The sequence below is a fragment of the Malus domestica genome, chromosome 14, assembly GCF_042453785.1.
Source record: "Malus domestica chromosome 14, GDT2T_hap1".
In the NCBI taxonomy this organism is placed as follows: Eukaryota; Viridiplantae; Streptophyta; class Magnoliopsida; order Rosales; family Rosaceae; genus Malus; species Malus domestica.
This window is the reverse complement of record NC_091674.1, coordinates 16,130,332-16,202,420: the sequence shown is the minus strand read 5'-3', so window position 1 is coordinate 16,202,420 and position 72,089 is coordinate 16,130,332. Positions and strand designations below refer to the sequence as shown.

At 36.7% G+C, this 72,089-nt stretch overlaps 1 protein-coding gene and 3 long non-coding RNA genes across 29 annotated transcripts; 1 reads left to right on the top strand and 3 right to left on the bottom strand.

Moving 5' to 3' along the window:
- The first annotated feature begins 18,498 nt into the window (after positions 1-18,498).
- On the top strand, positions 18,499-28,733 carry LOC103421089 (kinesin-like protein KIN-14J). 3 transcript variants are annotated; one of them, XM_029092768.2, is made up of 24 exons: positions 18,499-18,568; positions 18,671-18,826; positions 18,912-18,949; positions 19,769-19,961; positions 20,084-20,241; positions 20,409-20,507; positions 20,952-21,186; positions 21,899-22,008; positions 22,128-22,211; positions 22,347-22,424; positions 22,515-22,607; positions 22,748-22,777; positions 23,790-24,131; positions 24,217-24,298; positions 24,393-24,488; positions 24,578-24,757; positions 24,847-24,953; positions 25,044-25,222; positions 25,398-25,562; positions 25,653-25,906; positions 26,043-26,206; positions 27,063-27,961; positions 28,211-28,308; positions 28,499-28,733. In XM_029092768.2, exons 4-24 carry the CDS (start codon positions 19,820-19,822, stop codon positions 28,558-28,560), a joined length of 3,657 nt encoding a protein of 1,218 aa, XP_028948601.2. In that variant the 5' UTR covers positions 18,499-18,568; positions 18,671-18,826; positions 18,912-18,949; positions 19,769-19,819; the 3' UTR covers positions 28,561-28,733. The 3 variants fall into 3 exon arrangements, with proteins under 3 accessions (XP_028948601.2, XP_070667751.1, XP_070667750.1); XM_070811650.1 differs by lacking the exon at positions 18,912-18,949 and having other exon boundaries at positions 25,044-25,223; positions 25,399-25,562; XM_070811649.1 differs by lacking the exon at positions 18,912-18,949 and having other exon boundaries at positions 18,535-18,826; positions 25,044-25,223; positions 25,399-25,562.
- A 3,548-nt stretch (positions 28,734-32,281) lies between these two features.
- LOC108172135 (uncharacterized) lies at positions 32,282-43,899 on the bottom strand. Of its 24 annotated transcripts, XR_011575258.1 has the most exons (13): positions 43,222-43,255; positions 42,243-42,329; positions 40,979-41,049; positions 40,763-40,873; positions 40,271-40,334; positions 39,902-40,113; positions 39,449-39,612; positions 36,125-36,169; positions 35,413-35,527; positions 35,019-35,090; positions 33,827-33,885; positions 32,962-33,042; positions 32,282-32,751 (listed from the first exon to the last, which is right to left on the bottom strand). It is a non-coding gene; the product is annotated as an uncharacterized lncRNA (long non-coding RNA). The 24 variants fall into 24 exon arrangements; XR_011575259.1 differs by lacking the exon at positions 40,979-41,049 and having other exon boundaries at positions 40,763-40,881; XR_011575254.1 differs by lacking the exon at positions 40,979-41,049.
- Positions 43,900-44,664: 765 nt separating this feature from the next.
- LOC139191107 (uncharacterized) lies at positions 44,665-50,741 on the bottom strand. The gene is made up of 10 exons (XR_011575278.1): positions 50,576-50,741; positions 48,073-48,162; positions 47,824-47,968; positions 47,496-47,618; positions 47,357-47,384; positions 46,804-46,843; positions 46,199-46,304; positions 45,736-45,862; positions 45,400-45,448; positions 44,665-44,874 (listed from the first exon to the last, which is right to left on the bottom strand). It is a non-coding gene; the product is annotated as an uncharacterized lncRNA (long non-coding RNA).
- Positions 50,742-60,800: 10,059 nt separating this feature from the next.
- LOC139191433 (uncharacterized) lies at positions 60,801-61,685 on the bottom strand. Its single transcript, XR_011575489.1, has 2 exons — positions 61,496-61,685; positions 60,801-61,143 (listed from the first exon to the last, which is right to left on the bottom strand). It is a non-coding gene; the product is annotated as an uncharacterized lncRNA (long non-coding RNA).
- Between the last annotated feature and the right edge of the window lie 10,404 nt (positions 61,686-72,089).

Below are 72,089 nucleotides of genomic sequence, written 5' to 3'. Positions count from 1 at the left end.
AGGGCATACATTATTGTTTGAGCCGTCTCATATAAATGTTATATGCTTAAACGATAAAGTCCAAGGAATATGTGATTGGGAGAATGTAATCTAATGAAGTTAGATTCATGAGACCATTCTTTCGTAGACACATCCTAAACGTTCCTGATCATAGGATTGTCAATTGGGCGTTGACAGTCCGTTAAGATCAGTACGTACTATGTCTTCTCTCAGGGAGAGTGATTAGTCTCGAGTCATTGGTGTGTGTGACATCAAGACAAGTACGTAGGTGCTCAATAGAGAATAAGTTCACTGAACGTGATCAACGAAGAGTTCTTATATTCCATGTCACATGAGAACTCATGGTTGGGATAATGCAAAGTAGTCCTTTGACCTGAGGCATCACAGTTGTCTTGTGGTTAAGTCCTTGATCTTTGATTATGTCAAAGTCACCCCCTCGGGGTGTCCACGGCATCGTTGGGGTTAAGCCACTTAGCTATGGAGACAAGTGAATGCGCAACAAGGGATCTCTAACCTTCAAACAGTTGAGGGAGAATACTCTATGATATGATTTGGAATCTCTGGCCAGAGTATGAATGAGATTAGGGAATGCGTTCCAAATCACATTCAAGGAAATCATATAAGCACACGAATCACATTGGATAGTAGACATGAATAAATAAACTATCATACCAAACAATGTGGTCAAGAGTATTAGATTAGAGAAGGACCGTATTGCATTTGTAATCCCAAACTGAATAGGTTCTCTATCCTCTTCTGATTAGCTTGGGTAACCATGATATGCTGCTAGGTGTCACTCATGGTTTGTGGAAGCCCTAAACGTGTGTAATCACTAAAGGGAGAATTGAAAATAGTTTCAATTCACAATCGATGTAAAATGGTTTTAATCGCCCACTACCTCGCTAAAAGGAACCTAATGGATCGCACACCATAAAAGGTGGAGATTGAAGATTAAACGGAAATGAGTAAGAATGATTAAATGGTTTAATCATTTATTTATGGCAAGGATTAATTAATATGTTAATTAATCAAACGAATAAGTTCGTTAAAGACTTCGGGATAGTTTTGGACCTTAAGGCCCAATGGGCTTCGAACGTCAAGCCCATTAACTTAAGTTGTATGACAATTTAATGAATGAAGATTCATTAAAGCCCAAAAGCCCAAAATCCCCTAAATGGCAAGCCATAGTGTGATGAATTAGGGTTTTGGTTATTTAGGTCACTTAAAGAAGTGACTATATAAATGACTTTATAACTAAATATTCATTAAGTGTTAAAAGGGTTTATTTTGGGGGAAAATTGGTGAGAATTGTCTCTCCATTTTTCTCTCTAAAGAGGCCAACACCTTGGAGGGTACATCTAGCAATCCTACTACTCCAAGGTCACTCATTTCTTCTACAATCAAACCTTGGTGAAGAGACTTAGAGGTTCCCTATTTTGGGAACTTGGAGAAACCTATTTTTCCATCCAAATCCATGGATCTAAGAAGCAAGGAATGAAGGCCCTATCTCTTTGGGTGATTAGCCTTTGCTTATGCAAAGAGGAATCTACAAAGGTAATAATTTCAACTCACTTTGTTTTGAGTTGATTATTGGTTCACCAATCTACTAGGCTTTGAATTTCATGGTAATGTTTTGTTTTTGAGTACATGCAAGCATGATTCCGCCTTTAATTGTTAATTGCATGCCATATGATGTTGCTCAAATGAACATGTTTTTCAAAATAAATCCTTCAGGAAGTTCAAATAAAAACATTATTTTAATGTTAGTGGGCTGCTAGCTGTTTCTTTTTACTCATACTTCCTGCACTTACCCAAATTAATGCTTCTCTTCTGTGCTAGCCGAAATGTGGTTGTAAACCACTAGAATAAAGTAGTGTCTGTGTGTTCAAAAGTCTAAAACTGCTGCAAGTAAAGACTTTGAACCCCTTTATTTTATTTTGCATGGATAGTTTTCCACTAGCTAAGTCTAGAAAGTCTTTGTTTGCATTTGTTTATTAAAACCACTTGTGTGGTTCTTTTGTTTTTGCAAGTATAAGAAAGCCTTCCCGTAAGGCTCTTTGTAATTCCATTCCATATTTTCAGCAATAGAGTTGAAACTCTTTTAATATATCAAGTACTTGTTTTTTAAGAAGCTTGCTGCTTTTTTTTCTTTCTATCGGTCCATTTGCAAAGAGAGTACAAGAGAGAGGTGTGATAGAGTTAGAAAACCTATCACCCACATAATTGGTATTGAGTTTGTAAACTTTTAAAATACCAACAAGGTATGTAATGAACATTTTCTGCTGTTTCTGCAGCAACTCTCTTTTCGAATTCATTTTTGGCTCACTTATAACATTTTAAAAATCATGAAATTTTGCGAAATAGTAGTCATATATGTCTAGTTCATACTTGAAAATTTTCATGACAATCTAAAGAGAATTGATTATTTAGTGAATTTGCAAATTAAAGTAGTATTGCTGAATTTTGTTACTTCAAAACTAGTTTTGTTATGTGATATTGTTTCACTGAGTTGTGCACATCTATTGGTACCGATTATTATACAAGGTTATGGTTTCAATATGTTCTTATTATATGCAAATTCTTAATACTAATGAATTTTATATAGACAACACTGATTAAATTTTGATTTAAAGATGTATTGGTTTGTTTTGATTAAACCAATGTTTTGTTTGGTCATCAATTCTGATTATGATGATTGTCTTTTGAGAGAAAATTGGAAAGTGGCATCAGTTTACTAATTGATCATTTTGATCCCCATCGAATAACTGAATAACCATGTTTCCTCTTTCGAGAACTCTATTGTTCAATATCCATAATGACATACTTTTGTGTCTGATTGAATCTTTTGAGAATCATTGAATATCCAACAAAACGGTTATTTAATACTGTTCTAAAGGATTATTTTGAAAAATCAGAATTCTAATTTATATGGTGAATACTTTTGTCCCAATGGGAATTTCAGGAAATCACTCACCAATTATAAATTAGTATTATAGCAAATCATAAAGTACTTCTAACATATTTTCATATGGCCAAAGCTGTTGAAGCTATATGTATTTTGTGTATTTTATGTTTTGGCTAGCTATGTAGGTATTTTCTTTGCATGATTAGTTTCTGCCCAAAGGTGTAACAATCATGCAATTTGTAGTTGGTTCGATCCACCACAACTTGACTACTTCCATGATGAATCTTGCAGAATCGAGAATGAGTAGGTAAATTCGTCAATCTTTTGCCTTACTTTTCTCTAAGTTCTAAATTGGATTAAAATTGATGTTATTGAGATATCTAAGTGTTTATTTTAATCGACTTTGTTTTAGAATTAAAACATAAATTTTGAGTTTGGATTTTCTTATTAGGTTTCATTTTAATTTATGACCTAATCTCTAACATATATGTGAGTATTCTCTCATACACTAAAATAAAATAAAATTTGTATTCATTGCATAATTTTTTATGGAACTTTTTTAATTCTAACCTACTTTAAAAAAAAGAAAAAAAAAACATTATGTATTTGATCTTTATTAATTCAACTAGCCTGTATTTTGTTATAGGAAAACCACTTTCTCTAGTGTTTAATCTTGCAATTTTGAGTGTTTGCCCAAGTGGGAGAAATAATGTATTTTGGGCTTCACACTCATCAATTTTGCATGCTTTTAATGGTCATAGTTTTGGGAGATAAAACGTACATAATCATACTTATTTATATTTTATATATGCAACTAATCTTGCAGGAAATTCAAGAAGGGTTAATGAGTATATTCTGCTCCAAAGTGTTTTGCTTATTAATTCTTGTTTGTTGTTCAAGAAATTGGACTTGTGATTTATACGTTATTGATGGATAATTAATCTGCTCAAAAGTGTTTTTTTATTCAGTACAAATATAAATCAATGTATAGTGAAACAAGATTGCATATACTTCATCTGCTCAAAAGTGTTGAAACTATATACGTTTGCCCTTGTATTTTGTGTTTTAGCTATGCAAACCTAATATAATTAGTTTCTGTCCAAAGATGATTCTGGAATTATATGCTTTTGATGCAATAAGAAAACATTCAGTTAAAATTTTCTATTTCTGTCAATTGTTAGATGAACAAAACTAACCAAATAATTTTGTATAGTTTTTCAGTCACGAGAATCATTTCCCTACAGATATCTAGAATAAAGATGTTGAGCTCACAAATTTTATATTCTAGATCCCATGACTAATGTTTTGCTAATGGGAGTATTTGAAAGGTATCTGTTTCGTTTTGTAGACATTTATAAAGTTTTTTTTCTTTTACTCTTTTAATCAGTGGGAGTAATAATAATTTATATAATTTTGTCTCTTTTAATCAGTGGGAGTAAAGATTACCTTTTGTATTGAAAATTTGAAGTCTTAGTGGCTGATACTTTAAGAGTAAATTTGGTTTAAATTTTGTTCATAAGTTTTAATAAAGGGTCCTGATTTTGTAAACAGTATGTTGTATTTTACTTGTTCTCTTATTATATTCTAAATTGACAGAAAAATTGGATTTTGTTACCAACGCTGTTGAGTTCTTTTGTGAACTACTTTTGTATTGAAATATATTTTTCATATTTTCAATTCGACTATTGTGAGCTAATGTTTTGACTATTAGCTCTTGATATCATGACTTTGTTAGTAACATGGTGCTTTGAGTTGAGTGTGCATGTAATCATGGAGTGCAAGGAAATGTCCAATGTGTGCCTTGTTTTCTTTGGTTCTGCACTTAGTCTCAAAGTGACAAGTTACTTGAAATGTATGATTGCATACTTTAGTGGACTCAAGTGATGACCATATATATTTATCTCGTTAAGCTATTCTCATTAACATTCAAGTGGGAGAATGTAAAACCATTTTGTGAATGACAATGAATTATGCCGAGAATAATTGAAGGAATATTGATTTGGCAATCAAGTTAATGAAATCTCTAGGACTCTCGACGCCTTAAGGAAATAAACATATTGGAGTCCTAATTACATGCAATCAATTAAGGGCCTTTATTAAGTAAATACAAGGAATAAGAGTCATGATGGGACTATAATTGATGAGATATGATTTGGGTTGATATCCTTTCCGATAATAGGGAGGAATTGATTGAAACCCTAGCTATATAACCTAGGAGCCATCCCTGCTTCCATACCGACAAAAACTCACGAAAACTATAAGCCTATTTCGATAGTAGAGTTCATTTAGAGGTATTGGAAGTAGAAGACTACTTTTACTTTGTTCGCAAGGATCAATGGCTTCACCTTCATAACCATGTCTTCCGAATTCTACAGATAAGTTCAATATAATTAGTTGATCTCTATTTCATATTGATTTGATTTATTCGTGATCCTAATGTCTTGTTATTGTGATTTCAGAATATGTCTTACAGTGATGACACTCTGTGGTGGCAAACACAGAGAAAGCGAGAGATGAGGAAATCGGGGAGAGAGGTTGAATTAAAGGTTGACTAAGAGACAAAGTGAGTTGTGAGTGTGTGTTTAGGTCAAGATCAAAACAACAAATTAATTAGGCATCAGTACCACAGTCAGCAGGCTGCGATACTGATAGCCCATGATTTCTTTGTTTCTGAAATGCATTTTACATAAGCCTGGATAGGAGTACTAATACATGCTTCTAATACAAGCATAACTTTTTGGCATATTCAAAATTAATAAGCATGGATTGTAGCACCAGAATATGCAGATTCAAAATTACACACAAAATATTTGTTTTGCAAACACCAACGAGATCCAAACCTATCTAACTCAACAACTTTACCTACAATCTCTTGTACTTACAAAAGAAGAAATTTTCAATTAAGCCTTTGGTGGCAGACAAAAGAAGTCCAAAATAACAATAAGTTGGCCTCTGCAATCTCTATGTATGGCATATATGCTTCTGCAATAACAATAATTTGGCTTCCTCTCTTCATCTCCATTGGTCACCGCTTACATTTTCCATCCTAATCATCAAAATCAATCATTTTCCATCCTATCTGCAATAGAGAAAAAGATATAGGAGAGAAAAAAAATCATCATATCAAATTTTGTAGGATGTGGGCTTTAATTAAGTAGTACTAAAAATTTTGTATACTTTAAAATTGTTCTCAATTACTCTATAAAAACAAATAATTGGACACGTTCAATCATAAAAAGAGGACCCCAACACGTTATAAAAAAGAAAATACAAATCCTACAGCAAAAACAAGCAAAAAAAAAAAAAAAACATAAAACACTGACCTGGGAAGACCCAATGAAGATGCAGTGGTATAAAATGGCATAAGGATAGAGTTGCAAAAGTTTAGATGATCAACTTTGTTGTGATTGTGACCCAGAAATTGAAATGGCGGAAGGTGAAGAGCCAGGAAGGCAGATAAGAGGGGGGTGGCAGCAAAAAAAGTCAGGAAAATTGGGTTGAAAGATGCTTTAGTGTTGTTGGTGAGGTGGCAAAATCTAGAGCATTAAATTAATTTGGCATGAAATCAATGGCTGAAAAAGTAGGAGGGGATGGAAAGTGGGAAGGGTGACAATCTTGGTCCTTTTTTTTTTTTTCTAATCTAAATCTTGTATAATACCATTTACATTTTCCGGCATGAGTACGTAGGGTTTCATAAATCATTTATTTTCTTTAAAAAATAACATTTTCAAATGAATTAAAAAGGTAAATTGGCAAATAGGGTGTTGGGTTTCCACCCATACATCTCGAGTTTGAAACTCATCATCATATAAATTATTATAATAATTTCGAATCATCCCCTCTCCTTAATAATAACAAATATATTTTTTAAAATAAAAATAAATTGGCAAATAGATTATGGCTTGTCGGTTGAGATTTGAAATCGGAAAACCTATTAAAATGGTAAACTCCAATACCATTGCCAATCATTTTCATTGTAAAGATGCTCTAAAACTAAATAATGCTTACATTTTAACATTGTATCACTAGCTAAATGAAAAAATTGTGAAAAGTTGCTTCATTAAACAGTCAACATATCTGTGAACACGGAAATTCCTAGTACAAAAGAGACAAGAACACGTGTACAAAATAATATTTGTATTAATGTTTTACGAGTTACAATCTCTCTCAAATTTGATTCTCTGATTCAATCTCTGTAAAGTGTTGATTTGTGGATTGTGATGCTGATCCAAGGGCCTTCGAGGCTTGATCTTGGATGAACGGTTGGAAGTTTCTTCAATGGGCCTTTTGGGCTTGATCTTGAAGGTTGATAGATGAACGGATCTTCAAGGGCTTTTGGGCTTGATCTTAAAGAACTGTTGATGAACAGATCTTTAAGGGCCTTTGGGGATTAATCTTAATGAACAATTGATGGATGGATCTTCAAGGGCTTTTGGGCTTGATCTTGAAGAACGGTTGTATGTGTGGATTTTTTGATGTTGTTGATCCAAAGGGTCGTTGGGGCTTGATCTTAGGATGAATAGATGATGAACGATGAACACTTTCTTCAAGGGCCGTCGGGGCTTGATCTTGAATTGGTGGAAGTTCCTTCAAAGGGCCGTTGGGGCTTGATCTTGAAGGTTGAGTTGACGAAGAACGAAGAGAGCTTTTCTTGATTCTTCGAGATTTGCTTGGGAGCTTTGGAGTTTCAAAGCTTCAAGGTTTTGGTGTGAGGTGAATTGGTTATGAATTGGTCTCCCAAAATGAATGCCTTGGCTTCCTATTTATAGAATTCCAAAACCTGATTTTTGGATTTAAATAATCAGATGAAATAAATCATTTCTGCCAAGTGTTGACACGTGTCATGTTTGATGACTTTTCTGATGATTCTCGATTTTTCGTTGAGTCGCCTGCTATGTGTAAAATTTATGTGACACGTGAACATTAAAATTTTAATTATTGATCAACATTTATTTCATCGAAATTTCGATGTCTACAAATGCCCCCACTTCAAGGCGCGCCGTATACATGTGTTTGTCATGTGTAGAAGATGCGTTTTGAAGTCCCTTAATGTATATATCGATCCAATGGCCGTTGAGGCTTGATCTTGAATTGGGTTGGAGATTTCTTCAAGGGCCGTTGAGGCTTGATCTTGAATTGGGCTGGAGATTTCTTCAAGGGCCGTTGAGGCTTAATCTTGAATTAGGTTGGAGATTCTTCAAGGGTCGTTGAGGCTTGTTCATGAACTTTGTTTGAAATTTCTTCAAGGGCTGTTGAGGCTTGTTCTTGAACTTTGTTTGAAATTTCTTCAAGGGTCGTCGAGGCTTGATCTTGAAGGTTGAAATTGGACCACAAAGAGCTTCACGTGGTAGATGATCTTTGACTTTGTTAGTGGATAAATCAGTGCGTATTTTGTTGCGCTTGTTGACTTTCCACAGCTTTGATCTTGAACTGGGTTGGAGGATTTTCTGGATTCCTCCAATTGTTTACTTTCCACAGCTTATTCTTGAACTGGGTTGGAGGATTTTCTGGTTTCCTCCAATTGTTGACTTTCCACAGCTTATTTTTTAACTGGGTTAGATGACTTTTTGGCTTCCTCCGATTGTTGACTTTCCACAGCTTATTCTTGAACTAGATTTGATTCAAGGGTGGTGGACACTTGATCTTGAATCGGACTTGTGATTTCCTCAAGGGCCATCAAGGCTTGAATCGGACTTGTGATTTCCTCAAGGGCCATCGAGGCTTGATCTTGAATTTGGCTGGAAGTTTCTTCAAAGGCCGTTGAGGCTTGATCTTGAAGGTTGATTCGAACATATGGCAAGCAGGCACGAGGTGAAGGTGATGGCCTGTTTCTTTGTTCAATCTTTCTAATTCACACCTGAACAGTTTGGTCAACGGTATGATCTTCAAGAGTAGTGGGCGCTTCTTCCAGTTGGTGACTTGATCTTTAAGGATTTGATCCAAATGTGGTGAATTGGCATGTGTAGCTCACAACGCCTAGCGAGTCAACCGAAGAATTTGAGGATCAAAACAAGTCATGAAACCCAAAGTGATTGCAACCCTGATGAGATGAGATACTTTTGATTTTGAAGAAGTAGCGCATGAATCGGCACGTGCTTGTTGTGCTTATCTCCACATACTTCAATTTATCATTTTCCCTTACCTTATCTGTTCTTCGAGCAGATATGGTATCTTCTCTGGAAGCATAAGATGTTGAAACAATGGATACTTCGAGAGCAGTGCTAGGTAAGCAATCGGGGAAAGGTTCTAAGTAGTCGGTTCCTGACTGGGAGTTTGAGTGGAGGTTCTGACATATTGCTTTCTTTATCCTTGTCTGTGCAGGTAAGAACAAAGACAAAGAAAATGATAGGGAGATTGCATGATATGAGATACTCTTGCTTTCTACCCTGATGATATGAGATACTTTTGCTTTGGTGTCATTTATTTGCAGAGGTATTCCCGGAGATGAAGAAAACTGAGTATTTCAAGAGGCTCTGCTGGGAGTGCACTCTCGGAAATGAGGAAGGGTTCGACATTTTTGCAGGTCTGCCTTGCTATAGAGGATGAAGGTCATCATATATAGGAATTTCCTAACAGCCAGTAGTGGTACTGTTCCTTTACTCTTGTCGGCAACCGTTGGGTAATTGAAACAGTAAGATTCACGCGTTTTTGACTTTGTCAAAAATCTTTAACAAAGTTGCCTATGCTTTCTGCAAACTTGAGGTTGCGTGTGAAGGGTGATGACAAGTCTGGAAAAGTTGATCTTTTGAAATTTGGAGATCAGCGCGTGGTTTCTGAGCAGGTCCGGCTTTTGAGAAAGGATCGCCCCTTCAATTTCTAAGCAAGCGCCTCTTCGATTTTTGAACTGGTGGCCTTGTTGCCTCTTCAATCTCTGAACAAATGGCCCGACTTTTGAAATTCGGGAAGATGTGCCTCTTTAGTTTCTGAATGACCACATTGCCTCTTCGATTTCTGAACAAGCCATGTTGCCTCTTCTTTTTATAAAGGCATAAATCGTGTTCAAAAACATACTTATAGAGTTACTACCTGTTAGGAATTTCCCTCATTTGTATTTCTAAGAATTCGACTTACACGACCTCTTCTTCTTTCATCATCTTTTTTGCAAATGGCTTGCCCATCTGATCGTCGCCTTGATTTGAATGTTGGGGAAGATGTTGATATGTCTTCTCCAGACAACATATGGCGCCCATCCTTCTTATCCGTCACCGGTCCTCTTACAGTTGGGGACTCTGTGATGAAGAACAACATAACCGCTACGGTGGTAGCTAGAAATCTTCTCACACCCAAGGACAACAAGATCTTTTCCAAGCGGTCTGATGAGCTGGCTGTTCAGGACTCTCTGGCTTTTAGTGTTTAGTGTGCAGGCTCCGTATCAAATATGGGTCAACGCCTTCTTGCTTGAACTCGTCAAGTCGAGTCATTGATGGCTGAGGTGGCGAGCCTTAAGAAAGAGATTATAAGGCTTAAGCGTGAAAACAGAGAGTTGCACATGCTTGCCAATAGTTACTCGACGAGCATGAAGAGAAAGCTCGACCAGCTGCAGAAATCTGAAGGTCGGATTCAGAGTGACCATCAGATGTTTATGGCTTTACTCCAGAGGCACTTATTGCCTTCGTCCTCTAGAGTTTTACCGAGTGTTGAGGCTCCAAACAGTTAACCTCCGGTGCCTTTTCTTCCTGGAACTTCGCCGAGTGGTGAGGCCTTCAAACAGTCAACCTCCGGTGCCTCTTTTTCCTAGAGCTCCGCCGAGTGGTGAGACTTCACATGTGCAACCTTCGTGAAGGCTCCCTCCTGTTTGCTTTTTTTTTTTTTTGTCTCATGTAAAATGTACATTTATGTAAATTTTTTAGAGAAATCAATAAATGAGGCTTTTTTCATTCTATATATATATATATATTTTTTTTTTCACATGGTGCTGATCACCATTCATATATATATATATATATTTTTTTTTTTTTTCTTGCACATGGTGCTAGATGCACCATCATTCTTTTTTTTTTCTTTGCTTTCGGTGGTGCTGATCCACCAAGATTTCACCATTTCTTTTTATATCATTTATTCTTCTTTCCAGACTGATTTGTCCCCTTTCTTATATATATATATATATATATATATATTCCCCACATGGTGCAGGGAGGAAATGTAGAGGAGCTTGGAGCAGCAGGGGGCAAGAGACGAAGAAGGTCTTTGGGTTTAAGTTGACAAACTTTGGTTTTGTCAATCATATTCAAAGGCAGCAGTCATGGCGGAGAGCTGGAGCTTGCGTTGAGCTTCATGACCGGCTAGTCGTTTGACGGCGGTCACTGAGGTTGTTGGCAGCGGCGAGGAGCTGCAGCTTATGTCGTTGGTGCCTTTTGTTGCTGTTGTCGCTGTTTCTGAAGAGAGATATTGGAGAGGAAACACATGTGACCAGGGAGGAAAATGACTTGCTTGCTGCCTGTAACAGATCCAGATAGCCAACGGCGACTGAGTGTTTGGGCTTCCGTGGCTCGAGCTCTGTCCACAACTACAACCACTGCGTAGAGCATTGACTGGTTTGTTCCCACTTTCTATATATATATTAAAATGGGCGTGGAACACCCAAAACATGGTGCGTGAAGCACCCAAAACCTTTACAATTATATTTTTGTTTTATAAATGATGGTCGGTCACCATTCCTTTGCTTTTCCATTTTTTTTTTGTATTTTTTTTATTCTTCTTTTCAAAATGTGCCGATGGATTCCACCATCTTTTTTTTATATTATTTTCTTTTCAGAATGGTGCCCATGCACCTCCAGAAACTTTGGTCCCCTTTTTTTTTTAATTAATTATTTTTTTTCTTTATATGCTGCCGAGCTGCAGGTGCTGGGCATTGGCAGAAGAAAAAAGCGAGGAGACAGAGTAAAAAGCTCCACCATTACCACGACCGAGCATAGCCACTGAACACAGCCACCGAGCACAACCGTTGCACTGCCTGCCGTCGCGGAGGAATGGATCATCTGGCTGCAGTTGCCGTATCGTCGGAGAGAGAGGGTCGTTGAAAATCTCCTTAGTGATAGATGGTGGTCGACTCGTGACCAGCAACGATTTGCATCTTTCCATGTCCACTGATTTTAAGACCGATATGTCAAAACCAATCGGACTTGCTGCTGGGTGGCTGGTGATGATGATGACGGTGAGGAATTTGACGAGGTGCTGCTACGGGAGTGGAATTAATGATGGCACTAGGCCGGCCCGTGGCGTATGGTGAGCTACAAGTCGAAGGCACGGATGAAGGAGGAAACGCGGATTGAGCTTTGAGAGCTAGGCCTGGGCCTGAAGGGAGAAGAAGCAGAGCTTCTTGCACAGCAAGCTCAAAACAATTATGTGTTTGAGAAGGGATGGGCCTGGCATTTAGGCTGCTCTTTTTGTGGATCTCAACTTCTATTTTTCTTTTATTTGGCCCGGTCTTAAGTGTAGAAAGACCCCCTTTAACATGTATACAATTTTTTTTTTCTTCTGTTTGTAATGAAATTGACTTTCTTTAATAAAACATTTTTTTTTATGCGACTGAACTCAGAGTTGAATGTTCAAGTTGCCTACGTACCCTTCCCAAGAAGAGATCAAGTCATAACGTAGTTCAAATACATTTTTTTTTGTCGTTTGCAGTTTCAACTTGTGCAGGCAATGAGCATCTTGGTGCCATTTGCAGTTTCAGCTCGTGCAGGCAAGGAGCGTTTGGTGCCATTTGCAGTTTTAGCTCCTGCAGGCAAGGAGCGTTTGGTGCCGTTTGCAGTTTCAGCTCGTGCAGGCAAAGAGTGTTGTGTCACCTTTTAGGCTTGTGCGAACAAGGAGCATGTGAATTTGTCAAACGATATTGGAGATGAATTCCTTGCAATCCTCATAGCAAGGAGTCTTGATCGAGTGATTGAAGAAGTCTTCGGGGAAGAAGTCGCGCATCGTGATGGCAACGAACGATCTTTGTGTTGTAATTTCATCATCTTCAACACTTTCGTGTAGCTTTGGAGGTTGACGGGAGCTGTTTTGCCCCCTTTCTGATTGGTGAACTTGTGGAGGAGACGTATGCTTCTTGTGCAGTTTATTCGAAGTAACATGAGCCCATCCCTCAATTTTACTCTGCTTGACTGGCATGGTTTTGGAGCATGCCCCCAGCGATTGAGGTGAAGATTTTGAGTCAACAGAGCTAGCAGTGATAGTGGTATAATTTGACTTCACCACATCGTTAAGATCTAGCTCAATGATTCCTTTCTGAGCCTGCTTCATGATGAGATCTTTCAGTACAAAGCACTTTTCCGTTGGATGACTGATGAAATGGTGGAATTTACAGTACCTTGGACTATCAATACGATTCATCAGGTCGATTACCTTTTTGTCAAGCAAGTCTTTCAACATGGCAACCACATCAGAGTCGGGGAATGGATAAGTCTTCTCTTCAAGTTCCTTCAATATGCGTCTACACATCTCTTGATCACGAAAAGCTTCGGCTTGAATCGTCTTGCCTCGTGTAAAGATTTTGACGGAAGCTATGTTGACTGTCATTGCTTCCTTGGTGGGTTTCCATGCAGCCTTATCCACCTTTGGCCCAAAAAACTTTGTCGTTCTTGTAGTCGGCGATCGGTTCTTTCTTCCCATGATGGGCAATACTCAACTCCATGTCATGGGCACGGGTGGCTAACTCCTCGAATGTTCGTGGTTTGATGCCTTGAAGGATGTAGTGTAATCCCTATTGCATGCCTTTGATAGGAGCATATTTATGCGACTTAGTTAGCTTGTTTCTTGGCATTTATGTTGTTAGTTCGTAATTATTTTAGTATTTTAAGCTATTTTCGTGTGTTTATAGGTCCAAAGGGTTAATGTGGCAAAAAAGTGCATTTTGGAGCATTTTGGAGCATTTTTTGGCATGGAATGGATGGCATATGCTTGGAACAAAAGGAATGGACGAAATTTGAAGTTTGTGCATCATCCTCTCCTATAAATAACCATTTTAGCACACTCATTTCACCCAACACATCCATTCACCTACCACTACATCCACTCATTTCACCCAACACATTCACCCACCACTACATCCACTCATTTTACCCAACACATCCATTCTCCAAACATCCATCCACTACACCCATTACATCAACTCATTACCAAACACTCATCCACTATACCCATTACATCCACCCACTACACCCATTACATCCACTCATTACCAAACATCTACCCACTACACCCATTACATCCACTCATTACCACAACCCACTACACCCATTACATCCACTCATTACCAAACATTCATCCACTACACCCATTACATCCACTCATTACCAAACATTCATCCACTACACCCATTACATCCACTCATTACAACTCCATACACTCTTCTCCCTAGCCTATAAATACATCCACCCTTCACTATAATTTGGATTCCATCTCCATCCAAAGACACTACATTTTCACATCTCACTAATCCATACACTTTCATCTCTTAGCCGTGCAAATCCATTCCATCCATATATCCATACACATCCTAGACACTTGTGCTACAACAAGGTGGTGAAAACAAAGGTCCTTGGCATTTCAAGCTTGGAACTTTGGAGCGTTTTAGGTGTACTTCGTTCTTACTTTCAATGTCTACTTTGTCTAATTTTGTTGCAATTATGAGTGGCTAAACCCCTATTTAGTTAGGGGGAAGTTTGAAGCCATGAACATGCTTGAGATATGAATTGATTTCTTCCAATTGTGATTTGATAAGTTGTGATTGCAATTCAATTATCTATTTTATTCATAACAGATTCTTGTATGTTTATTAAGGATGCATACTTAGTTTTCATGCATGAATTAGATGCTAGAATATAAATAAGTTTCACCTAATCGTTACAAGTTTATATTCATGAGTAGTGAAGGTTGTTTATCACAATTGCGTTAATTGAATTCTTGGCAATTGTATCATGCATTCATAGTTATAATTGCCTCGTCAACACTTATGATTTTCATTGAACGTAATGATCTCTGATTGTATCTCTATTATGCATTCATATAGGGGACTTTTAGAGAATGATTTGGGTTGTCGCATGCATTCATCCAATTCAATGAGTAAAGGAAAATCTGAGGGTTAATTTGTGCATCACGGTTAATCTGGGGTGTTGAGCATCATAGTTTATTGAAAAGCAATTGGAAATCGATTCATGTACAAGTGTGTTATGTGTGAAGAACGAACCTCTAACTAATCCATCCATCATCATATTCCTCAAATTTGTCTTACAATCTGCCTAGTTTTATAACTTGTTTGTTTGTTTCAAATTCATCAAAACCAAAATCCCCATTTTACTTTCTTGTTTCAAAGTGTTAAATTTCGGTTTTGTTTGTGTAATTTGAGTGTTTTGATTCAAACCAAAACACTAAATTCGTCCAAAATTGTGTTAGAGTCAAATCTGCCCAGTTTGTGTTTTTAGGCAGTTTCGAGTCTTTAGAATTTTTTTTGAGTCCCTTGAGTCTATTCAAATGTTTTTAACTTTGTTTTTATGTTTTTGAGTAAGTTTAGAGGTTTTAGTAAGCCCTCATAATCCTCGGTTTAGAACGATCCCTACTTGCATTTATACTACAATTTGACAACAAGAAGGTTTAATTTGAGTGCTTAACTTTCATCGCATCAGCCTTGAACACACATCTCGATCGATGAGGTTTCTGAAAGTCTATCTTTGCAGTCAAGACTTAGAGTGCACCATCGGTTGATGTAGTCAGTGACTAGCTCATCCTTCCACTGCTTCATATTTGTGAGCTTCAGCATGCTTATAGTGCGGCGGGTGCTGCAGAAGCGGTTAAGGAATTCTCTTTCCAATTGATCCCAATTGTTGATGGACTGAGGCTCTAGGTCCGTGTACCACTCAAAGGCGTTTCGTTTCAGCGAGCGCACAAACTGCTTGGCGAGGTAATCTCTCTCCTTCCCAGCGTTGTTGCAAGTTTTGACGAAATGTGCAACGTGCTGCTTTGGGTTTCCTTTTCCATCAAACTGCATGAACTTTGGTGGTTGATAACCCCTTGGCATCTTCAGGGCATCAATCTTCTTGGAGTAGGGCTTCGAGTAGAACAAGGAGGTATGTGAACTCCCTTCGTACTGTGCCTTAATGGTGTTGGTGATCATTTCATGCAGCTGCTGGATAGAAAGAGATCTCATGAGTGCTGCTGCTTGGTCTGGCTCTGGCTTCACATCAACTTTTTCCACCGGAGGTTCATCTTTTTCACCAGCTCCTCTTTTTAATGGATCATCTTTTGGGTCGAGGTTCTCATCATTCTGTGGCTCCAGTCGGCTGATGAGTGCAGCGATTTGCAAGTCTTTTTCTTCCACTGTTCGTGTTAGCCTTACGATCGCTTCATTCATTTGAGCCAGTTATTCTTCAATGAAGGTAACGCCAATGGTCATGACTTGTGCAACCAATAGACGTGACTTTCCTTTAGACATCCAGGATGCTGACGAAGAACGTCATTGGCTACTTTGGGATGTCATCTTGTGTGCTTTAGCAACATGCTTCGATGCCCCCAGCGAGGTCAGGTTGATGACGAACTCGCGCCTTTGATGCTCCCCTTGCTCCTTTAGCGGCACCAATTTTGAAGCAACATGTTGAGGAGCGATTGTGGCGTCAATGGATTGTCCGTTTACAGCGAAAGTGCTCAAGATCCTTCCTTTGGTGGTTGCGAGAACAGCTTGTCCCTTGCTTGATGTCATTGACTTTGAGGTGTGTTTGGATTCCTTGAACGGAGAAAGAGATGAGAGGTAGAGATGGTCCCAAGGGCGTGCCAAATTTGTGAACACGGAAATTCCTGGTACAAAAGAGACAAGAACACGTGTACACAATAATATTTGTATTAATGATTTAGGAGTTACAATCTCTCTCAAATTTGATTCTCTGATTCGATCTCTGTAAAGTATTGATTTGTGGATTGTGATGCTGATCCAAGGGCCTTCGAGGCTTGGTCTTGGATAAACGGTTGGAAGTTTCTTCAAGGGGCCTTTTGGGCTTGATCTTGAAGGTTGATGGATGAACGGATCTTCAAGAGCTTTTGGGCTTGATCTTAAAGAACTGTTGATGAACGGATCTTCAAGGGCCTTTAGGGATTGATCTTAATGAACAGTTGATGGATGGATCTTCAAGGGCTTTTGGGTTTGATCTTGAAGAACGGTTGTATGTGTGGATTTGTTGATGTTGTTGATCCAAAGGGCCATTGACGCTTGATCTTAGGATGAACGGATGATGAACAATGAACATTTTCTTCAAGGGCCGTCGGTGCTTGATCCTGAATTGGTGGAAGTTCCTTCAAAGGGCCATTGGAGCTTGATCTTGAAGGTTGAGTTGACGAAGAACGAAGAGAGCTTTTCTTGATCCTTCGGGATTTGCTTGGGAGCTTTGGAGTTTCAAAGCTTTAAGGTTTTGGTGTGAGGTGAATTGGTTATGAATTGGTCTCCCAAAATGAATGCCTTGGCTTCCTATTTATAGAATTCCAAAACCTGATTTTTGGATTTAAATAATCAGATGAAATAAATCATTTCTGCCAAGTGTTGACATGTTGATGACTTTTCTGATGATTCTCAATTTTTCGTTGATTCACCTGCTATGTGTAAAATTTATGTGACACGTGAACATTAAAATTTTAATTATTGATCAACATTTATTTCATCGAAATTTTGATGTCTACAATAACATGCATCAGGTCACAAATGTGAGAATATCATTACTCACATTCCTTTTATAATAATAATTGGGTGGTGCCGCTCCCCACACACTTTTTTTATCTTCCGCTTCTTGTTAATTTTGTCATTTGATCATCTTTAATTCGCTTTATATTTTTCAACTAAACGTTAAAGACAATTAATAACATTTTCAGCTATTTAGGCATGAGTGTTGTTTAAGATGGGTTCAAAGCTCAAATCAAAAACAAAAATGTGGGTTTAAAGCCTTTTGTCCTAAAAACTTGTCCGACCACTCCCAATGCAAATAGTTCCATATGGGCTCTACCGCGATATGATATATCTCATTGAGAAACGCTATCAAAGTTGTTGTCCCAATAGCTTCCACTGAGGGGCCGAACGCGAACTTTGTCCAGAGCTTGACCAGGGGATGGTTGAGTGCGCAAGAAAGAAACTATAGCAAGAAATGAAAAAAAAAATCATCGCTAAATCAATAACTAATTCAATAATTACATTTGTGCTTTTATGGTAACATATCTCCTTGAAATTTTGCAGATGTGAAATTACATTTTTTTTCCCTTAATAGAAACATTCCTTACTTATCCTGGGCAATTAATGTGTTAAATAAATTACTAAATATGGAAAAAAAATAGATAAGCTTGATGTTGTCTTCAGCTGTACTTGCACCGGGGGAAGCGCGTACACATGCACGCGCAGGCCTAAATTTAAATTAATAAATAAAAATATTAACTAATTTGTTTTTTATTAAGTTAGTTTTGGTTGTCCGAATGAAAAAGGCTTAAGTTGGAAATTTAAAATCCGAATAACAGCAACAGACAAAAATAACAAGGCGGGAACCCAATCCAAAAGTGGGAGGCCGGGGGCCAAACTGCAATTAGAAAAAATTAGAGGTCCTTAATCCGAAATAAAAAAAATTAGAAGAAAATAAAAAAATTCCCAATTCCCAACCAATCTCCCTATCTTTCTTTTCACTCCCTGTTGTCCCAAAAGTTTGCTTCCTCTCTCTTCTCGGACCTCAAAAAAAATGAAATTACAAAAATTATTTATTTTTTAGTTTTAATTTCTGAATTTTTTTTTGTTTTCTGAAACAGATCGTTCCCCAGGATTCCAGCATTTGTTTTTTCGCCTTCCGGCATTTGCAATTTTCGGAGGAATTTCAATTCGAATTCCTCCGGCCGGCGGCTCCGAAGCTGGCTCTCTCTCTCTCTCTCTCTGGTGTGATCTCTCTGGCGTTGTTGTCCAATCAGGTTCGTACCGCATTCACTGAAATATTAGGGTTTTGTTTGGCGATCTGATTGTTGGGACTTATGTTTCTTCTGTTTCGGGTTTCAGAATTCGACAATGCAGCTGGAAATTGTCTAATTTTATAGGTGAGATTTTGAGTTGGAATGCTTTGGGATTTTATTTGTCATTTCTCTCGCGCTTTGGGTTTTTTTTTTTGATGGTGGATGATTTGGGGTCTGTTTGGTTGCGGGGAAAATTGAGGATAGGATAAGGTACAAGGAGAGTAGTTGTTTGATATGTGATTGTTTGATATCAGCCAATTCTATATATTTGTGTATAATTATATATATATATATATATATTTATATATACATATATTTGTACGTGTGTTGTGTGTGTTCTAGTTGAGTGTGATTTTCTTATTATATAGTGTATATGAAGAAAAGGATCAATGCACTTTATAAACTTTGCTTTCTTTGTTTTTTGTTGGGTTTTTGTTGATTTTATCAATCTCGGAAAGCAACAAAGAGTTCACTTTGAGGCGTAGGTGAAGCGATTTTCAATATTTTGTAGCACAATTCTATTTACATAAATGCTATTTAAGTAAAGTTGCAACGGACAAAAATGATACTATATTGGCTACACATGGTGGAAATTAATTAATTGTTGAATTTGGTATAAGAAATTTTCAATCTTTCTGAAGTTATTTGATTACGTAGTTGGAATGCCATGCATCGCGATGGCATGAAGTTATGAACTACTGACTTTCAACTGAGGCATGGTACTTTTGATGATTCGTTGATTTATGCATAATGGGACACGTGCATGACCTTGCATTAATTGTTTCTCAGGGAAATTACTTGATGGATTTTGTCTCCATTCTTAAGATTTTGTTCCTTACCAGTTACAGAGACTCATGTATTTTCCTTTTGGTGTATGTGTTTTGTATTATTGTTTCCTTGTAGCTGTGTGTCCTCAATTGATAACAAGAACAGGACATTCCTGGAGATTATATCATGAACACTCAGTTAGAGTCTCATAAAGATGAGAATGGGGGGTCAAAGTCACACAAAGATGAAAAGGAGGGGTGTGAAAATTTAAATGGGATTTCAACTGCAAATACTGAACCAGCGGAAAGTTTCAGCAGCACAGTTGAAGGTAGTAAACTGTTTCTCTCTCTCTCTCTCTCTCTCCCTGGACCTGGAGTTATGTAAACAAAATTGGCCCCATTAAGAGTTCCTCCTTCTCCATGATTTACCAACTCTGTTTTCTTTTTTCAGACAACCAGATATTATCTCTGGTGGAGTGGTTAAATTTTATTGTCCCTTATTTAAGATTGCCATTGGATGCTACCGAGGAGGAACTCAGAGCCTGCTTAATTGATGGCACTGTTCTATGCAGAATTTTAAATAAGCTGTGTCCTGGTTCAGTTGAAATGGTAGACTACTGTTCTGTTTTGTTTGCTTATAAACATCTTGGTATATAAATACAATTGCTAAGGATGTTCCCTTATTTTTATTTTAAATTGTATTAGTTCTGTACCGGTACATGGTTTTTTATGTTGCATTCTTGATTCTTCATTAGAATGGTTTTTCCCTGATTTAGGGAGGGAGTTCGGACCCCGGTTTCGCAAATGTCAAGAGGTTTCTGGTGGCTGTGGATGAATTAGGATTCCCCCGCTTTGACCTGATCGACCTAGAGCAGGTAGTTAAACTGATATTTCTTTGACTATTTCGGTTTTTAACCTTTTTCAAACCAGTCATGGATTATTTACGTCTGATTTCATAGAAGCTATTTTAACCTCAGCACCATCATGAAACTGAGTAACCTGGTACCTTTGGTGACATCCAATAAATTGAAACTAAGCATCGTGCGGCCAACTTGGCCTTAGCTCTGTTATCTGCAGAGTTCTGGGTTTATTATACATGGGGTGTATTTACCGAGAAAGAAAACTTTTTCACTATAAAACCATATTGTATTTTATGTGACCAGCCCAATAATAATTCCTAGATTTGTTCAGAATTATACTGGATGGATTGTCCTGTACCAATATTTGGTGTGGGAAAATAATCCCTTTGGATCCTCACTATTTTTTTTTCTAACACTTAACTTCCTTGTATCAATTGATGGTCTGGGATAAAATTGCAGGGATCTCTGGTACCAGTTTTGCAATGCCTTGGTGCACTTAAATCTTCTTTTGACTTTGGTTTTTGGGGAGAGAACAGTAAACACCTAACAAGGACAGGAAGTGATTTGTTGGAGATAGAATCTTTAAGGGGAATTGATTGTTCCCGAGGGGATATCTCAACATTTGGACAACAATGTACTCAAAATAGAGAAGAGACACAAGGAAATTCAGTTGATTCAACATCTCAAGTGACAGGTAGGAAATCATACACTTGTATGAACCTACATGTAGGAACAAATTTTAGAAATTTAATATCTCGGTTTATTATGCTTTAGTATTTTCAAGAGTCTTTTATGGTCATCTAACTGGTGCGCATGAGTGAAATCACAAGTAATGGATCTCAACTTGGATTTTGGATTTATCTTGTTAAAACTTTAGGCAACTTTTTTCTCGGCTTTGCTTGAGAACATGATCAAGAAGAGCATACATAGATTAAAGTGTTGTAAGTCATTTAGGGGTAAAGTTGTTGCGTTACCACTCTGAAGTGAATAACATTTATTTAGAAATCCTCCCTGGAAAGATACTCTTTTCTATGATTTCGTAGTCATATAATTTTGTCCATGATGCTGGTCTGTGGTAATTTTTATTCCAATTCATATGCTGCATATATGAGATATTATATATTGTGTGCCATGCAGCATAAGTCCTTAATTGGACGAATCTAGGAGTTAGGGGGTAGGGTGTGAAGCTAGAGGTGTGAACTCTCTCTTTGGGGTATTTTTGTGGATACGTTAGTGCAACAACCTTATAAAGTTAGACTGGATGTTTGGAGTGAAAGGGTGGCGGGTTGTGCTGCTTGTGCTGCTGTGCATATAATTGGATATGTTATTTTGCTTCTGTTGTTGTCTATGTGCTGACAATATTGTTAATACATTACTTTTGTTTTCCTTTTCTCCCTTGTTTTCAGATCCATCAGCTGATTTAGTACATCATATTGGACAGCAACTGAAGCAGGGGACTTTTGTTGATTTTTCTAATGCTAAGATTTTGGAATCAATCAAATCAACCAGTTTAGATGTAATCTCATGAGCCTTTTTTCGTTCTTGTTACTTTCTTTTAGATGTACATATAATTATAAGTTGTTGCTGTATTTTAGTGAAACTTTATTTCCATATTACAATTTTTCTTTGTTGCAGAATGCATCTACTCGATCACTTTTCAATGTTGGGCATAAGATTCTGGATGACAGTATTGACAGAAACAATGGTGATGTACCTCATGTATGGCAGTAAGAGGATACATGGACACCATTTAAAGCGTTCATGCATATATTAACAGTTATAAATTTATGTCCTTGTTTGTGCTGTACATTTAAATTTGTATCTCTAATTATTATCTGTAATAAAAAATTTCAGCGCGTAGCATTTCTTCTGAAAAAAGTCATGCAAGTGACTGAGCAGCGATTTGCAAATCAGGCAGTTAACTTGAGAATTGTAAATTCTTCTGCCTTTGTTTTTGTCAGAGAATATAATTTTCTTATTCTATTCATTAGTTATAGGGTTTCAATTTTTGGGTTCTTGTAGCAAAACAATGTATATAAGGCCCGTGAGGAGAAGTATCTATTGAAAATAAAAGTACTTGAGACCCTCACATCTGGGACTGCCGAAGAAAATGAGGTACACTGAATAAAATAAATTTGGCTGTGCTTCCCTTTTTAAATTTATAATTAAATTTTTTTTGAGAAAATTTAAATTATAATTTTGGATATTAATCTAATCGATCTCATTTGTTGTTCCTTCTTCCCATCTTCCTTTAGGTTGTTCTGAAACAGCTTCAGAATATCAAGGTGCAATTTCAATTGTGTATTGCTATCTTAAATTTAGCAATGATGAAGCATTTCATATTGTGGATTCTTTTATTTCAATGACTTTTTGTGTCTTAAAACTCTTAGAAACACATGTATTTCTTCCATGTCTTCACTTTTACCTGTCTTTTGAATATCTCATCCATTCAAATTCACATGCCCTTTTTCCTTAACATAATATATCCGCATGAATTATGAACTATGAGTGTGTTTTTGTTATTGTAACATGGTTAGGGAATGGGTTTATTGTTCAATTTCCATGTTTGGTTAGTATAATTAGTTTGGGTTTTGCTTCCCATGAGCATCTAAATGCAAAAGTTTTTGCAAACACTAGGAAATAAGTAGGTTTCCTGAACCAATTAGCTTTGACTTCATAAATGATTCATAATAATGACCGTGCCCTTATATCTGTACTTCTTTAGAAGTCATTGGTATCCTGATAAAAAAAATACTTACGTTCCAATTATTTCTAGAACTTTGGAATGAAAATAGCTATTTTTCACTTATTAGGAATCCCATTTCAAGGAACAGGTTCAAAAGTCTGGAAACCTGATTCTGCAATACAAACCCAGCCAATGAGTCTATGACGTTGTGTAGATATCTGTGTAATATGTGTAACATGTACACCAGTCTTGTATGCTTTCTTGGTTGACATTCCATGAAATATCACCTGTTGGGGAAGCTTGTATGATTTGTTTTTATTAATCTTCTTTCCATGCATTAAACAAATGAATTTCATCTCCACAAACTATATTTCTGTTTGTTATGTGTTCATACCTGATTTGATGAAGATCCCGCTACTGAACTGAAGGATAATTAACTTTCTAATATTCTCATCTAAACTAAGAAAATGTTGATTAAATAACGAACCAAAAGACTCTCAGATACGATTTGTAAAATATGCTTTTATATGTAGAAAAGGGCAGGCGATTTCTAGTTCTTGTTTTAGGAAAATTTTATATATTTTTTATAATATGGTTATTTTTTCTTGCAGCTTGAGAAGTTTGATATAGAGGAGCAGAAAAAACTTGAGGAGGAGGATGCAATGCGATTAAAGGAAGAGAAGGATCACAGGGATTCACAGATTTCAACACTGAAACGGGAACTAGAAATGGCCACAAGTCGACATGAAAGTTACTGCCAGAAGTTAGAGGCAAATGCAAAAGAAGCTAAACTTCAACTGGAAAGGAAGTTAAAGGAACTCGAGTGTATACTAACAGATTCAAAGCAGAACCAGAAAGAACTAGAGGCATCTTTGGAAAATGAATCAGGGAGATGGAAAAATAAAGAACGCACTTATCAAAGCTTCGTAGCTTGCCAATCTGGAGCTTTGCAGGTTTGCCGTTATTGACATTAATTTAGTCTCTTAGACTCAATGTGTTGATGTTAATTCTACAACCTGATATGCTGATGCTTGACAGGAATTAAGTGCCACTTTGGAGTCCACTAGACGTGAAATCTTGAAGACAAAAAGCAGTTATTCTGAAGAATTTAATTACTTGGGTAAGACTGATAATTAATTTCTAATTTTTATGTTTATTTGTAATTTTTTCTTGGGAAGGGTATCTCTTCACAATTTATGCCTTTAATATTGAAGGTTTGAAGCTTAAAGAACTAACAGATGCTGCTGAAAAGTATCATGCTGTTCTCAATGAAAATCGGAAATTGTATAATGAGGTTCAGGATTTGAAAGGTATATTATCAAATACAATTGTGTTATTGTCATATTTGGATTGATTTCTTGTTATTTGATTATGATGCTTCTTTTTTTTTCGCATGAAGGTAATATTAGAGTGTACTGTCGAATAAGACCATTTCTTCCGGGTCAAAGCCAAAAGGAAACCACCATAGAATATATTGGTGAAAATGGTGATCTAGTTATGGCAAATCCCTCTAAACAAGGAAAAGACAGCCGCAGGCTGTTTAAATTTAACAAAGTATTTGGTCCTGCAGCCACACAAGGTATTTAATATCTTATATTGTACAACATGGATGTTGGCATTGATTTTTGTCATTACTATTGGCAAACTTATATTTACCTATGTCAACAGCGGACGTATTTTTAGACACCCAACCATTGATTCGTTCTGTCCTTGATGGATACAATGTTTGTATATTTGCCTATGGTCAAACTGGTTCAGGAAAGACCTATACAATGGTAAGAGTTTAAGTATGTTTTTGTTTTCTCTTATCAACCATTTACATTATTCTTACCCATGTCTTGACATATTTTTTGTGTTGCTTCTAGTCTGGGCCTAGTGTATCCTCAACAGATGACTGGGGTATCAACTATCGAGCATTAAATGATCTTTTCCAAATATCTCAGAGCAGGAAAAGCTCCATAGCTTATGAAGTTGGTGTTCAAATGGTAGAGATATATAATGAACAAGTTCGTGATCTACTCTCAAGTGAGGGTCCTCAAAAAAGATATCCTTCATTTCGTTAATTTGTGTTACCTTTTAAAATGCCACGGTTGAGAATTAGGATGCTTGCGTTGAGTAATAGTTTGCTTCTTATTTATTTGCTATAATTCCTGATGATATTGATCCTATCTTCCTCACTTTGGTATTACAAAAGATTTTGTTTCCTTTAACTTTCACACACTTGGGATTTGGAATACCACCCAGCCAAATGGGTTAGCTGTCCCTGAAGCAAGCATGCATCCTGTTAACTCAACTGCAGATGTCCTAAAGTTAATGAATATTGGGTTGATGAACCGGGCAGTCGGTGCTACTGCCCTAAATGAACGAAGTAGCCGATCTCATAGGTTATATTCTGAATACAAAGTTTTTTAACGACATTATATTTATTGTCTTCTTCCATGAGACATAATTTTTAATCAATTAAAATGGTGCAGTGTTTTGACTGTTCATGTTCGTGGAGTGGACTTGAAGTCTGACACTTCTCTGCGTGGTAGTCTACATCTCGTGGATCTTGCCGGAAGCGAACGAGTGGATCGATCTGAAGCTACTGGAGATAGGCTGAGGGAGGCACAGCATATAAACAAGTCACTGTCTGCTCTCGGGGATGTGATTTTTGCTCTTGCACAGAAGTCTTCACATGTACCGTATAGAAACAGCAAATTAACTCAAGTGCTTCAGAGTTCTTTAGGTACTTGTTCAATTATTTGGTTTCATTCTTGATGAGATGACAAGGTCATTGTTATAGCATGCAAGTTATGTTCTATAGCTCTTGCTATCTTCAATTTATGGATTGTTTATTTATTGATTTGCTTCTCTAACTGTAGGTGGTCAAGCAAAGACACTCATGTTTGTACAGCTGAATCCGGATGTTGAATCCTTCGCTCAGACTATAAGTACACTGAAGTTTGCAGAGAGGGTTTCTGGTGTTGAATTAGGTGCTGCCCGGAGCAACAAAGAGGGAAGATATGTAAGAGAACTTATGGAGCAGGTACAGATTCTTATTATTTTCTTTAAGTATGTCTACCTAGATATAGTGTCTTTCTGCCATTTGGATTAATTTGAGATAAATTTCCATTGCTTTTTCAAATTAGTTTACTGTCTTGTCAAATAAGTAGAGGTTATAGAAAGTTGAATAGGTCCTTTGATGCTGTTTCTTCGTTTCCAATGAAAGTAATGGGTTGTCAATTAGGAATGCTGGTCTTTTAAAAAAAGAAGATAAAAAAGCTCACTGACCCCTGATGCGGTTTAGTGAGAACTGCATGCACCAATGGAATAGATTTGCTATAATGAGCGGTTAAACTGCACAGGGAGTTTCTTTAATGCTAAGTGTTTCTGGCTTCACACTTAAAATTGGTGCTGAGAGAGCATCCTCCTGCCATGTGGGCTGGTGCCTTGTTACTCATAGAGAATAGTTCTAAAATGAACCTGCCTTTCTCTGGTTGGACGCCCTATACTGATGCTGTTTCCAGCATTGTCTCTGGGTTTTTTTTCCTGGTTGACTGATGAAAATACTTTGCATACTGATTGACTCTCTATATGATATCGGTTATGTTGTTTGAAAGCATTGGTGCCGTGGAAGCTTATAGGAGGGGTTATTTTCCACAGTTCATATTTCGACCTACCAAATTGTTGGCTTTTGAGAATAAAACCTCAACGATTGTACGAGGTTTTTCTTTTTTCCAGAATAAGGGTTGCATTCAACAGATAAAAGAAATTGACATGATCCGCTGGCAGGATGAAATATTGGGGTTGCAACAGTGCAAAGCTGACAAATACTGTATCCCCTCAGAAGTCAGTCAGGAAATGCTTTTATTCAATATCTAATTATCTGTTAAATCTTGCAGGTGGCATCCTTCAGGGACACAATTGCTAAGAAAGATGAAGAGATTGAACGATTGCTGAAGGTCAATAGTAATGGGTTACACCGTGGCATGAGCTCACTAAGATTTGCGTCTTCCTCTCCAAGAAGACATTCAATTGGGTCTCCTCGACTGAGCCAAAAGAGCCCAGGTAGAAGAGGCTTGGGATATTATAGTGATAAGCGTTCTGAAGTTAGTTCCCAGCTTTCAACAGATGACTTTAGAAATCGTAGGGAAGATTTTCCTCGGTCAAAGCATGGAGGAGAGGCAAATGATTCTGAAGGTAGTTCTCAGTCAATGGATGACTTTAGACATCATAAGGAACATATGCCACAGTCAAAGCATGAAGGTGAGGCAAAGCATTCTGAAGATAGTTCGCAGCAGTCGGCAGATGACTTTAGAGATAATATGGAGCATTCGCCTCTGTCAAAGCACAGAGGTGAGACAAAGAATTCTGAAGCTGGTTCTGATAAGTCACTAGATGACTTTAGAAATCATGAGGGCCATTCAACTCAACCAAAGTATGGAGGTGGAGGAAAGCATTCTGAAGGCAGTTCTGAGCAGTCAATGGATGACTTTAGACGTCATAAGGAACACTCGACTCAACAAAAGGATGGAGATGAGTCAAGTCAGAACATCACTGAAGATTTTGAGCTCGTGGGCTTTGGTGAGGAAGATTCTGGGGAGAGATTAAGCGACATATCTGATGGTGGTCTCTCAATGGGAACAGAAACTGAGGGTTCCATGGCCAGTTTTATGGAGTTTACTCTTTTCCCTGATGTTACAAAAGCAACAGAAAGTACAAATGCTGGAAATACAGAAGTCATGAAAACTCAAATTGAGAATGCTCAGGGCGAAAAGACACCATCCCAGCGCACAGTAAGGTAAGTTTCTCATTTCCTCACATCCTCATGTGATTGATAACGTGCTATTTTGTTAGTAAGATTAAATTCCCAAATTTTTTATGCACCAGTTATTATTATATTTGTTACTTGGTCAAAGTTTTAAAAATTGAGTTCAAATTGAGGGTGATTAATTTGGAAATTTTAATATTTGCCCGACTCTCTAGTCATTAAACCCACTTCATTCCTATGAATCTAATGCTTCAATTGTTCTTTTTATCTGGATTCAAGGTTTGCACCATCTAAACTTCCAAAGCCATCACCTAAGTTGGCAGAAACAAAAGCTACTCGGACGTCTGTGATCAGAAGTTCTTCAAAGGTTTTGCCAAGTATGTATCTGAATCCTTCCGTCTACATATAACCGTTTTGTTGTATTCAACCTTTAGACCAGCAGTGATTCATATACTTTCACCATAGCCACCGTAATTCTCCAAACCCCCTTCCCCGTCCCTGTCCCCCCTTCATTTCCTCCTTTCGACGACGCCTCTTCTCTTATCTCATTCCCCTAATTCATTTCAGGTCCTTGGAAATCTACTGCCGGCAGCAGCTCATCAGTGAGGTCTTCCAAACGCTGGCATTAAAAACTCACTGTACTAATGCGAATTTAATACTGCTCCTCCTATTAGGCTATTAGTAGTTTCCATTTGTCTTTATATTGAAAAAATGGCAACTGGAGACTTCAGCATTTGACCTTGTACTGTATGTTCTAAACAATGAATAGTATAAAAACCTTCGATTTTTTAGATCTCTCCAATTTTTTTTTTGTACAGTTTTACTATTTATTTTCCCTATTTGAACTTTACAAGTATAGTTATCGTAGTCCTTTTTTTTTTCTAGAGTTTCAAGTTTTACACAAAACCGACCCTACTTACTAGGATATGGTTTGGTTGTTGTGAGTAATGCTAGGCCTACTAAATGACTATGGTTTGTAATTGTATCCATAAAACATTCCCAATTATTTTCTTGCCTATATTTTTGTCCAGACTTGCTTAGGCAAGCAATATTCATGCGCTTACAATATGTGTAAACGACATATTTATGCATTAAGAGAAATATTATACCCCATTGTTATAACATTGGTGGACTGAATTGATTATATCATGTGACGGTGTTTTAATACTGCAATAACTTTTCTATAATCTTGGTGCATTTCAATATTGTTTTGGTCATATTAGATACCTCTTTGTATAAAAAAAATTAAAAAAAATAAAGTAATAATTTATACGATTCAAACGTATAAAATACATATTGAATACATTGTGAGGCTAAGTCTACCATTTTCTCCTTAATGTAGATAGTATCGTTTGTTCAGAAAGGAAAAAAAAAACATAAATACGTCTAAGGAACTAAAGAAGGTAAACAACTTGACGGTTAAACTATAAGGTTCCTCTTCTCATACTTATTGGCAAAAGGCTAAGAGATTCAGAAGTACACTTGTCTTTTTGCTGATGTGAGGGTTTGCCCCTTTAATTACCAGCATACTGCTCTCACTCGCTGTAAAATAAAGCTTTTCTTTTTCTTTTTTTCCGAAGGAGAAAGACAGAGGTGGATGATGCATGTTTTGTATTGCGAGGTAAAATAAAGCTTTTTTTTTTTTTTTTTTGTTCTTTCTGAAATTTGGAATTATACAATCCCTAAATCTACAAAGATGGAGACCTTTGGCAGGTCTTAAGGTATTCTTCATTTTCATCCTTGAACAAAATTTAACAGCTTTCCAATTACTTGCAGATATGAAATGTGTTTGGAGCTGGACATGCCATATGCTACACATAGATTATCTAGTCAAATGCATCTTTCATCATTTTACAAAACTATTTATAACAAATCCTTCAGGAGTTTGGGACTATTGTTGCAGTACATGCAAAATTAAAAAAAATTGGCATGGAAATTTAAGGGATGACATCTGCGTATCTAAGCATGGGTTTACAATATGCCCGATGTGACTTAATTGGAGGAGTTGATACTTTTGCCGCACTTCAATCATACCAGAGCTTTGGAATTGGAAAGGAAGTCTAATTTCCTATTCCACTTAGAATAGGAATTATAATTTGTAAAGGACATGTTAACTGCACTCTATACCTATAAATAGGGTGCGGCAATTAAGGCTTAAAACAGTGTAAGAAAATCTGTGACAATCGAGAGAAGAGAGAGATAAGTACTATATACTCTACTATTAATTGAAGAAGTCGAGATTTCTCTACCTAGGAAAATCACAACTGGACTTAGGCAAAAGTTTTGATGAACCAGTATAAGTCTTGTGTGTTTTCTAGTTTTCTCTATTTTGCTAAGTTTTAGTCTATTGCAACTCCTTTGGAAATATTGCCTGAATGGTATTTCTTTCCCGTATTTCAAATACTTCGTACAGTGCCAAATAAGTTATTGGGCGTTCTTTTAATGGTTTCAGTACCTGCGGGATTATTAACAGTACCTTTTTTGGAGAATGTTAATAAATTCCAAAATCCATTTCGTCGTCCCGTAGCGACAACCGTCTTTTTGATTGGTACTGTAGTAGCCCTTTGGTTGGGTATTGGAGCAACACTACCTATTGATAAGTCCTTAACTTTAGGTCTTTTTTAAATCGATTCAACTGCTGAATACACTTTTATCTCTCAACAACTAACATCCTATTCTTCCTTCTAGTATTTTGCTCAATGTGTGTTGAGGATGCCTATAACCGGATCGGTAGGCTTTGTAAAGTGCCTCATATACATCGTCATCTGCCCCTTCAAAAACTCGTAGAAACTCTTGATGAACCTCGTATCTTCTCTTCTTCAAACTGTTTAGCAAAAAAAGTAAATTCAACTAGACAGATATATTTCTCACATCAAGGCTTGTTCAATTTTCATGAAATCACTATGTCTAGATTTGAGATGGATTTACCTTAGCTTTTGTCATATTCAATTCTTCCGCTCTTTCCCTTGTGCAGATTGTGGGCAAAGAGCGGGATGGTATAATCTAGACTACCGATCTCCGGTACACGCACGCTTTGGTTGCCCATAACTTCTTGTTGGCTTTGGCTTTTCTTGCCAATGTTCTTATTTCCTTTTTTCTTGCTCTGGCTTTTACTTCCCTGACTGTTATGCCCTAATTGGGTGCTAGGTTGTTTCTCTGGCTTTTCTTTCCCCTCCTATGTAACATGTGGCCCTTCTTGCATACTTCGTTAATGATTACACTTTCTTGAACTTTAGTTGTCCAGTCGCCGTATAGTTATCCAGTGCACTCATAAACACAAAAGGGAGATAACTTTTCCTATGTAGGGAGAGCAACCTATTAGTTTGGTCCTTACACAATCTAAACACGTTAGCATAAAACTTCAACCCGATCTCAGAATCCCAAAAAGGATGCATGATCATGAAAAGAGAGTGGTCCTCTACTGACATTAAACCCCTCCCAGTTTATTTATGGAAATAAACGCATGATCTCTTTTGAGGCGTGTCAAGAGAGAAGGATCTTTGACCCTCCCAATTAATTGGAGGACAAGAGCTTCAATGTAGCTAAAGTCACTTAATCTGTTTGCATATGCAATTTTAAAGAGATAAACTTGGAGGTGAGTAGATATGCAGATATCATCCCTTAAATTTCCATGCCAAATTAAATTTTTTGACTATTACAATAGTCCCAAGCTCCTAAAGGATTTGTTATAAATAGTTTAGTAAAATGATGATAGATGCATTTCACTAGAAAATCTCTGTGTAGCATATGACATGTCCAACTCCAAACACATTTCTATATGCAAGTAATTGGAAAGCTTTCCAATAAAATTTAAGGTATGCTACATAGAGATTATCTAGTGAAATGCATCTATCATCATTTTATTTAACTATTTATAACAAATCCTTCAGGAGTTTGGGACTATTGTTGCAGTACATGCAAAGTCAAAAAATTTGGCATGGAAATTTAAGGGATGGCATATGCGTATCTACTCACCTCCAAGTTTATCTCTTTAAAATTGCATCTGCAAACAGATTAATCAACTTTAGCTACATTGAAGCTCTTGTCCTCCAATTAATTAGGAGGGTCAGAGATCCTTCTCTCTTGACATGCCTCAAAAGATATCATGCGTTTATTTCCATAACTAAACTTGGGAGGGGTTTAATGTTAGAAGAGGACCACTCTTTATTCATGATCAGACATACTTTTTAGACATCCTTTTTGGGATTCCGAGATGGGGTTGAAGTTTTATGTTAACGTGTTCAAATTGTGTAAGGACCAAACCAATGGTTTGCTATCCCTACGTAGGAAAAGCTATCTCCCTGTTGTGTTCACAAGTGCACTGGATCAATTATATGGTGACTAGACAACTAAAGTTCAACAAAGTGTAATCATGAACGAAGTATGCAAGAAAGGCCACATAGTACACAGGAGGGGAAAGATAAGCCAGGAAAACAACCCTAGCACCCAATTAGGGCATAACAGTCAAGAAAGCAAAAGCCAGAGCAAGAAAAAAGGAAAGAAGAACGTTGGCAAGAAAAGCCAAAGCCAACAAGAAGTTTTGGTCACCAATGCGTGCGTGTACCGAGGGTCGATAGTCTAGATTATACGGATTTGAGAAAATGACAACGGGTAATAAACCGTATAAGCACACATTTGTGTAGAAATGAAATCGGAGTCGGTCGATTTGTGTGAGGCGGGTCCGGAGTGGATCCAATTCCGTTTTAATAATCTACTAGCTAGGCTGCCCGCGCGTTGCTGCGGTGCTACACTGTTGTATACCTTTTTTCCGCAAAATGGGCGGAGCATCTATCTATTTTCTTCATATAATGAAAAATCTTCTGGGACAACAAAGAACATAAATAGATATTAGGTTTTTAAATTGGCTTTATTCTTCACATTATATTTTAATGCAACAAGAAAGAAATTGTAATACATTGTAAAATTAAGAGGTTGCCGAAAACAGTAAACATTGTTCTGTAGGAATCAATACGATTGGATATATAATAGCTGAATAAATAGTGAGGAAGGCAAAAGGGCTCGATACGCACCATAGTTTGAAGTTCATCGGTTGAGAATGGGTTATAGTAGTGGTCCATGCATAGATATTTTCTGGAGGTACTCGGGTCAAACTGTCAAGAAACAATCGTTTCATTAGTAAATGCGGTCTGGCTGAAGTTGGGCTCAAAATGATACGAATAGTTTGCTGATGATGATAAAAGAGAGATTGGCGTATGGGACCTTTAGTATTTCACCGAAAAGAATGTCATGAATTTATCCATAGGATAAATGTCAAGGCATTCAAGATTTTTCATTGAAAATTTGACACAGTTTAAAGGCATTACTCTAAAGATGCTTTGCAAGTAATGAAAACCTAACCAAGTTGATATCAATCACAAATCCAAATGAATGTTAAATAATGAGGCAAAACACTTAAAACGAATAGGGTTTAACAGGTTTAAAAACTATGCGCTAAACATCATGAAGGAGAAAATGCTGTGAAAAAAAAAAAGAAAAAATAGGTAAAAACTAAGGAGAAGCGGGAAAAAAAAGAGGTGAATACTTTTGTGTTCCATGTGAGGTTTTTGGTCGATGGAATTTTTGTGTACAGAATGGGATCAATTAAATTTTGGTTCTTGTGTTTTAAGATCAATCCCACCTCAAAAAATAAGAGTAAATTTGAATTGATACCACAATGATAAAAATGGATAAGTTATATACGTGGATGGTTACAGAGTTATGGGCGGACCTGCTTCATGAAGAAACATAAGATACACTTAAATATTGACAAAAAATATGAAGTTTTTTATGCTGTAAGTGACCATATCAGTAGCTATTGAATAAAGGTTTTTTAGAAACGTAAAAGGGAAAAAAGTTGAAAAAGAAATTAAAAGTTTAGAGTGATCAATGTTATACCTTGAAGACGGCGAATAGATGCAGTTCTTTTAGATTGATTCCAATTTGGCTGTAGAAAACTGAAACAGATTCAAATTGTAAACATTTTGCACCAAGGATTGAATATGGAGACACAAATACTTTTCCAATGAATAAAAATGAGGGCCAAATTGGATTATTCATCCCCGTCATAGGAAACTTGCATGATGACCCCCGTGGTGAAAAAATTAGGAAATAAACCCTTGTGGTCAAGAATGTTAGCAAATTTAGTCCAAAAGTAAAATTTATGTTAAATGACTGTTGAAAATATAGGTAAAACTTCCAATTGACATTTAAAATAAATATTTTTTTTTATAACAATTAACAAAAAAAATAATGCTTAATTTTTTAAATAAAAAAAGCCCCAATTCAATGTCAATTAGAACTGACAATACAATTTTACCCCAACTTTTAACAGTCCTTTAACAGAAATCTTACTTTTGGACTAAATTTGCTAACATTCTAGACCACAGGGGTTTAATTCCTAGTTTTTTCACCACGGGGGTCATCATGCAAGTGTCCTATGACCACAGGGATGAACAATCCAATTTAGCCTAAAAATGAGTGCAAATATAACCGTTTCACATATGATAAGGTAGGTAAAACAACGATCGACATATTGGGATCTGATGATCATATGTTTAGTACAATCAATAACGGTGATTAATACAAAATTGTAGCCGCTAGTGGTTGAGATTGAAACAGAGGTAAAACATACCGATGCTAAATTTGGTTTTAAAGGTTGGTAACAATCATGGAACAATGTTGGATATGATTATAGCCCATGACGAAGTTACTTTTATAATTATTTATTGGCTAACATTGCATTCATGGTATAGTTAAAGGCTCTATACGTTTTTAGCACCATTTAAGTTTGGTTCCAATGCATATAGAACGAAAATAAAATGTTGGGGTTAACATTAAACAGTTTAAAGATTAAACTGGTTAGAACAGTTTAAAACCAAAGATGTCGCTTGGGAATAGATTGGGCGATCAAATTTATCCAACGAAAGATTACAAACTAAGGACAATGGGTTGCACAAAGGTGAAAGAGAAGCAGATAAAAACGAAAAAAAATAGAAAAAAAAGGGTAGGCAACAACAGAAGTAACAAAAAACTAACAACGCAAAATACTTGATACATTGAAAACTAAGTGTCCAAACGGATTATATACCTTCAATAAACACCGGTGCTGCTTGAAAGTGAAGAAGAACGATATCAGACAGTGCGATTACAGAGACAAAATCTGCAGGATCAAAAAAAGAGAATTTAAACGTAGAATTTATTTGTAAATCAAAAACTCCAAAAAGAAGAACAATAAATAAAAAAATGAGGTACATCAAGAAAAGAAACCTTACCAAGCTCAAAGCCCTAATGTCTAATCTAAATTAGAGAACACTAACCAAGAAGACAAAGTACTTTACATTTCTTAGGAAATTACTTTGTGGTGGAGGCTATATATATAAGTGATAATTTCAGTAACCTGTTGCTGAACCTCTGTTTATCAAAACGTAATAAAGTAAAGCACACAAAAAAGGCATTGTTAAATTTTCTTAACTATAAAGTACCTGAACAATTTTTTTTCACTCACACCAGGGACATCACAAAGTAAAGGAACTAATAGCTCAACTAATTGGTTAATGTCCTGTAAACCTTCCACTTGTTGTTTATATGAGGATATGGCTGCAATAAAAATAAATATAGTTAAAATAAATTCAACCAATATGGCATGGGAATCATGGGAATTAATCATATGAACTGAGTCAATTGACCGAAAAACATAGCACAAAACACATCAAACCACCAAGAAAACAGAACCAAATTGATGTCCAAAGTCTGGGTTAAACAACACACACAGACTTAAAAATTAACAGAACAAACAGCGACAACCATTATCAAAAAAACACCCAATGAGTTAGTGAAATGAGATACAGATTATGCAAGCATTCATAAAATAACATGAATAAATAGAGGACAAATTAACAACTCACCCCATAGAAATCAATCGAACACCGTAATCTTCAACTAACAAAACAAACAGTCAAAATTCAAAAAAATAAAAACATGCAAGAATAAAAATTAAACAAAACCAAACACCAAATCAATACAAACCCCAAATTTATTTCATTTTCTTTTCCTCCAATCAGACCCCAAAATCCAAATGGATCTGGCCCCAGAGGAGCTCCAATTTCTCATCATCCCAGGTATACTCTGAGAATCCACCTCCATCATTACATAAAAATTAGAAAGAAAAAAAAAACAGAAAAAAGAAAAGTGTACCTCATGCCGCTGCTCTTGATGAACAGCCAAAAAAATTAGATCACCCTAAATACCAAGCAAATATATAAGCAATTCAATTAGACCTGGCAATTCCTGACACGACCCGATAACCCGACACGACACGACACGAAATTAACAGGTGTTCGGGTCGACACGATAACGAAACGGGTCGTTATCGGGTAACCCGATAAGCACCTGTTAAGATAACGGGTTTGTTCGGGTATACACGTGGGTAACACGATACACGATAAGCAGAATATTAATTTAATAATTTATAACCCTAAAAAAATACTATAATAATTATATATATATATTAATTTAACAATTTTATACCCCTAAAAACTATAATAATTATATATATATATATATATATATATTAAATTAACTATAATAATTATAATAATTATATATACTATAATAATTATACCCAAAATATTAACTATAATAATTTTATAAATATATATATCTATATATATATATATATTAAATTTTATACCCCTAAAAACTATAATAATTATACATACAAAATAAATAGATTTAAATCTACTTAATAAATAAATATATATATATACACACACACACCATTGAACTTCATGGAATACGAATTATACGAAACTAATTTCAACGATCCAACCGTCAAACATGTCGCATACGCCAAAAATTGCAAAAAACAAACATTCAGAGAGCAAGTAACGAGACAAAACTTTTCGACGGTTATAAATGAAAAATCACGATTTAACGGTTAATTTAACTCCGATTTTGATGATTTTTTACAACTACACTCCTTGACCTTATATAAATACAATGATTGAATTCGATCTTCAATTTAAAATATTTACACTAGTGGATACCACAAAATCTTATGTTATACTTAATAAAAGTATGAATAAACTCTTAAGTATTAGTGAATCTATTGTTTTAATGGGATACTCATTCTACGAAACTAGTTTCAATGATCCAACCGTCAAACATGTTTGTATATATTTTGAGATCGCATACGCCCAAAATTGTAAAAAAAAAACATTCAGAGAGCAAGTAACGGGACAAAACGTTTCGACGGTTATAAACGAAAAATCACGATTTAACGGTTAATTTAACTCTGATTTTGATGATTTTTTACAACTACACTCCTTGACCTTATATGAATACAATGATTGAATTCGATCTTCAATTTAAAATATTTACACTAGTGGATACCACAAAATCTTATGTTATACTTAATAAAAGTATGAATAAACTATTAAGTATTAGTGAATCTATTGTTTTGATGGGATACTCATTCTACGAAACTAGTTTCAAAGATCCAACTGTCAAACATGTTTGTATATACTTCGAGATCGCATACGTCAAAAATTACAAAAAACAAACATTCAAAGATCAATTAACGGGACAAAACTTTTTGACGGTTATAAAAAGAAAAATCACGATTTAACGGTCATTTTAACTCTGATTTTGATGATTTTTTGCAGATACACTCCTTGACCTTATATGAATACAATGATTGAATTCGATCTTCAATTTAAAATATTTACACTAGTGAAAACCACAAAATCTTATATTATACTTAATAAAAGTATGAATAAACTATTATGTATTAGTGAATCTATTGTTTTGATGGGATACTCATTCTACGAAACTAATTTCAAAGATCCAACCGTCAAACATGTTTGTATATACTTCAAGATCGCATACGTCAAAAATTACAAAAAACAAACATTCAGAGATAAAGTAACGGGACAAAACGTTTCGACGGTTATAAACGAAAAATCATGATTTAACGGTCATTTTAACTCCGATTTTGATGTTTTTTTACAATCACACTCCTTGACCCTATATGAATACAATGATTGAATTCGATCTGCAATTTAAAATATTTATACTAGTGGATACCACAAAATCTTATATTATACTTAATAAAAGTATGAATAAACTAAGTATTAGTGAATCTATTGTTTTGATGGGATACTCATTCTACGAAACTAGTTTCAATGATCCAACCGTCAAACATGTTTATTTATACTTCAAGATTGCATACGCCAAAAATGGCAAAAAACAAACATTTAGAGATCAAGTAACGGGACAAAACTTTTCGATGGTTATAAACGAAAAATCACGATTTAACGGTCATTTTAACTCCGATTTTGATGATTTTTTACAACTACACTCCTTGACCCTATATGAATACAATGATTGAATTCGATCTTCAATTTAAAATATTTACACTAACCACAAAATCTTATGTTATACTTAATAAAAGTATGAATAAAACTCTTAAGTATTAGTGAATCTATTGTTTTGATGGGATACTCATTCTACGAAATTAGTTTCAATGATCCAACCGTTAAACTTGTTTGTATATATTTCGAGATCGCATACGCCAAAAATTGCAAAAAACAAACATTCAGAGAGCACGTAACGGGACAAAACTTTTCGACGGTTATAAACGAAAAATCACGATTTAACGGTTAATTTAACTCCGATTTTGATGATTTTTTACAACTACACTCCTTGACCTTATATGAATACAATGATTGAATTCGATCTTCAATTTAAAATATTTACACTAGTGGATACCACAAAATCTTATGTTTATACTTAATAAAAGTATGGTATAGTACTATTGTTTTATTTTTTTTCATAATTATTTTGGTAAACTTCTCATAATTTGAATGATTTTTAATGTTTGGTATTTCTATGCTTAGTTTATGCAGAAGATAGTTATGACGTGGAAAACCTTACTGAAAACATCAACATAACTCTTGAAGGCAATAGATCAAGCCAAAGTTCCAATGCAATTTAATGATGATCGATGTAAATCGAGGATTTTGTAAATTGAGGTTTAAACTTTTGAGAAAGATTTCACAACCTTGAAAACAAAAACTGTTTCATTTTGCATATCCTTGCACATTTAAAATTTGTAATAGATTAGTAGTGTATGTATTATTTTTTTATTAGACTCTTATTTTCGAGTGTAGATGTAGTACTTAAACGACAAATGTGTTTTAATGTTTTGAAGTAATATTTATGTGGCAATGTGTGGTATGTGCAAATCTAAGAAAAAATATATATTTTTCTTAACGGGTCATAACGGGTCGGGTCACTTTACCCGTTGGGTAAAGTGACACGACCTGTTAAGGACCCGTTAAGATAACGGGTGTGATACGACACGACCCGTTAAGATAACAGGTGTTACACGAAAACGACACGAACACGACTGACACGACCCGTTTGCCAGGCCTAAATTCAATAATCACCAAAGAGAAATCCACCACGCATGAAATAAAGAAATTAAACAAAAAAAATACCGAAAAACGAATAGGGTACCTCATACTTCCAGTTCCAGTCTTGGAGAGCCATTTTTGGGATTTTTTTAAAGAAAGTGGAATTAGATAGAGTGGAATGAGAGAGACTCCCCATTGCCTAGATTTTCCAGCTTCTTTCCCTTCCAGATGACCAACGCGTACAGAAACCCCAAGAGAGCACCACAACTGTTAACAAAACGAAATCATTAGGGTTTCATCGAAACGAACAAAAAATCCAAAATAAAAACTGAAAGACAATCATTAGTTTCCACAAAAAAAACCCTAGGTTCAAATGGATGAAAAAAAAGCCCCGCAAGCACAAACCACAAAGAAAATCCCTTAAAAAACGAAAATCAAGAACTCTTTCCACGAAACAGAGAACAGAACACCAGAGAAAATCAGAGGATTCGAAAAAACAACAGCAAAACGAAAAGGGAAGACCGCAAATTAGAAAAGGCACGGAAGGAACAACAACCTAAGCGGCTAGGAACTCTCGAAGTCGAGGGAATAAGGATGGCCGACGCGTGGAAAACAGAGGCAAAAAGGTCTCTTCGGCGCACCAAGCAAGCGAGACAAACGGAAACAAAGCAGAGAAGCGAGGGCATTTCCGTCCCGGCACTATTAATGAACAGTGCCGTTCCCAACCCAGTTTTAGCATATATAACTAGAAATAGTGCCCGCGCGTTACTGCGGGATTACAAAACGTATGAGCATAATATATACAGATATTTAAAGAACGATGAAGTTTGAATCAAATGTGTATAAGAGGCTGTGAAAATGATGGCATTCAAACAAAACTCTGTATGAAAGTAAAGGAATAGAAAAAGAGAAATATGACACATACCATTTGTTTGGTGTTAACCAATGTGATTCAAGAATGTCCATTAAACCGTAAATGACAATAGAAACTGAGGATCAGAAAGAATTAGACAAAATCTCATATTTAAAATCAAAGATCAAAGCTGCCTAAATACCAAACTATTCATTAAAAAGACTTAAAAATTAAAAATTAGATGAGTACATCACTGAGTTTTGTAAGATCATCTATGTTAAGAAAACGTTTAGAACTAAATTTATTAAAGTAACTGATATATTGTGATAGAGCATGAGAGAAACAACATAAATATCTTAGCAGAATGAGCGGATATCAAGGAGAATTAGATTTATTCAATTTCGATACAAAGAAAATGAATTAATGCAAGAACAACATTTGTGCACATTGAGAATGAAATTAACTAATTAACTTACTAACCCCTACTGTAAATTTCACACCTATGCTAAAAACGGATTTTGTAACCAATATCCCAAAAATGGGGCAAAAGGAAAGAAAAAAAACCTTTGTATGGTATACTGCAGCGTTATCTGTGTAACCAAACTCAACCCAGCAACCTCCTTGTAAACTTGGAAATCTGTTTACAGATTTTATGGCTGCAGAAGAAAATATATCCTGCAGCACTAATATCATTAAGACTTAAGTATTTTTCCCAAGTGAATACACATGAAAAGTATCAAAGAGAGAAAGAAAGAAAAATTATCAAAATAAGAACTACACCCGTGTCCCATAATTTGGGCAGATAGATATTTTGCTACCGAGGCAAAATTCTTAATAACCCAAGCATCAGCCTATCAGATTAAGAAATATTCATAAGGCAAAAAGTAAGCTTAAACAGGATTTCATATGTATGAACTCACTTTTTGACGATTAATTATTCATCCTATTACCAAATAGTTATTGGAAATGGTTTGAGTTATAAAACCTGACTCTTATCAAATAGCTGGGATCAAATCTCAAGAAAATTCATTCCCAGAAGTCATTTCTACGCAAGAGTTGTTTCCATGCTTTTTCACCTAGGTTTTCATTTCGAGTTCAATTTTTTAAGTAAAAATTTATACCACCCGCATCTACAATGGTAAAACCTGAGAAGGTAGGCACACATCTTAATCAAAGTGAAAAATGATGTCTAAGGATTATATGTAGCATATTTCAGCTAATGATACAACAGCCTCTGAAATCCGTGTTGCAAATTTGGCTATTCAAAAGCCTCTGAATTTATAGCCTAAATCAGCATCACACTATTAAATCACGTTATTAAATCGGAATAGAAACATTGAAAAACATATGAACTGATGCCCAACTTTGATTAATCCAACATTAATAGCTACCTAATTCAACATTAAGAGTTGATAAGACAGTACATAAATCCCAAATCACAAACGCCCCAAATTTGAACAAAACAAAGATGCCAGATATGGAACCCAAAGAACTCATCAGGAAGCCCTGGCTTTCCTGGGTAAGAAATTCTTCAAATCAAAGCAAAAAACCTAAAGATGGTTACCTGAATTCAATAAAAATTAAAATATAATTACTCTTAAGCATGCTTTTTTTTCAGGAATCAGAAAAACTTGAAAGTATCCCAAACGGTTTCTTACACCTCATGTATTCAATAGAGCTTGAATTTCTAAAGGGACAACTTGAAATCATATATGTAAGAGTTGTGTTCCTTCCGGCAGATAAAACTGAGAAAGACAAATCTTTCCAAAATCCTAATAACTTTACATATTATCAATTTCCCAACAAAATACATTGGTTCCAACACTAACAACATAAAAACTTTTAAAATTGCAATCTAAACTAATGTTTTCTCTCTTACTCTCCCTGTCTGTATTCCCTCTGCCACATAAAAGGTAGAAACACAAAGCTTTCTAAAATTCCAACAACTCCTCTCATTTCTTCCCAAAAAATACAAATCCATTTTAATCCAACAATTATCAGTGCATCTCCAAACTGGAAAAAAGCAGAAGGACAGAAAACATACCCAAAATATAACAGCAGCATCACAGGTGCTTCAAAATAGTCACACCTTACTTTCTAACTCATTCGTATACTTGACTTTCTTTTCCTTCTACCTCAGAGCAAATTGTGTATTAGTTAAAGACCCCAAAATCAAAATACTGGAAAGCCACAATTTACAACCCAAGCATATAAGATTGAGAAAAATCAGGCAAAAAATTGCTACACAGACCAAATAAAATCCACAAAACTAAGCCAAATGTAATCTGTAAAGATTTGGCACAACACAGAGACCAATTTCCCCTAGTTTAATTTTCATAAATGCAAAATGATCACAAATAACTCGCTCAAAATTAGGAAAGCAAAAAAACCTAAAAACAACAAAATCAAAACCTCAAAATCTGAACAAAATGAAGAACAAAAATCGCAAACCACATAAGCAAAATTATTGAAAATAAAAAATCAACATGCATTAAAGCCAACAATAATCGGCAAAAGCAAGGAAATCAATTAGGAAAAAACGTTTTCGTTTCGAAATTCACCAATTTGATCCTCTTAGCAACGACTAATTGGAATCGGCAACGTGGAAACACCGAAATTTGATAATTTAATCTCCAGGGCAGCGACCCAAGGAGCAGAACCAAGCCTCAGAAAATTGACTTCAGCCGGTTTCTATCGTTTGACGCACGCGGAAGCCAGAATCAGAGAGGCAACACAAATTGAGAGACAGCAGTGGAAAGGAAACAAAATAGAAAGAAAAGAGAAAGAAAATCAAAACTGCCAATTGAACCCATAAAAACCCATGACATGATGTAATTAAATATTTTACCCCAAAAAAGATTAAAATCTAAGCATAGAAACAAAATACCTAATATTATAAAAACAAAATTCATATACAAAAACCATCCAAAATTCATATGCAAAAAGCATCTGAACATCGAAAACCACCAAGAAAAATTTAAAACAACGATACCAAAGAAGTAAAAAAAAAAAAAAAAACTCACCCAGGAACTGTAGACCTCTGACCCAAAAAATTGAGAGTAAATTGTAGCAATGGTCCCTGAACTTTAATCAAATTGGAGCATTGGTCCCTCAACTAAAAATCCATTACCATTGGTCCCTCAACTTATCAAAATGTGTAGCTATAGTCATTTTCATTAATTTCTTCAAAATTTTGTCAAAATATGTTATGTTGGAATAACCATTTATATAATTAGGGTTCTTCAACTCATCAAAGTGTGTAATTATGGTCCTTTTCGTCAACTACGTAAAAAATTTTGTCAAAACGAGTTATGTTGGAAGGATCATTGCTACAATTGGGTTAAAGTTAAGGGACTATTTCTCCAGTTGAATTAAAGTTGAGGGACCAAATGTAATGGAATTTTAGTTGAGGGACCATAGCTGCACGTTTTGATGAGTTGAAGGACCAATGGTAATGGATTTTTAGTTGAGGGACCATTGCTCCAATTTGATTAAAGGTCAGGGACCATAGCTACAATTTACTCAAAAATTGATTCTGATAAATCCAAAAAAGGAACAAAATTCGTAGCGATTGAGGGATTTCGAACGCAAGAAATTTGTAGCAACCAAACTTTTTTCCAGCAACCAAAAACAGGCTCACTGATTTCGCACAGATAATTTGGGAGAGAGATGAAAAGATGAGAGAGCAGTTTGAGTTAGGTAGAAAATTGATGAGAACGGCGAGAAAATAAACCAAATCCCTCAACAGGCGAGATAAAAAAGGCGTAGGACTTTTCAGGCAGCTGAAGACAGCCCACCTAGTGGGGGCAAAAATGACATTTAACTGTACAAAGCAATTCAGCAGCACCTAAACCCCAAACAAATCAAGGGCATTTCCGCCCTTTTACTATTTCTGAACAGTGCTAAAACTCAACTGAGTTTTAGTATATATAAAACTAGGAAGTGGTGCCCGCGCATTGCTGCGGAATAAGAAAGTTTGTAGGTAATAACAACTAAAAAATTATTAAAAATAGATTGAGCATAATTTGTAAATTGTTCAGTTTTGACTAACGTTATATTAATTTATACAAACAAATGCATTGAGATATAAAGAGTAAGTGAAATTGGATACATACCTGGGTTGAGAATTTGGATAACGTCTTAGAAAAGATAAGTTTGTTGCAATTTAGTACAACAAAGATGGATCAGATTTATGTAAATTGGTAAACTCAGTTTTGATTATCTGGAGTAAAAATCATCATTTCCGTCTTCTCTTCAGAGGAATTAACTATTACCAATTTATATAGACATCGTACCACTAAAGATAAACCTCGTCCATATTTTCTAAATTTGTGAAAGAACATATTAGATTAAAATATGAGGAGAGGGTATATCTCTAGTACAAATGTCTACTTTTATACTTTTGGATATCCAATTTAACCCTTCAATATGCAAGCAGGTAATTTGCCATGTATTTAGATCATGTGAAAAGATAATTTGTATATATATTAGTAATAGCTAAATCCCCTAAAGAGAAAGCTTGACAAAAATTGTAATTAAATGTAAAACGTCAATAAAAAAAATTAATAAAGTATTAATTAATTTTACATAGCTTTGAATGTTCATGTCTTCATTGCTTGAAAACGTATTTGTCAACGCTGTAAGCTCCTTGCTGAATTAGCTATTTTTTTCGTTTCCTAAATTTGTAAAACAAAGTGTTAAAAAAAAACGTTTTATGGCAGTTAATAAATAATATGTAATAATTAGTTCACATGGATGGAAAAATGGAGTCATATGTAGGATGAAAGGGTAAAAACTAAATTTGAAAATAACAAATAAAAAACAATTTGTAATCCATCATCATGCGTCATTATCTATTTTATGCTAAACGTAAAAGATAAAGTCTATTACCATAAGTGAAGCTAGTGTATTTGGTATGGGTGTTCTAAACCCTAAAGAATTGAGAAACTGAGATTAAGAGTAATTCGGATGAAAGAATTGAGAATTAATAGGAATTGGATCCTATCTTTTCTTCTAGTTTATTACTATTTGGTGTGTATATAATGAAAAAGTTATCTTGTTGCCAAGTTTGAATTTCACTAATGATAGGTTTAATGAACTTTAGACAATTGTTCCATTACAGCATGCAAATATTCTAATGGAAAAAAATCAGATTATAATTGTACAATGATTAATATCAGTGCTATCAACAGTATTAATACCTGTACGGTTAGGATGTTGTATGATAGTTTAGCACCATATCAATTTTTTCTGCAATAAGAAGACAATAGTACTGAGAATAGTATCAAGGAGTTTAGATAATGGTTACACAGCTAACCAGATAAAAACTATAATCATCAGTGATAAACAATTGGCTGACAAAAGAAAAAACACAAAAAAAATTGCTTGGTGATTACTGTTATAAAAAAACAGAATCCAAGTTCAATAAACAATAATACAAAATTAAGAAAGTTAAAGAAGCAAGATATAAGAAAAAAAAATTAGAAAAAAACATGCTGAACAGGATTTTCAAAGTAATAAGATAACTACATTCTTACCTTTTATAATAGAGTTGCACAATTATGCATCAATGCACCATGCAACCACGGAAGCAAAATTTACTTTGCAGATAAGTTTTCAGCAGAAGTATCACTTTTGACTTGTCTTATGCACGCTGAGTGGAAACTGCAAAAATGAAGAATAGTTGGGTTTAACATGTATAAGTTAAAATTAAAACTAACTTTTCAGATAAAAAGGTAGCATACACGTAATGGAAAAAAAAAACTACAATGCATAGATAACGTTGATAAAAGACATTCTATTTTTGTAATAATGCACTATCCAGTTATAAAACCATAACGTAAAAGTAGCTCTAGATTATAACTTAAGCAAAGAAATATGTGAAAATAATGATTCCATATACAATTTAAAGCCATAGTATTGACAGCAACCAGACAATTATCAAACAAAAGGAAGAAATATAATCTTTCACACAATTTTACAAAAGCAAAAAGCACTTACAAACACACTCAATTGCTAGTAACCTTGACAGCTGAAAGCTACTTCAGCAGCTAAAATTACTGTAGGAACCGAGATGCAGCAGAGATTTTTTCAAATTGAAATTAATCTGCAAACGATTGCAAACACAAAAATAATTCATTTTCAAATAAAGATAAAACAAACTTAAAATATTTCCAGGGTACTTTCAAAAACAGGAGAATAAAAACGAAGCTTTTATCAACATGACTCTCAATTTTATACAGATTAGCATAATTCAATTTAAGCACAAAACTGAAAGTCTAATGATGACAGAATACAGTGTAAATGTTACTAAAATAACTTGTCATACAGGATAAGCAAGACTTTTAAACTACAATATTAATCGAGCAAATTTATATATCATTATAAATGTTATCAAAATCAGCTAGAATACAAAGCAGTAAAGATTTATATCCGAGGATAATATTTTAGACATTAAACTATAAAACTACTTAGCCGCTCCTGATAAGAATACAAAAAGTTTCTTTTAACCACCATTTTAAAAAACAGAACAACCAATACATACACAATCACAAAGCTTGATCAAATAAAAAAGATGTAACCACAGTGGAGCAAACAAATATAACCTTTTGAATATGGTTTTTTTTTTTTTTTTCACATCATTCCCTGCAAAAAAAAAGCAAAAAACTGCGAGAGTGTCAAATGGATTATAACAACACTGTGAACGGATGTCCACGTGAAGCTGCGGATGCCAGCCTGATGTTACGGATGCCTGTGTGATTGAGAATAACTTGCACTAAATTCTATATAAAAAAGGGACAGATTAACATATTTAAGCTAAGTATTAAGATGCAAACATTCTTAAGATAAGAAATCATATAATTAAGCAGAAAATTGATAATGTATTCAATAAAAGTACAAAAGGAAAAGGGGTTATAGAAAATTACACTTTAAATATTTCCAATTAGTGATTAATCACTTTGATTATTGGCAATCTACAAACAATGACCGATTAATGTCAAATGAAATTGACATAAAATTCAAAGATTCAAGAATTTAATTAAAAATTATACCTATACTATCCGGACCTTATTGTATATAAATAAAAATTTAAATAATAAAAAAATTCAAGGTTCCATGATGGATAGTTTTAAAAATCAGAAGCTGAGATGATGATACCTCCAGCATTTCTCAAACTCTCAACATCCTGAAACAATAAAGCAAATCAACAATGCAACAAACATAAATCACATAAAGATAATAACATACTGTAAAAAAGATGCAAATTTTTTCCCAAAGTTGAGCAGAAAACACACACCTTAAACTTCTCAATCTATTCTTTAGGAGTGCATTAAGGACCCAACTGCATTTTACTGCTTTCTTCTTCAATCTTCCTCTCACTTGTACACTCATCTGCCTTCCAATCCTCACCATTCCTTCACTATCAGTATAAATAAAAATTGAAAAAGATATAACACTCTTAAATCAAACCCCAAAATAATTGGGTAAAAGCATTTTAGATTAAAACCAAAACCTAAACAGCTAAAAGGACCAGCACATAAAATTAATAAATGAATTAAAAGAACAGTAAACATATATTAGTCCCAAGAAAAAGATATCTATTGGACGTAATGTATGTTTCCCACCTTAATCATTTTTATATTGTTATTGTTATCTTGTAAGTACTGTTATCATGTTGGCTAGCACCTAGCGTAGTGCTGTAGTGGCGTACAACTTTTCCTTTCTTTATTGTACCAATAGCTCTCTTGCACCCTCATGTTGAGCTCTTCTCTGCATATATACCTCTTGTAAGTAATCTTAATCAGTCAGTTATCATGAATATACAACTTCTACAATATCCAACACACAAACATAACAGAAGAAGAAACTTTTACTTAAGCAGCGCAAAAGGATATCCTCTGCATTTCATTCCAAAATCCATCACTCTTATGTCTTTGCCTGCACAGTTTTTGCTCCAACATAGCCTGCCATGATGATAGCACTATCAATAATTAAGACATAAAGAAAGGCGATCCTAGCTAGCCATTATCGTTGGAGTAAACCAATAGCATCGTAAGTAAAGTAGCAGACCAAATTTTTTTAGAATTGATGTGTTAACATGTTTAAGTAGCAAAAAGATTACAACACATTGGATGTGTTAACACATCCATAAGCTGATGATTCCCTCTCCGGTTTATCACATCATTCTTAATATATTCAACAATGTAGCAACAATGAACTCACATAGACTACGTTTTTTAACTCTCTCTCTCTCTCTTTCTGATCATCCACATGTGTGTTCTGAGAAATGTTTAGCCATTTAACTAAAACACAAAAAAAAAAAAAAAAAAATCCTCACCCACATCAAAAAACCGAAACATGCAGAGCAAAACCCAAAAATTAAGGATGACCATCCCTCTTTTTTTTTTTTTAAGTTTTAGGGAAGGATCGATGCACAGACAATCGATGTACAGGAAAACCCTAACCTAAAAGACCAAAATTTCCCAAGATGAAAAATGCAATTAGATGGAACAACCAAACACAAATATCAGAAAAAATGCATAAAACATTCCAAATAAAAAACCCACACACCTTAATCGAAAAGGGTTTCCAAGATTGCACAGAGAAACCCTAAAATTGATAGAGCAGTATTTCTTGAAAGAAAAAATGCAATCAGATTAAACAACGATGCTAAAAACATGAAAAAATTAGGAAAGAACTGATAAAAAAAACGCAAAGATTTTAATTTTACACCAATCGATCTACAATTTTTCTTCCTAATCAAAGAAAAGAGAAAAAGAATAAAATAGACAAACCACCTGAAACACCGCAATCAGCCAGAAAAACCACCTTTTCAGACGGCAGACGATGAACACAAACAGAGAAGCAAGGAAACACGAAGATCGAACAGGGAGAAAAGCAGAAAAACAGAGAGCAAGCGAAAGGAAAAAGCAACGGAAGAAAATGAGAGAAGGTTCGAGCACCTTTCCGTATGTAGGCTCATTGTACAGACGCGTGGATGCAATGGGCAAAAGCGGCATTTCGGTGCCCCAAAAACCAAAGAGAGGAACCACCGGAGGAAAAAGCCAGGGACAAAATCGTCCCACCACTGGTCATCCACAGTACCACCCCGATTGGGTTTTAGTATATAAAGATTTGAGGGATTTGGTAAAATCAATTGATAACTACTTTATCGTAAAATAGTCTCTTTTTATTGGAAAAGAAGAAATGACATCATATTCTATTGGTTATCCTATAATACTAATTTCCCTTGATATCTGCATTGGCTTTCCGCAGATTTTCCACCCTGTTCTTCTTACCTCATATTGTTTTTTTTCCCTAGATTGTAATCCCGAGCCTAAATCCCCTTCTAACGCTTTTGCGGATTTTGCGCAAAGCCAGCCCACATACATTGGGAGTCTACAAAATTACAAGCATGGGTTTACAATATGCCCGATGTCAATTACTCAGAGGAGTTGACAGGATAGACCGCAATTGAGGATAAGATGATAGAGAATCGATTAAGATAGATGAGACAAATGAACCGAAAGCCTACAGATGTTCCGGTTAGAAAACGTGATTATGAGAAAGAGGCTCAAAACAAAAGGAGTAGAGGAAGACCTTGAAAAACTTTGAAACAGACTATAAGAAAAGATATAGAGCACTTAGAGCTAACATAGGACTTGGTACAAAATCGAAAGCAATAGCGTTATAGAATTCATACGGCCAAACCTATTTAATGGGATAAGGCTTAGTAGTTTTTTTGTATTTTTTAAGTTTTGATGTTTTTACCTGAATACATATTTTTCCAAGTGTTTCAAGGTTATACTAAATAGAGAGCATTTCAACAAAACAAAAAAACTCCAGTGTTCACCATCCATATAAGTACACATTGGCTTTAAAGATAAACAATTTTATTACATATATTGCAGAAAAGGTAATGTTCTAGAAACCAAATTTTTAAACCCAAATGATGTAATTGTTAATGATTGAATTATTAGTTAAGTGTTGAATAACATGTTTATTTCATATTGGAGATACATCGTTTAGTTTGCAAATTTGGTTTAAAAAATGGTTCTACCTCCTTGCAAAAATTCCACAAAACTGCATTAATACAGCTAACACAAAAAAAAAAGAAGTTCAAAAGACATAATTCTAGACACTAAAATAAAGCCTTGATTGTTCAAATATCCTAGATCTCCCCTTCCAGAGGGTTGTATACTCTAATTCTATCAACAACACTCAAAAACTGAATGTTAAGTTAAAACCTTAAGAGCATCTCCAGATGGTTAGTTCTTTGAAAAGACCAGCAGAATAGCACAAGCTTTTCATAAAAAGTGTTGTATTATGAGAGAGAGAGAGAGAGAGAGAGAGAGAGAGAGAGGGAGAGGATGTTACCTTAATGATATTTAGTTTTGTAACGACGTCCTTAATTGAGTCGTCTCGATCGTGCGCCATCTTCCACGAGTGTATGACTATCGTCTCAACAGATCTGCGGCAGAAGATTATTTATACACCAAAAGAAAACGAACTTGTAAAACCTAAATGTTTTCATATGGAGGCCATTTTTTCCGTGATAACTTTACATATACATATATGTCGATCGATCGGTTCCTCCATCTCCGTAATTTATGTTGAAATATAAAAAAATTAAAAAAAAAAAGATAAACCTTTTGAGGATTACATTGAGAAACTTTAAGTCATCTCCAACCGAAGGAGGGCTAGAAGGCTCCCTTTAGCCCTGTAGTTCTCCAAGAAATTATATTGTAATGAACAATATCAGATCACATTTCGTACCATCTCCAACCGAGGAGGCCAAAGGGCCATAGACCAAACATAATTTATTATTTTAATTGAATTAATATGGTTTTTCATAGAATTTCTTGTCGAGATGTAATCTCAATAATTTTTCGGATAGGATTTCGAGTGACACATGTCGCTAAAGTGAGTAACTCTCCAGATTTCTTGTTGATATGTAATCTCAATAATTTTTCAGATAGGATTTTGAGTGCCACATGGCGAGATGTAATTGGTCTATGGATTTCTTTGGATTTATTAGTTGACTCCTATAACATAAAATGAAGAAAGGAGCATGTATATATAGGGTTGTGATTTTCACACACCCGTAACTACTTTTCCCACACCCCTTCCTATTTTTTAGTACTTAATTGGTATCCTATTATTGAATCTTCCATATATACCCCTCCCTATTTAATCATTCATTAATTACCATCAAAAATTAGGAAGGATATATATGGAAGATTAAATAATAGGATACCAATTAACTATTAAAAAATAGGAAGGGGTGTGGGAAAAGTAGTTAAGGATGTGTAAAAATCACAACCCGTATATATATTGATAGGGAAATACATCTTTGTCACTGGAATTGTGATTTTAAAAAAAAATTAACTAACCAAAATAAAGATCATTAACTCCTAAAAATTTGAATGCAAGAGCTACCTTGTATCATTGTAGGCATCTCGAAACAAAGATCTTTGATTCAATAACAATTTGATTGCAAGAGCTACCTTGTATCATTCTAGGCATCTCAACAAAAATATGATAGTTGATTTCACCGATATATCTTAAAGTAGGGTTAGGCGCGGTTTGGTTTGATGCGGTTTTGAGTGAAATCAAAACCAAAACCGCAAGTTTTTACGGTTTGGTTCGGTGCGGTTTTAAGGCTAAAACCGAAATGAAACCAAACCATTTGGTTCGGTTCGGTTTGGTTTCAAACGGTTTTGGTTTGGTTTCATTGTTTGAAAAAGCTATTATGGTTGTGGAGCCAAAAATAATCACAAGGCGACACGTGGATCTTTGGATAAAAAATGACAAGAATACCCTTGAGGCACATTGAGATTCCTATACGCGAGTAGCGGAGAATCATCTTTCAACAAAATCAAAAATGCTCCAAAAGAGGTAACCAATTCAAAGTCCATCTCATCAAATTCCCTTTTGCAAGGTAACCTACAAAATAATGTTAATTAGTTAATTAATGGATTAATTACCCAATTAATCAATTAAACATCAATTAAATTACCCAATTAATCACAAAATATATCCCATTCACCCTAAAAATAGGTAGTGGCCGGTAACCTCACATTCTTCTTAGTCTTTCTTACTTTTCCCCATTTATACAAGTAAATAATTTTATAACCTCCCATTTACTTCTTTCATACTTAATTAGCCAATAAATTGGCTAATTAAGCCAAAATCATAACCACAAAAACCATCAAGGCCGGCCACACCAAGGGGAAAAATGGGTAAGCTTAATCCTATAAATAGGCACCTATTCTCACCAAAAAGTCATTCCAATTCTCTTACAAAAAATCTCAAATACTCTAAACACTATTTCTCTCTAAAATTCTAACTTTGGCATCGGAGGTTCTTCGGCCAAAGCCCCCCCATTCATCGTGGGCGCGTGAGGCTTTTAGCCTTAACCTAAGGTGCTAGTTGTTTTGTAGGTGCAAAATCGTCCAAGATCGAGGAGGAGAAAATTTGCATCCACAAATTGGTGCTTTCATTGAGAGTTGAAATCCATACTCATAGAAGACTCTCGCACAAAAAGGTTTTTTCTTTATTTTCTAGTCCATTTGAATATTTTTCATACGTTCTTATTATTAGAATTTTTTACTTGTAAAGGTTCTTTGATAAAACGTATAAGCAAAATATAATGGCTAGAAATTTAGAAAATTCCACAAGTGAAAATTCTAATATTCAAGAAATGGGATTGCGGAGATCCGTGAGGCTAAATGCGACAATAAGTGGAGCGGCACCACCACCACGAGTTTCCACTACGGGAACCACCACGGTGGCTACCTCGGTAGCCACCCGTGGTGAGGTCCATGGTGCCTTCACCACGGCCCAAGCCGTGCTATCCAAGGCTCACGGCACCGAGGCCACGACCCAAGCCATGTCACTCTAAGCCCAACGCGAACTCAACGCATTGCCAATCCAAGCCCAAGCCGCGCACCTATGTGCATCACACTCCGAGCAGCCTACTTTCATAGCCCAGCCTACTCTCATGGCCCAACCTACTCTCGTGGCCCAGCCTGCTCCCGACAGGCAGCCACTCCCGTGGTCCAGCCTGCTCCCGCCAAGCAGCCCACTCTCGCAGCCCAGCCTGCTCTCGCGGCCAAGTCTGCTACCGTGGATTTCCAAGCAGCCTAAGTTGGCCAAGACTATCTCAACTATCCGGACCTACCATCGAGCCGGGGGCATTCTCACTACATTTTTTCGCGGATTTGACATTTCCCAACTCAAATCTCTCGCCCGGAGTCTACCACCCTTCCACTGCCCAAGGAGGCGCATTCCTTCCAAGCTCTTCCAATCCAAATGGCGAACAACACTTGTCTCCACAAGTCATAGAGTTGACGAGCGCCCTTGCACAACAGACAACCTTGGTGATTGCAACGCATCGGGATCCAACGTGCCCCAGACTAGGTATCCCGAAATAGAACAAGGGCAGACGAACTTTTCCAGCAGCGTCCCGGCAAGCAGCCACGAGCCGAGCATTCAGGCAGTGTACATTCCCGATTGGGCCCCCGATATAGCGTATACTCTCGTCTTAGTGCACGGAGGAGCGTGCACTCTCGACTAGGCCCACGGATGAGCATACATTCATGGTTAAGGTCACACTTCGATAGTCAACATGAGCAACCTTCCGGGCAAAGTGTTCATTCGCAGCTAAGCCCGCAAGGAGCATCATCCACCTCATATCGGAATAGGCAGCATGACGGACGAAGAGAAGCAGTTACTCAATTCAGCTCAAGTTTAACCAGCAGCCTGCGAAGAACTCGCTCGCCTGCTAGGAACGCACCACATACACTGCATCCGTGATATAGACGAGCCAAACACATGGAAGAGCAACCTAGACCAGCAAGTCATGGCTAGGGGCAGCCGAGAGCTCCGCTACCCCAACAAAGGTAAATTCAGGAAGAAGTAGAGAGACTCTTGACTAAGCGATTGCACGATTTCCAACGTAACGAGGTCACCGACGAGACACTACGACAGAACATGACCAACATAAGCAGGTCATCCTTCACGGACGAGATCAAGCAGGTAGAGCCTCCACGCGAGTTCAGCATGCCACATTTCACATCTTTCAAAGGGGATGAAGACCCGGAGAGACACTTAAAGCGCTACCGAAGCGCAATGATCCTTTATCGAAACAATGATGAACTCATGTGCAAGATATTTGCCACCACTCTACAAGGCGAGGCGCAAGATTGGTTTTACACCCTGCCGCCACAATCTATCCGGAATTTTTACGAACTTTCTTTGGTTTTCACCAAAGAATATTCATCTTATCGCTCGATCAAAAAGAAGTCTGACCATTTGTTCGACGTCAAGAAGAACCCAAATGAGTCGCTTTGCGACTATGTGAGGAGGTTCAAAGTAGAGAAGGTAAAAATAGTCGGATGCAACGACTCGATAGCTAGAGCAGCCTTCCAAAAAGGACTTCCAGCAGACCACCCACTGTTCGGAAAACTGATAATGAAAGAAGATCTAACTCTGGCAGACTCTTTCGTTCTGGCAGAGAAGCATGCACTTTGGGACGAAGTTCGCCGATGCGCGTTTAAGGAAAATCCAAGCAATCTTGAATATAAAGTTCCCCACTACTCTGAAGGAGATTCAAAGTCTAACTGGACGAGTAGTCTCATCTGAAGCAGAAATAAGCTCTACCATCATACGAGAAGAGCTGGGGGCCCGACTACCTGTATTCCACAATTTAAAAGCTCTTCTCGATGCTATCAGTTGTATTCCACAGTTTAAAAGCTCTCATTGATGTTATCAGAAATTCAAAAGCTAACTTTGGCGATAGTTGTTGTAACCTAAAAGCTTAAGTTTTACCCTTAAACGCACGCAGTCATCATCATGATGCACTATTCCACCGAATCCTGACGAACGCAACAACTAGGCCCAAAAGACACGCCAAGGGTAGACGGACACTAGAAGGAACATTCAAAATCAAGTTTTGTCCTCGTCACCCCAGAAGATTCTACATAAAAGCAACATGTATCGGCAGTTGAGCACTACCTCTTGCTACGCGCCACACGGCCCTAGCCAACCTTTGCTCTATTATTCAGCTCTAGAGTGGCCCAATACCAGAAATTGAGCATTTCCTGCTACATGTAACATGGCCCCAGCCCCACGGCTCCCTACCGCGCCTTCGCACCTAGCCTTGACAACGTAACAGAGTGGCCCAACGGCTCCCCAAAGGCAGCCGAGCACACTTTAGCTGCACCTGCTCCCTCAATGAAGATTTCTGGCATTTACATGTCGATGACGTAATACCTAGAGAAAGTAAGCAAGCAGCTTGAGGCATTTCAGACTTAAACTCTCACTCAAGTTCCCTGGGCAGACAATGCCCATGCAGACGTACTAGCCGGCCTAGGCTCCGCACTCGATCACCAACTCAAAACGTTCTATTCCGATGGAATATCTTGACAAGCCAAGCATAGAGATGGAGCTAACAGCCTAAGTGTCATAGCATTCTCATCCAAAGATCCCACACCGGATCACATATCCGCTGCCTAGCGCCTCCCGATGACTTGAAAGTGCTAAGATCAAATCCACGAAGGTGTATGTGGAAACCACTCTGGAGGCCAATCCTTAGCATAGAAGGCTCTTAATGCAGGCTACTATTGGCCTACCATGCACCAAGATGCTAAGGAGTTAGTACAAAAGTGCATTAAGAATATGGCATCTAACAGCACATGTCCATGCCGAGATATCCTCAAGGTAATGGGCAGGCCGAAGTATTCAACAAGATGATCCTCGACTGCCTCAAGAAATCCCTCACCAACAAGAAGGGAAAATGGCTAAAAGAACTCTTCGGATGTCTATGGGCATATCGCACCACCAAAAGATGAACAACCGAACGGTAAGGAGATGACCACCAGTTTAGATCTGGCAGAGGAGAAGCATGAGCAGACCATCACTTGAGTAGTAGCCTACCAGCAGCAACTCATCCCCAGCTACAACAAAACTCGAAGACTCAAGAAGCTCGACGGGCACCACCTCACAAGCTAAAAACTATCCAGTTGTTATGCAGTTCCTACCTTACAGCTAAGTTCTCGTTCGTTTCACTCGTTTTTTTAATGAGGAATTTAGAAGTAATCACAACTTGGCTCGGTTGTATGCTTACAACAACTGATCACTCCTGCACTTCAAAAGAAGATTACGCCCTACTTAATAACTTATCGCAGGAATTGCGCCCTCCGAGTGACCAACCATGCTCTCCAGTACGAGAGGGTAAACTAATTGATCTCCAGTGTGAGAGGGTAAACCAATTCCCCGACACCCATATGGGTCATCTCTCCAAGACGGGAGGATAAACTTTACACTCCGAATATCCAGATGTGGATGAGCCTGGCTGCCCTAGTATAACTAGATGCACGATGGCTTGCGCGCAGGATTCCTAAAAGTAACTACAATGGTCTTTTTCAAGGCTTAGCTAACTGAAGGATTTTTGGTCTCTTGGCCTAATCCGTGGGGAACCGGACCCTAGAGACGGAGGGGGCACATTATGCAGTACGCCCTACAAACGGCTGCCCTGGAACCCTAAAGCTGCTACCGAGTGCACTAAGGTAGCCTACGGATTCTAGAAGACTGCCTACGGCTTGCCCTTCGAGCAGTAAAACCGCACTAGACTTATACAACCGCACATTCTTGTGAAAGGTTAAACAAGCTAGCACGCATATATGAAGTTTTATCCATTGTCCACATGCTACGTAGTCGATAAGCTTCACCTCTGCCAAGCGCGGAACAACCTACATCAAGTCCTAAAGTGTTGTGATACTTGCTACGCAACCTACGGAATTGGAGAAAGCCAAGGTTAACAGCCTAGTGGTTACGCGGACTTGTCTGCTTCTGTAATTAAGGCATCCGGCTGCCAACCCTATGGCTAACAACTTTGCAAAGTTATACACCAACACCTACGGCTGCATAAGCTACGCGGGCTTTTCTGCTTATAAAAAAGTAGCATGCCTGCCATTGGTCTATCAAGTCTAAAGGTTAGGGCATGAACAAAAGAAGCGAAGATGAAGAAAAGCGAAGGAAAACATGTTTATAAACAACTAGCAAAGGTCGAAGGAGTTCAAGCAAAACAAGAGCTACAAGGAAAAACAAATAAAATCCTAAAGGCTACCTAGAAGACTATAGCAGTTTGGACATCCCACAACTACTCGGCCGCCACACCTTCAGCAACCGCGACGCTCTTAACAGCGGTATCATCGTTTCACCCCCAGCTGCCCCAGCCTGGGCACTAACTTCTCCAACTACTTCACCAATAGAAGCCTCAAAAGTAAAATCAAGCAAGTCTTCCGGAGAAATAGAGAAGGTCTCGAAACCCCAAGCCCAGCCTTTTCACCGTTCAGTTGCTCATCTTCCTCGAGCAGACCAACGTGGATGCTCTGCAGCTCATCCACTTCCTTCTTCAGACTTTTATTGATCTTCAGTACGCCTTGAAGTTCCAACACTTGGGGTTCAAGCCTATCGACGATTCTCTTGAAGTGGATCACTTGGTTATAAGCAACAATCAACTCTTCATCTTTTGCAGCAAAACGAAGCTCAGAAACGACATGCTTAAGATCTTGAATCTAAGGCGGGGAAGATCTCTTCTTTCCACCTTCAACAATGTCATTCACGATACTCAGCATGGGAGCTCAACCTATACTGGCTTATCCCTTATTTTTTCCTCTCGGGCCAGCAAGCAGGAGGCCTGCATACCCAACATTCCAGCAGCCCGTGAGACCCACAATCTCCTCATTTCTCTCAATCACCAGCCTGGCCCGAGTCAGGTCCAAGAGCCCAAAGAACATGAGCCATGCGGCTCGCCTAACATTGCGCCCTAGCGCCACAATCCGCGACCCCAGCCGCACAAGCTGCTCTTGGTTCAAGCCAAGCCAAGCTGCCCAAGCAGTGGTCCCTGCCACGACATCTCCTCGGCCCATGCTGAGCAAACTCCTGGCCCCTGCCTGCCGACATGTCGCACCACCCCGACAGCTGCCCCGCAATAGCACTATCCAAGAAGAAGGCAAGAAAAATTAAATTTTTCTTACATTGGTGCGGCACGGAGAAGACGAAGAAATCAACGAAAGACGGTCCTTTGCACGGGCAAGATGTAGAAGATTGCTAGAAGAGGGGGAACAAATATCCTCTAACTTTCTCTCTCTTGTGGGGTAGAATAAATTACTCTCCAAAGTTGATTTAATAACCCACTTAAGGTGGACTTAAATAGGCTTTGAGAGAAATTTATTTCTCTTTCCTAGAATGACCTAATTTCCAATTAAAGAGAGAATCAACATCAAAATAGGAAGCAATCCTACGTTTCCTGAAGCAAGAAGATCTCTACACCTGCTGCCCTTTCTTACGAGCAGCCTAACAGGTGTGGGGGCATTTGTGGAGCCAAAAATAATCACAAGGCGACACGTGGATCTTTGGATAAAAAAGGACAAGAATACCCTTGAGGCACATTGGGATTCCTACACGCGAGTAGTGGAGAATCATCTTTCAACAAAATCAAAAATGCTCCAAAAGAGGTAACCAATTCAAAGTCCATCTCATCAAATCTCCTTTTGCAAGGTAACCTACAAAATAATGTTAATTAGTTAATTAATGGATTAATTACCCAATTAATCCATTAAACATCAATTAAATTACCCAATTAATCACAAAATATATCTCATTCACCCTAAAAATAGGTAGTGGCCGATCACCTCACATTCTTCTTAGTCTTTCTTACTTTTCCCCATTTATACAAGTAAATAATTTTATAACCTCCCATTTACTTCTTTCATACTTAATTAGCCAATAAATTGGCTAATTAAGCCAAAATCATAACCACAAAAACCATCAAGGCCGGCCACACCAAGGGGAAAAATGGGTAAGCTTAATCCTATAAATAGGCACCTATTCTCACCAAAAAGTCATTCCAATTCTCTTACAAAAAATCCCAAATACTCTAAACATTATTTCTCTCTAAAATTCTAACTTTGGCATCGGAGGTTCTTCGGCCAAAGCCCCCCCATTCATCGTGGGCGCGTGAGACTTTTGGCCTTAACCTAAGGTGCTAGTTGTTTTGTAGGTGCAAAATCGTCCAAGATCGAGGAGGAGAAAATTCGCATCCACAATGGTTACCTAGTTGATGACAATAGAATTCACATCTACAAGGAACACCACAAAGGCCAGATGACATGCTAGTTATTGCATTAGCCATTAGGTACAGTGGTAGAAAATATTTTTGTCAAGTTGCATTGTAGGAATTGATTGGAGGCTATCGATTTTAAAAGAGGAAATATGTTTGACAAAAGAAGCTTCCAATTAAGTAGGACAAAGACAACACAACTTATTAAGAAATTTTCATCTAGAAACACCCACTACAAAGTTGATAAATTGAGCAATCGATTGCATACAATGCCTTCCAAAAACAGCAAAAGCAATGTAAGGCATCTGCTACACAAACGCACATACAAAATATATGTATACTAAATTATGAATGCACAATTGCACATTAAATTTTTTGTGTAAAAATTTATTGAAATTATACTCGGCAGAAACCTATCTACCCATTATTCCCATGTCACCAATATGAAAATATCATATATGCTTTCAATTGACATTCTGATGTTCATGAATGAAGAAAAATCGAAGACTAACCAACGAAAAACCAAATCCCCTTTTGATTCAAAACCCAACCCTAAACCTAACCCTAAAATTAATCTCAAATCTACAAGTAAATTTAACTAAAACAAGTTATAAATCATAGTTCTTACCATGTTAGCACTCTGAAATTCTAAAGCTAGGAGCTGGAAAGCCTGGAATGAAGAGGAGAGGAGGCCGGAGGGGAGATCGAGAGAGATAGAGCATCTGGAAAGTGGAGAGTGGAGACCGAGAGAGATGAATAAACTTGAGAAAGAGTACAGAGTACATACTAGAAGAAAGAAAATAAAGGGTTATGTAGCCATGTTATGATGTGGTTAAGTCCATACATTGAGTCCATACTAAATGTATGGACTCAATGAAATAACCAATTAGAATTTAACATTTAATAGTATGGACTCAATGAAATAACCAATTAGAATTTAACATTTAATAAAGTTATGCGGTTTCGGTTTCGGTTTGGTTTTAGAGGGCCAAAACCGAAATCGAAACCAAACCGTTTTTCTTTGGTTTGGTTTGGTTTCAAACCGAAACCATTTTGAAACCGCAAAACCAAACCGTTCGGTGAGGTTCAATTTGGTTCGTTTTACGGTTTCAGTTTTCAGGTTCAAGTGCCCACCCCTATCTTAAAGCTAATACAAGTATATAATTGTAACCTTCTATTGTAATTGGTCGTGATTTACAAGACGTTCAAAAGGTTGTCCACTTGTGATTATAAACTCTTTTAGCTTGTGGACTACAACTTGAATTGCCATCAATAAATACTTAATGGTTTTGTTGATGCACAAAACCGGAGGCTTTGGGACAACGTAAATCCGACCATGAATCTGCAAGAAATGTAAATAACACAAGATGTATCGTAGTTCACCCCAAGGTTTGAGCTACGTCCACACTGATTATTGTATTTATCTGAGATGTGAGGGAGAGAACCTCTGTAATGTGAGAGGGGTGAGAAGGCTTCAGAAATGGCCTCCCCTAATTGTGAGGGTGAAGAGTTCTTTTATAGAATAAGGGCTCCTCACTTATTACATATTTGCCCCTTCCTTTATTACATAATTACATTTAAGTCCACTAAGTATTTGTACGATCTAAATACAGAAGCCCTAAATATGGTACAAACAGGTTTCATAAAGTTCTTCTTCCTCAATTTCTTCTTCATTAATTTCTTCTTCTTCTTCTTCAATTTGTTCTTCCACCATTTGCTCCACTTTCATTTCTTCCTCCTCTTCATTCACTTCCATTTGTTCCCCATCTTCTTCCACTTTCATGCTTGTTTGTATAGGACTCTTATCCTTTGTAATCTACATATACCGTGAGTATCAGTGAAGAAAGTGAGTCTTCCACAAATTCTCAATTCGCTGTTATATATCGTTCCTTTATATCTGCACTACATTTTCTACACATACATTCAATTTTCAAAGAGCAAACAAAATTAAGAATAATAAAATAAAATTAAGAAGTGAAAGCTAACAGACCTTGATATTGAATTAGATCATGGTATTGAAAATTCTGCCTTATTAGCTCTAAATTTCAATTGGTTTCTTGTTATTGTTGAAATTTCAATATTCTATATGGGTTCCTAAACTTTCTCGGCAAACAAATAGAATGCAAAGAATAATCCAAGTAGATGAGAAATGGGAAAGAAAAACATACTCGCAGGTGTGGATTCAGGTTGATGTAGATGCCCTTTCACCCTCATTCTCTGTCTTTAGTATGCGAGCATGGCTCTTCCTCTTCTGTTGTCTAGCGTGAAAGAAATCAAAAGGGGGAGGGTTGGATTGTTGATAGCATTTAGTATTTATATTACCCACCTTCCATTCCATCAAAATCCCCCATTCCTTCAAATCCTAATAAATCTTTGGTATTATCACTACACCTAGATTTAGATGGACTTTTTAAAAGCGTAATTGACTATCTATGGATTTGAATGTATTATTTAAAATCCTGCTAAATCCTAACTTGACTATATCCTGATTTCAAAGTCCTTTAAAATCCTTTTTAAAATTTTAATTGACTACACCCAGATTTTAAAGTCTATTCAAATCTTATCAAATCCTAATTTGACTACACCCCCTTACGTTCGGTCGAATGCGGGGCATGCCAACTCGTCGGCTTAACTCGGCCGGAGAGTAAAATGAATGTTGATGTTCACTCGTTCAAGAATTGATTGGACAGTTGCTTATTTGGGACTTCTCTGGGCAGACAACCCAATTTTTCATGAATGACAGAGTTGATTTGCCAAGCTATACTTCTGAACAGCTGAACAAAGAGGTGAGTGATTAAATGTATGCAACATTTATCGATATATAGATTTCTTTCTCCCTTTCTTGTATTTTTGGGTGAGAATCTGATTGGTCTTTTTTGGTTTGGAAACAAGGGTTAGTTTCTCATTAGCCTCATTTAATTTTGGATACTCGTATTTGCACCATGATGAACGTCTATACGTCCAAAGTGCGTTTATTGCATCGGACTATCTCAGACTGGACTAACTTCAGGGACTAAGCTGGAATGACGTGCCCTGGACTAAACTAGATAAGAATAGTGAAGTGTTTGGTGTAGTTTGGACTAAATTACATACTAATTATTTATTATTATTATTTATTTACTTTTGCGTTTAAAAACAACAAAACAACAAATATTAAAATATTTTTTGTAGTTATTTAACATTTAAAAACCTAATTAATGTTTCATTTGCTGCCTTTACTTTTATTTTAGAAGAACAACCTTTATTTTTTGAAGAACGTAACGACATTTCCAAAGCAAATCCTCTATGCTTCTTCATTCCTTTCCGCCTCCTGCCTCTTCACTTCCTCTCACAAAATCGGTTGCAAATCTTAAAATCAAAACACATAGCAAGAAAAAGATTGAAGGAGGCGAGGTGCATGTGTGATTGGCTCGAAGGTAGAAGATAAGGGTTGGATCTAGTTTGGGTTTTTTGGGTGAAATTTTCAAGCTCATCCCACTGCAATTTTTTTTTTCTGGGTTATCTGGGGTCGAATTTTGGGAGTTGGATTTGGTTTTGAAAAGGGAACCTTAGGAAATTTTGTTGCGTTTTTGTTTCGGATTTTGCAGGAGTAGAGTGAAGCGGGTAGGAGTGAAGTGGAGTATAGTGGTCTTAGCAGTCCGTCCAATTTCGAGGGGGGGTCTTGCTAAGACCCTGTAACGAAGGCGTTAGTCAGACTCAGTCTAGGCGAGTCTCATTAAACGTAGTCTCCACGTGAAACAAACACTGGATTACAGGCCAGTCTAGTCCAAGAAAGTTTAGTGAAGCCAAACAAATGGGCCCCCAAGGTTTAAGAAATTCTCTTTCTTTCCATTTCCCCCCAAGCTATTTCTATGTTTTAAATTTGAAAGTTCTTTTAAAAAGCACTGTTGTGGCTGCCATGGCCCATTTTTGGTGAGGAGAGGGAATGGGTGATAATGATGCCATTCGTCTGCATTGATTCGTTGTAAATGTGGAGTAGATTACATCAAGTCTTGGTTTTTTTTTTTTTTTTTTTTTTTTTTTTTTTTGAAAAAAGATTACATGATGCATTCTTCTCAAGGATCCAAATTTTATAGTGCAAATATTTAATAAACTTAATTTTCAATGCTCAATGTTGCTATATATAATTATATATGGCATTCATGCAGATTAAGTTCTACAGTTTATTTATCATGCCTTTCTTTTCATATTGTCTTTTCAGATTCTCCTTGAATTGCGACTCCATGGATTTTCAGATTATAAGAAAGGTACAGATTGGAGGAGCGATGAACTGGCTGATAAAGAATCAAGTTTGGATGGTTCTACTTCTACTTATGGTGGCTCTATTAAGATGAATGGAAGCACTGACTATTTGAATCCTTATTTAACTCCAACTAACTATTTGCAAAGTTACTGGACTAGAGAATCTTGGGAATACTTGTTTTATGAACAGTGTCATGCAATGCTTGGTGCATACTCCGAAGCTGGTTGATTACTTTCTAGGAGATTACCGGAAGGACATAAATTACGCAAATGCACTAGGATTGAAACTATGTGTTTGGAACATTCTTTTAGTTTTCATTTTAAATGTCTACCTCTCTGACACACCCTAACCCCGATATTCCTGAATATTAGGATAGACAGTTGCTAGCCGACACTCGAGGGTGACGAAGCCATTTAAAACATGCATACCTATAAAATATGTAATTAGAAAGAGATAGTGCATAATCATATTCAGAGCATACAACTAATCAAGAATAAAGCAAAAGAGTTATGATAGAAAGGTATGAACCGAGGATGGATCCTACACAGAGGAGACTCAAGGATGCCTGAGCAGAATTGCCCTAACGTCGGGATCGTGTGCCTCGATTCTAACTCCTGAGGGGGCGCAAAACAGAAAATGTGTGTGGACCATAATTTATATTAATACTAATAAGAGGAAAACCATTTTATTTCTGAACATACTAACCCCCTATTTTGAAAACATATATAATACTACATACAGTAAGTTTCCGAAAACTCTACATGCCATGAAAACATTCGTAAAACATGTACGTGTAAACAATGCTCAACAATGGTGCTATCGTCGCCCGTAGGCAAATCCATAATCTCATCAATACTGTACTCTCTAGGGGTATCATAGTCGCCCGAAGGCAGTACCTGTCCAACACCCGAAGGTGAAGCTGTACAACACAAGGTTATGCCAGTAAAGAAACATGGTAGGCCCCATCACCTGAAGGTGAAGCTGTACGACTCTGGATTACGTCAAACAAGAAAATATATAACATCACACACTGATATTGGTTTCACCAATGGAGTGGGGGTATGGCATAAATATCTCACTCCTCATTCGCTCGAAGGCAGTACCTATCCATCACCCGAAGGTGAAGCTGTACGACACTAGGTTACGCGAGTGAAGAAACATGGTAGGCCCCATCACCCGAAAGTGAAGTTGTACGACTCTGGGTTACGTCGAAGAAGAAATATATACATAGATATCCTCAACTATGTCCTATGGCCATAGACGTCTACATACCTGTGTTGTGTGGATGTGTTGTATGATAACCTGCTAGATAAGCACCGAGAACATACCTCAAAAATCTCATATCCAAATCCGGAGCTCAAAAGCTCAAATCCTCATCTCATAAATCGATGGTAAATCATATCCGTAATTCCAAATAAATCATAATCATAAATCCATGGAATTTCATAAGCGAAAACACAATATTTCATAACCTTTAGTAAAACGTAAATTCAATAAATCATAATTATTTCGTAAACCACAAATATAGAAGTTCGTAAAGCATAATATAAAAAATACTCAAATCATGAAATGTGAAATGCATGCTAGGCTAATATGTAAGTTTAGAAGGGATCCACTCACAAATATTTTGTTGCCCAAGAGCCGCTCGAACTAGCGAAGATGGTGTCACTTCCCACCGATGCACCTAACCACATATAAAGGCTACTTAGTAAAACTCTATTAAAACGATCGAATTTCAGAAAACGAATAACGGAGTTGGATTCGACACGTCGAAAAACCTAAAGGGGGACCTCAGCTACCAACAGAGTTTCATCATCTCTTAAGCAACATGTGGTGCTTAAGGCATTAGTAAGATCCATCAACCTCCCACCCTGGGGCACTGTCATTGTAGATGGCATTGCAGTCCCATCTGTGCTTAGGACCGTCAAAGTCATAGTCCGCATTGATGTTGACGGTAACGGTAGTGAAAGGTACATAAATGGGTCAAGGATAACAGACGCCTTGTTGCAAATGAGGCAAACCAATTTTGACCGGTACTGATCCTACAGTTGGAAAGCAAACATATATTGCAATATAGGGAAAATAATTGAATGAAGTTAATCCCAACAAACTTACTTTAAGAAGGTATAGGTAAAACTTAAATCACCAAACTACAAATGCATTTAAATCAGAATGCTTACTTGGCACACATCAACAATGATTGAGTCATTCTGAGTGATGGGATTTTTACCATCCGCGCAAAAGGGTTAAAAACACCTAAAATACTTGCAAGGGAAACAAGATTGTCGTAGTATAGTTGGCTCAAGCAAGGTCGTTCTCCACAAGGATTAATTTAAATAGATTAACACCAAACCGATTCTCAACTAATTATTTAGAACAAAATTTTGGAAAAGGGTGATTTAATGACCTAAATTAATAAAAACGAATTTAATTAAAAAGCTTACTTAAAAACTGCAATTTTAAAGAAGGAGAAAGAAACAATTTTTAGAATTTAAAGTGAGAAGATACTAGGGTTCCGCCGTCACCCTAACAATTCTATGTAGCTTTTGTAATTACTTATGAACCATACATGCATATTTTGAAGGTTAGGTTTTCCTAAAGTATATCCTACTTAGAACCTCCAACATAGAACGTATATCTAACATGCAACCCGTCTGTGGTGTCCAGATCGAATGTGAACATGCAAGACTCATTAAGTTTTATGAAAACCCTTTGAAAAACCGTATAACCCTTAAAACGTGTAGTCCATCCTAAGAGATTACACATATTAATCACAAGAAGCCTTAGTCAATTTCAGGGACAACCCTCCGCCAAAATTGCATCAAATTACTTTTCTAAATATCCTAATGGTCACGAATCACTAAGACAGATAGATAGTTTGAATCGATGATTAACAATTCAAAACTTGCATACATGAATTCATAAGAAAATTAAGAAGAAACTACATATTATTGCTAAGGATCATGGCCTCACCCTAGCAAAAGAAAATTAGTTGCACATATTCATAATAAAAATCATAAAGTCTTTATTGAAATAGAAAAAGAGTGAAAACACCTTGAAAGTAAAAGTCTTCAAATCTCTAAGCTTTGCCCCAAAAGTTTCTCTAAAAATTGTATGCGTTCTCTCTCTCCGAAAAAACCCTAGGTCTGCCAAAAGGCTTATTTTAAACTACTCTAAATAAAATTCTCCTAATAAAAGGTCTAGAATAAGACTAGGAAACTAAATAAATTAAAAAAAATAGGAAACATAATCCTAAATTAACTTGGTAAATTCGTCCAAAAATCTGCACAACCACGTTTTGGACCCAAATCAGCTCCAAAACTAGCCCAAAATAGCTGGATCTAAAGCTTTGACTATTCTGAACACTTCTCCAGAAGGCTACGAACCCATCCGAAGTCATCTTGGACTCCAAAAACGTTACTTTCCAACAACGCGCACCGCTCCTTCATTTAATCTCCAGAAAATAACTGTTTGGTAGAAATTGCTCAGATTTTGACACGAATAAGCTAAGGAACACATGAATATCCTCCAATTTGAATCACTCCAGAATTCGTCCCTTTGGTCATGTTTTGCTCCAGAGGAAGTTGAATGTCCTATGTTGAAAATATAAAGCAAAGTATCAAAATTCTACCAAAATAATTATCAAATTATACTAAGCATAGGGTGAAATATATAATATAATTTTGACTCATCACCGAGCAAGGTGATTTTGCCAATATCCTTCTGCTACTTCATCATCTCGACAACCCTCGACATCCTTAGCTTCAATATATGGCTTGAATTTTACACGATTTAGATCTTCATGGAGACCATCCAACAAAAAAGCAAGAAGTTCCTACAAGAGGCACTTCAACAACTTACAATTAATAAACCTATTTCCCGCACAACATAATTAAACATTCCCACCAAGAAAAAAAGAGAGAATAAACATAAAAAGAACTGACCTGGGAATCATGCTGATTATAGCCACTGAATTGGGGAGCAAAATTAGCAAGTTTTAACTTGAAAATTGTTGGAGCCACTGGCCTTGCATCAGGAGCCCATAACCTCCTCAACAACTCTCCAAATGCTAAAGCAACAAGATGCATAACATTTTTGTTCTAGTACTTTGTCCATAGACTCAATACCAGCTTCCCGAAATATCTTTCTAAGAGCATTGCAAGTGTAAGATATTATGCACTTGAGCCTATTGAAGTAAAGTGTGACTCGGGATAACATTTGTTTTGACATTTTGGTGTCTGTAGAGTTTCAACTGGTCACGTGTTACCTGGACTTTTACGCTTTGTAAATATTATATACCAAAATTTATTTATGTTGTCAGTGCTTCTTATAAAGCATGTGTAATGCAGATTCCGGGGTGTATGAGCCAGTATAATGGTGTGATTCATGGCCTTCAGGAATAGGAAAGAATGAAGGTCTGCAAGGCCTCTACAGGTATGCCTTATTCCGTTTCTGCTCATTCGTAGGCTGGAAGAATAGTTCTTTTTATCATCCATGAGCCGTTTTCATCTCTTGTCCTACCCAGCCATTTTAAACCAAATTTCCATTGAGTTGTATGCTTGATATGACGATAGCATGACCCGATTTTCTTATCATCGTTGTCAGGGGATTGACTCTGAGATTGGTTATCTATATGTCTCAAGGAGCGATATGAATTTTTCAAGAGATTTTTCTCTTTGGAGTTTGGATAGTCCACAAGCTGATGTTCTTTAGAATCCAATACCAACAAAATGGGAAAATGATCGGGTGTCGCCATCAGCAATCTTGTCACCAGGTTCACCAGCATCATCTGAACTACATGGTCTGCACTCGTGACCATTTGAGAGAGACAAGAATTCTTCAGCTTTGGTAGTAGAATGAATTGAATTCAAAATTTGTTTGTGAAAATTGTTGAAAAGAAAAGGATGTACAGTTAGCGGGGGACCGTAGGTGCAAATGTGCATCCGATGTGTGCAAATGTGGATCAATATGTGCAAGTGTGGATACATATATATACATTTTGTTTATTACTGGAAAATAAAATCAGACCTCTAACCATATAATATAAGTTGGATGGATGAAGTGGAAGAATGCATCATGTGTGTTGGATGACCGTCGTATATCACTAAAACTCAAGAGAAAATTTTATAGTACGGCAATATTGGTTGGTCAAGCATTAACACCTACACAAAATGAGTGTAGTTGAGATAGAACGTTTTGTTTGTGTACACAAGAAAAGTTAGGATTAGGAACGAGGATATCAGTGGTAGAGTAGGAGTAGCCGAAAATGAAGATAAAATGAGAGAAAATTAGTTAAGACGGTTTGAACATGTGAAACGAAACCTACAGACACTAGGGTTAGAATATGCGATAATTAGATAGGCTCAAGCCAAATGGATAGAGAAAGACCTAGGAAGACTTGGAAAGAAAATCTAAGAAATGACTTGGAGTATTTGGAGTACTTAGAGCTAAACGGAAGACTTAACACAAAACCGAACGCATGGATGTTCTAGTATTCATACTAACCCCACTTAATGAGAAAATGCTTTGTTATTGTTGTTGTTGCAATGTAACCTTATTTTCATTCGAGAATTATACAAAATTTGCGGGAAAAAAAGGTTGCAATTCTCTTTTGCACAACTGGTGAGTTTGCACTTGCAGCACTTGGTCCAAACTAATTTTGACGTCACCATTTCAACGATTCAAACTTAAATCTCTTTCGAAATTATAAATAAAAGTACCTAGGAAAACAACACGCCACCTGATAGAAGATAATATTCATCAGATAAACTTTAACAGTGAAATAAAGATGTTTGCAAAAAACATTAAAGATTAGCAAAGCAATAATCCATTGAATTAGTCATGAATTTATGGAAAATTATTTGCTAACAAAGTTTGTAATGGCTCCACCATCCATATTATTTGCAAAACAGAAAGGACTACTATGTTAATTGCTATCTCCCAATTCTCATATGCTCTACTTATTCCTTCCCTACAGGTTTCCATATGAACAGTTTCATATGCTGTTGCCATTTTGATTTTAAACGTCGTTCAAGAACGAATTGAATGATACATTAGAGATGATTTAAAGACGATTGGGACCCCTCCGTGGTGCTAACCCTCCGGCCATGGCAAGCCTTGGTGGCTTCAGAGTCTGTAATGATTTCAGGAAGCCCTTTTCGCCTGACTGAGCTGGCCATCGAGCCGCGCCACAACTTTTTGATAACAAATGACCCTCACTATCACTGTAGCATCGCCTTTGCCATCTGTTGCCAATGCCCTTCCACTTGGTGTTGGTTACTGGCTACACTAGAGATCATCTCTAAATCCGTTGTGGGATTCTCTGTAGCAAACTGTAGATGCTGCTTGAAATCTACACCCGAGCAATTGGAGAGAATGGTGGGTTGAGTACATAAGACGGTTGGACTTTTTTCACCCTCGTAGCTACTTCTTTTTTCTCCCCTGCGGTAATTGCTTCAATTAGGTACTTCACTTCTTCCTCAATCAGTACTTTCAATGATTTGCATTGTCACAACTGTGTGTTCCTCTCCTGCCCCGCGGCTGCAAATGTTTCTGTACCATGCAGAATGGCAACACATGTAGAAAATGCTTGTAGTGTAGATAACTGAGCATGAAAATCAACTGCATAGTGTCCCTCTTCAACCATCGTCATAGTTAATGCCGGTGCTTTCTCCCTTGATCCCTGCAAACAAATCAAAATCGAGCAACAGCTCATGAGATTGCCTACATCTGTTACCAAGCATGAACAAAAAAGATGAAGAACGAAATTAGCAGCAAGTCAACTACGATCCTTCAATGGGGAACGAGCAAAATCGAACCCGTTGTCTTTAGAATTCTTCTTAGTTTAGAATTTAACAACAGAACTGTTGAATAATTGGCCAAGTGCCAAATGGACAAATGTCCAAATGAACTTTCGGCTAAAAAATTATAAAGAAAAAGGTGGACAACCTTTCCTTGTTTTAGGGAAGAAAAATGGGAAATGTTTTCTTTCTTTTTACCACCCGTGACTTATGGTTCTTAATAAGTGTTTTGGTTGCTTTTGTGTGTTGGGTGCATCCGAAAAGTGTGAAGTGAAAGAAGCAGAGAGCTCATTTTCGGTTTGGAGAAGAAAACAGAGAAAAGAAAGAGCTCCTTTTGCAGAGAGCAAGGGAGAGTTGCAGAGAGCCTAAAACAGAAGAAGAAGTTGTTGCTTCATTTGATTAGTAATCATCAACCAAAGTAATTGTTGTTGTAATAGCTTTGAGCTATATGTATAGAGAAGAAATTATTCATTATATTTTCTTCTCTATTTGTTTCTTTGGTGTGTGAGAGCTATTGGGTGTATTGGGTTATTTGGGTTGTGAGATTGCCAACACTTTGTAAACTCCCATTTGGTTGATAGTGGATTATTGGGTGAGCTCCTACTGCTCCGAGGACGTACTCCAGTTACACTGACTGTGGAGGAACCTCGTTAAAATCTTGGTGTTATTTTCTATATTGTTCTTGCATTTTCATTTGATATATTTCCTGTGGGTTATAAAAGAGTTGGTTCTAAAAGGTTTGGTGCTATCCTAGCACAACAAGAACTTCATTTATCCAATTCAAGCTATGACCACGAAAATTTTCTCCAACATCAAAGATGTTTACCTGAACAAAAAGTTCCATAGGCTTCTGATTCTCCACCAATAGTTGATTATCAGCATTTTGAGTGTGGGGATTGCTTAAGATAGTAAGAGGATAGGATATGTCCCAAATACCATAGTTGCAGCCTCCACCCAACCTCCATCGATCTAGTAATGATGAATGACCCCTGCTTCCAGCACTCTGATAGGATCAGACATGGTATAAAAGGGAAATTGCAAGAAAAGTAATGCAGTAAATAGAAAAGGAAATCAAAAGAAATTCATATCTTCATTCATGTCCAATTTAGATGAACATAGTGGTTTAAATACACAAAAGGATAGCTAGGGTTTAGTAGTCTTAGTGGGCTTAACATTAGAAATGGGCCTAATAAATACTAGTAACCAATGGTGGCCCAAAGGGTCCTAACAATCCCTCCCCCTTAAAATGAGGCATGTCCTCATGCCGTCAAGTTGGCATGTAGAGGCTTGCGCTGCTTGTTCTCTCAAACCTTGGGTCCCAAAAAAGTATCATGATAAATGCCTCCAAGACCAGTGCAGTGTGAATCTCCAAACAGACCACAAGAAAATTGGCTGCCCAAACAAAATTTTGAACCAAGCCTTCCAAGTTGTACTTCTATCATGCATGATCGCTGTAGAAGTGCAACAGCTATGAAGCACACATATTGTAATATGGTATTCAACCTTTCATGTGGTTTGACGAAAGCTGAAAGCCCAAAAACCATGGCTGGCAAAGGATAGAGAAAACAGAGGAGGACCAATTCAATCTGAGCAAACTTGACCTCAGTTGCTGAATATGTACCCGCATATAACCTTGGTGAAAAAGCTAAATTCCCAAATCTTCTAGCATTCCACAAGCACTCTAGCTTCCAAAAATCCAGAAAAGTGATACAACCGAAG

Excerpts from the sequence above, each read along its gene's own strand:
- LOC103421089 (XM_070811650.1), top strand. The coding sequence starts at position 19,820 with ATGAACACTCAGTTAGAGTCTCATAAAGATGAGAATGGGGGGTCAAAG. Across the intron at positions 20,242-20,408 it reads GTCCTGGTTCAGTTGAAATG|GGAGGGAGTTCGGACCCCGG; the intron begins GTAGACTACTGT and ends TCCCTGATTTAG. Across the intron at positions 24,132-24,216 it reads GCCAATCTGGAGCTTTGCAG|GAATTAAGTGCCACTTTGGA; the intron begins GTTTGCCGTTAT and ends GATGCTTGACAG.